This window comes from Medicago sativa, chromosome 7 (genome assembly GCF_051527215.1).
Source record: "Medicago sativa cultivar Bolivia chromosome 7, Bolivia_mono, whole genome shotgun sequence".
Lineage (NCBI taxonomy): Eukaryota > Viridiplantae > Streptophyta > Magnoliopsida > Fabales > Fabaceae > Medicago > Medicago sativa.
Window position 1 is genome coordinate 85648355 of NC_140755.1, and position 62085 is coordinate 85710439.

General features: G+C 31.7%; 5 protein-coding genes across 10 annotated transcripts; 2 read left to right on the forward strand and 3 right to left on the reverse strand.

Annotated features, from left to right (window-relative positions):
- The first annotated feature begins 5383 nt into the window (after nt 1-5383).
- On the forward strand, nt 5384-8259 carry LOC146909588 (putative auxin efflux carrier component 1b). The gene is made up of 6 exons (XM_085724666.1): nt 5384-6599; nt 6911-7187; nt 7266-7351; nt 7453-7610; nt 7706-7782; nt 7902-8259. Exons 1-6 carry the CDS (start codon nt 5489-5491, stop codon nt 7966-7968), a joined length of 1776 nt encoding a protein of 591 aa, XP_085580792.1. The 5' UTR covers nt 5384-5488; the 3' UTR covers nt 7969-8259.
- A 17544-nt stretch (nt 8260-25803) lies between these two features.
- Nucleotides 25804-28005, forward strand: LOC146909589 (basic helix-loop-helix (bHLH) DNA-binding superfamily protein). The gene is made up of 2 exons (XM_085724667.1): nt 25804-26348; nt 27341-28005. The coding sequence occupies exons 1-2, from the start codon at nt 26028-26030 to the stop codon at nt 27773-27775; spliced, it is 756 nt and encodes a 251-aa protein (XP_085580793.1). The 5' UTR covers nt 25804-26027; the 3' UTR covers nt 27776-28005.
- Nucleotides 28006-40585: 12580 nt separating this feature from the next.
- On the reverse strand, nt 40586-45089 carry GTF2H2 (general transcription factor II H2). The gene is made up of 6 exons (XM_085724668.1): nt 44922-45089; nt 44737-44843; nt 43465-43796; nt 42622-43083; nt 42142-42517; nt 40586-41182 (listed from the first exon to the last, which is right to left on the reverse strand). Exons 3-6 carry the CDS (start codon nt 43747-43749, stop codon nt 41025-41027), a joined length of 1281 nt encoding a protein of 426 aa, XP_085580794.1. The 5' UTR covers nt 43750-43796; nt 44737-44843; nt 44922-45089; the 3' UTR covers nt 40586-41024.
- A 1100-nt stretch (nt 45090-46189) lies between these two features.
- Nucleotides 46190-53381, reverse strand: ARV2 (Arv1-like protein). Of its 4 annotated transcripts, XM_085724670.1 has the most exons (12): nt 53237-53381; nt 52955-53060; nt 52113-52229; nt 50539-50726; nt 50407-50454; nt 50160-50318; nt 48742-48787; nt 48543-48625; nt 48353-48447; nt 47569-47635; nt 47327-47402; nt 46190-46679 (listed from the first exon to the last, which is right to left on the reverse strand). In XM_085724670.1, the coding sequence occupies exons 4-12, from the start codon at nt 50623-50625 to the stop codon at nt 46507-46509; spliced, it is 834 nt and encodes a 277-aa protein (XP_085580796.1). In that variant the 5' UTR covers nt 50626-50726; nt 52113-52229; nt 52955-53060; nt 53237-53381; the 3' UTR covers nt 46190-46506. The 4 variants fall into 4 exon arrangements, with proteins under 4 accessions (XP_085580796.1, XP_085580795.1, XP_085580797.1 ...); XM_085724669.1 differs by lacking the exon at nt 52113-52229; XM_085724672.1 differs by lacking the exon at nt 52113-52229 and having other exon boundaries at nt 46547-46711.
- Nucleotides 53382-54627: 1246 nt separating this feature from the next.
- On the reverse strand, nt 54628-57774 carry LOC146909592 (uncharacterized). 3 transcript variants are annotated; one of them, XM_085726998.1, is made up of 6 exons: nt 57291-57766; nt 57138-57182; nt 56360-56791; nt 55610-55711; nt 54969-55347; nt 54628-54853 (listed from the first exon to the last, which is right to left on the reverse strand). In XM_085726998.1, exons 3-6 carry the CDS (start codon nt 56408-56410, stop codon nt 54834-54836), a joined length of 552 nt encoding a protein of 183 aa, XP_085583124.1. In that variant the 5' UTR covers nt 56411-56791; nt 57138-57182; nt 57291-57766; the 3' UTR covers nt 54628-54833. The 3 variants fall into 3 exon arrangements, 1 of the variants encoding a protein (XP_085583124.1); XR_015019299.1 differs by lacking the exon at nt 56360-56791 and having other exon boundaries at nt 57291-57774; XR_015019300.1 differs by lacking the exons at nt 55610-55711; nt 56360-56791 and having other exon boundaries at nt 57291-57764.
- Between the last annotated feature and the right edge of the window lie 4311 nt (nt 57775-62085).

The window sequence follows — 62085 nt, forward strand, 5'->3', positions numbered from 1 at the left end:
CCACTGGGTCACCGGTCGAACCGCATGAAAGAATCGGATTAAATCGAGTTGATCTCGATTGTGTCACTCTGCCTTTATAATGGAAATCTCATATTACATTGTATGATTTTGCTCTCAAAAAAATTATTACACTTATAAAAAGTCAAAAAATTAATATAATTTCACAAGTTCATTTTTTAAATTTAATCCATTGACTATGATACAATCACCAATCAAATACAAAAATTAATTTTAAACACGATACCGATTTTCATAAAAAGAAATTATGCTATTTTTATTCTTAACAACAATATTTACAAGCAAGTGTATTTTTTTGTGTTAAAAATATTTGTATATAATTTTGCAATATATTATTAAACTAAAATTATGAAAAAGATAATTAAAACATTAAATTATGTTTTTTTTAATGTTTAAAAAAAATTGTGGATTACCGTGACCTTTTGTAATTGAATTTAATATAATAAAGAAGAAGTAAACTAGTTCAACAACCGAGAGCATGGTGCGTTGGTGGAGCATTCTACATTTCAAGGTGCCGTTGCCGGTTCGATTCCCACCGAGGCAAAATTGAAATTTTTTTAAAATATAACGGGCGCTTGTTTCTTGAAAAAGTTTCTTGAAAAAAATAAGGTCCAAAGTGTCGACTCGGCGAGGTTTGAAGAGTCCTCCGAGTCACCGGTTTATTCCGGTTCCGGCCGAGTTGCACCGATTCATAGCGAGTCAATAACATAGCCGATCCAATAGATGAACCGAATCGGCTTACCCACCGGTTCACGGTCGAACCGGTTCGACCGGCCGGTCCAATCCGAGTCTGAAAACTATGCATTCCATTTCACTAACCTTACTCACTTTTTTTCTTTTTGGGTACAACCTTACTCACCTTTTTATCTAGTGTTTGCTGAATCACTGTTACCATTACCAACATCTTCTACTCGTGCCACATATGTTTATAGGGATTGGCATTATTTCATTTGTGGAAAAATTTGAGAGGTATATGAATAATATCATTATTAAAACTTATTAATTTTAATGGTGACACACATCATTCACATAAACGTCTCAAACTGTTTTACAATTGAGAGGTCAAGTTATCTATTTACCAATGTTGCTCTTGGTTTCAACTAAAGCATTCTTTTAATGATTAATATAATGTCCTAATGTCATTTTGTTATAACTTATAACACACTTTCTAAATAATCACAATAAAAAATTATTTTTCTTTCATCATCCATTTCTTATATTCTCCCCTTGAATAAACTGGGTCCAAATGTTTGTAATTTGCGCAAAAAGGGTTTATTCTCATTCCCCAGGGAAGCATTTCATTTTGTTTGTTTACTCCCGACAGAAAAATGAATTCAGGAAAGGAAAAAGCACTGAACAAATTTTCCTTTTTGAGTTGAGTTTCCCTTTTTCATTCATATCCTACCTGTTTCAATTTGCATTTCATGTGCAACAAACAAGACAGCATATAAAACTGCAAAAAGGTATTAAAGAGAATCTTTTCAACTTTTTCACCTTCTTTATCTTCCTCCTTTCCCTCTCATCAATTCTCTCTCCCACGCAGCATCAAAAACAAATACTCCCTCCGTCCCAATTTAATTGACCTACTTTGGTTTTTCGCACGATTAAGAAAAATGTATAAATAAAGGAAAAAGTGGAATATATTGTATTGGGAATAATAAAAGTAGTATTATTTAGTGTTATATTGTATTGGGAATGATGAAAGTTGTATTGAAAATTGAAATGAGTCGATTATTTTGGGACACTTTTTTTTAGAAAATGGGTCGGTTATTCGGGACGGATGGAGTACGTATTACAAATTCAAAACCAATCACAAAAGAGAATAGAAAGTTTGAGGAAGAAAACATGTTCTTTCTGTCCCAGTATCGGTTCCTAAACCATGTTTCTTTTTTGCTAAATAGTTCCTAAACCTTTTTGTAAACAAAGCCCTAACACCCCTCATATTTCAAATATAAAAACATTTTTCTAAAAAGCTTTTTAAGCATAGTTTATAAACACAAATTTAGTGTTCTCTCATCTTGTCAGCATCTAGATGATTTGGCCACGTAAGAAAACATATATAGTCAATACGAGCAAACACAAACAAATATTATTATTTTTTGTAGATGAATGAGATTTTTATTTTTTTTAAAAGATTGTAGATGAATGAGATTAAAGACCATGGATATTGTATTATTCTGGATAATCGATCCTATATGAAAAAATTAGCCTCGTCATTAGAATTAAGGATTTTGGTTTAAACCTCACTAAGTTGTGATTTGGGTAGTAATGGCTTACAATTGCATGGGCTTTTTACAACAACAAAAAAAAAAAAGGTTAGATTTTGGTTTGTAGTTTTTCTATCGACATTTTAAAAAAATTATTAGAAAAAAATGAAATATATTAATCAACAAAGATCCACGGTAGCACAAGTTGGTTTAGGAGCTCAACAAATATTGCAAGGGGTACAATTAGCAAACAAGGAGCCAAAACCATCATTAGCTTAAAAGAAAAGAATTAGTTAGGAAGCATGGTAAAACACTTGGTGAGATTGGCCACCAATGATGAAAATCAAATGTTAAGTTGCTATTACTTGCTCGTAACCATATGAATGAAGCAAATTTCACGCGATAAACCGTATGTTGTAATGTTCTTCATAAAACTCAATCACCGAAGTCAACCGTTAAATAAGTAAAATGTTGAAAATGATCCAAAATCGATAACTTGTTTGCCGCTTGCCATATGTGAAGATGCATCCAAATGTTACCATAGAAAGCACACCCCACAAACATATGATTTGCACTTTTAGACTGACCAAAATCACAGACACATTGATTTGATATTTGTGGAATGATTCCACGATGTATCAAAATAAGCAATTCCAATCAACCTAATCACAAACATATTTCTCATAACCGCAACCAAGCACTTCCAATCAATCTAATCATATGTTTTTTCAAAACTAACTTTAAACAATAACAACTCATTTTTTACTTTATGCTTGTCATCAATTGCTTCATTTGCGGTACATAATACCATCCAAAATTTGCAGATCTTTAACAAAAGCGGATTGAGACTATGAGATAACGGAGCTAATAACACCTTATTCATACACTCTATCAAAAAAATTGGACGAAAATAGGACATATTTTGAGGACTCGTAGCCTCTTGGATTAAAACAATGCTCACCAATTTACCATTTATATTAAACTCATTAACAAACTGCAAGAAATAATTTTTTACAATCCGTTAAAAATTCTTTATGAATCTAAAATTAACATGATTTGGTGGTGCAAAACTTTTAAAGCTATCGACTACTGAATTATAATTAAAAACCATAAAAAATAATCCAAAACACTCTTAATTTAAACTTTTGGGATAAATATAAATTAATTGAATCATATTTTAAAATACTAACATTAAAATGATTAAATAAGTTGAAATTTCTACATACTTTAAGCCTTTGAATTAAGAATTTGCTTATATTCGAAACCGAAAATGTGTTTAGTTTGCGAGGCTGACCAATGTTTAATCCCCGTAAAACATATTCTTAGAGAGAGGAGTAGAGCTTTAAGTAACAACCCATGCACTTAAGTAAAGATTAATCTCATAAACTGTTCAAATGACGGAGTTTATGTTAATGCTATGTAAAAGTGGGGAAATACTTTGGTGTCATTAATGGCACCATACCATTAGATACGGGCCACACATTGCCAAAGTGTGTGTGTGGGTGCCATTAATGGTCGGGATTTAATGGCACGGTGCCATTAATGGCACCCAAGTGCCGCGCGTAAAAGTGTCAAAAAATCTAATTATAGTGTTTTCCTAAAAAAAAACCAAAAAGAATGTATGTAAAAGTTCATAACTTATTTTTTTGTCAAAAAGTTTATAACTTTATTCTATGTTGTTGTAAATGGACCCTATGTTACTAAGTTTTCATATGTTTTAAAAATTAAATAAAAAGGAATTGTACTATCAATATGACATTGCGAGAGTTGACAATATAACTATTCTCTAAAAAAATCAGTTGTGGAATTAGACTTTTAGTGGGTTTAATAGACATAAACCATGAAAATATTTTGAAGCATATGGTGAGATCAAATATCCTAATTATGGTGAAGAATTTTAAAAAACATAAATAAAAGAGAGTGGTATTTATTTAAGGAAAATGCTAACAAGTGCCGTAAGGGCATTGTTTAAGCATCTAAAAATAGCAACTTTTGCATTGGAAATTGTACGGTTATGACTTTAACATGTGTTTGACTTGTATTTTCAAGACATAATTTCTTTTTATGGGTTCCTTAAACAATGCCCTTATGACACTTGTTAGCAAGACCCTTTGTTTAACTAAATAGTCCATTCTATATTTTATTCCACCATATATACCATGCATTCATAGATTATGTCTATTGCTTTGGTTGTTTTGAATATAATTGATTCGAGAGAATTGATTCGAGAGAATTGATTTATGTTTGGATACAATTATGTAGAATTGATTAAACAAAATGATTTATGTTTGGATGCAATTATGTAGAATTGCTTTTGAATGTATAATTACTAAAATAGACATAGCTAAAGGAGAATTGATAAAGAATGAGAATTGATAAAGGGCAATAAAGTAAAATAACATGTTGTAATAATAAAATATACAAATCTATACACGTTGTTCAAGCTGAATTGATTAGAAAAGCTAGAAAAATTTAGGATTTGTAGCTTCATGGAGAATTGCTTTTGGAGGATAAAAGCAATTGAAAATTTGAACCAAACACGTTGTTTTTGGCTAGAATTGCTTTTGTTGTAGAGAATTGATTTTGGGCTAGAATTGCTTATGAAGCCAAACCAAATGTTTTTATATAGACACCTAAAAGAAAAGATGCTGTAAATTAAATTTTTCTCAATAAAGAAATAGAAAGCATGAAAAAAGAAGAGGTTCTTTCAGTCTTTTGCAACAACAGAAAAGACTTATAAAAAGTCCTCACCTTTTTACCATATCCCTGTCTTCTTCCATCAAAATCCCACAAAACCAAAACCCTTTCACCTCCTAATGCCTCTTCTCTTCAACTCATACTCCCTCCGTCTTTTTTTATAAGCAAAAAACACTAATTCACACTTATTAAGAAAACCAATACTTAGTGATTTGAGGTATAATTTTTTGTGTTCTCCTTGGAATAAGTTTCATGGAAAGATGTAAAAATAATTCTCATTGGTTAAAAATTATGGAGAAAATAAAAAGAGAAACAAATTGAATGCAACATGCATTTAATTTTATATTGGAAAAGATGATTTGTTTGAAAAAACACAATAATAACATAAAAGTTGGTGTTTTTTGCTTATATTTTGATACAAAGAAAATGAGATTTTTTTGCTTATATTTTAGGACGGAGGGAGTAGAAAGTTTCTTCCTTTCTCTTTTTCCCTCACTTCCTAAACACACCCCCTTAACCTTCAACACACCCCCATAACTCAAAACTTCAAGAAAAAACCAAACAAAATGATAAGTGCTTTAGACTTATACCATGTCCTCACTGCAGTAGTACCACTCTATGTAGCAATGATCCTTGCCTATGGTTCAGTAAAATGGTGGAAAATCTTCACACCAGATCAATGTTCAGGCATAAACCGTTTTGTAGCACTTTTTGCAGTTCCACTACTCTCATTCCATTTCATCTCAACCAACAATCCTTACACCATGAACTACAGGTTCATAGCAGCTGATTCACTGCAAAAAACAATCATCCTAACACTCCTTTTCATTTGGTCAAGAACAAGCTCAAGAGGGTCATTAGAATGGTCTATAACACTGTTTTCACTTTCAACACTTCCTAACACACTTGTTATGGGCATTCCTTTGTTAAAAGGAATGTATGGTGATGATTCTGGTACCCTTATGGTTCAAATAGTTGTTCTTCAATGTATCATTTGGTATACATTGATGTTGTTTTTGTTTGAATATAGGGGTGCTAGGATTCTTATTGGTGAACAGTTTCCTGATACTGCTGGTTCTATTATATCATTCAAAGTTGATTCTGATGTTCTTTCTTTGGATGGTAAAGAGCCACTTCAAACTGAAGCTGAAGTTGGTGAAGATGGAAAACTTCATGTCAAAGTTAGAAAATCAACTAGTTCAAGGAGTGAGATTTTTTCTAGAAGGTCTCATGGTGTTAACTCTGGTGTTTCTTTGACACCAAGACCTTCTAATTTGACTAATGCTGAGATTTATTCTCTTCAATCTTCTAGAAACCCTACACCAAGAGGGTCTAGTTTTAATCATACTGATTTTTATTCTATGGTGAATAATGGAAGAAATGTTAGTCCTAGACAATCTAACTTTGGAAGTTTGGGTTTTGACGAGGAAAGTGGTGTTGGTAAAGTTAATGGAAATGGTGGAAATGGCTACCCTGCTCCTCATAGTGCAGGGATTTTTTCACCTGTGGCTAATAAGAAAAAGGGCCATGGTGGTGGTGCTGGTGATGGTGGAAAAGACCTTCATATGTTTGTTTGGAGTTCAAGTGCTTCACCTGTTTCTGAAGGTGGAATCCATGTCTTTAGAGGTGGTGGTGATTATGGAAATGATCAACTTAATGGAGTAGCTCACCAAAAAGGTTTTGTTTTTTGACTCTTTGATTTGCCCCTTTTGACTTTTGGTTAATGTTTTTGGATTTTTTTGGTTTGGTAGTTGTTTGTTTTTGACATGTTTTTCTTAGTTGTTATTGTTCCTAATGAGTTATTTTTTGTCTCTACTATTAGTACTTGGTAGTTGAATTAGCATGGCTTAAGTGGGGTTTATTTATTTTTTGTTTGTATCCATCCATTAGTAGTATTTGGTTGTTTCTGCATTCAATAATGTGTCATTTTACTCATGTTTTTTAATTGGATGTATAATATTTTTTCCTTTTTTTGTTGGTTTGTTTAGAATATGAAGAATTTGGTCATGATGAGTTTAGCTTTGGAAATAGAACTGTTGCTAATGGTGTGGACAAAGAAGGACCAGTGCTATCCAAGCTTGGTTCAAGCTCAACTACTGAGCTTCATCCTAAAGCTGGATCTCAAGGTGAAGCTAAGCCAACAAACATGCCACCTGCTAGTGTTATGACAAGACTCATTTTGATTATGGTGTGGAGAAAATTGATTAGGAATCCTAATACTTATTCCAGCCTTATTGGTCTCACTTGGTCTCTGGTCTCATTCAGGTATGCAACATTCACTTTTTACAATTTTTTTTGCTTCAATAGTTTTGCAAGATGTTAATCTTTCATATTGTTTTGCAGGTGGAATGTTGTTATGCCTGCTATTGTTGCCAAGTCTATAGCAATTCTATCTGATGCTGGCCTTGGAATGGCTATGTTTAGCCTTGGTATATTTTATTTATATTTAATTTAACCATAAGCTTATTGATTTTGATGTTTCCTATGGTTATGTTTATAACATTGTTATTGTTTTGTTGTGTGTTTGTAGGGTTGTTCATGGCATTGCAGCCAAGGATTATTGCTTGTGGAAACACCGTTGCTTCTTTCGCGATGGCGGTTCGCTTCCTTACCGGCCCTGCTGTCATGGCTTTTTCTTCATTTGTTGTAGGACTCAGGGGAGTTCTGTTGCACATTGCCATTGTACAGGTTATAACCAATAAACAAAACCAGAAGTTTACTATTTTTTTCATGTATTTTATCCATTGATTTATTGAATGTATGTGTGTTTTGTGTATTTCTAGGCTGCTCTTCCCCAAGGAATAGTCCCTTTTGTGTTTGCCAAGGAATACAATGTTCATCCTGACATTCTTAGCACTGGGTTTGAATTCTTATTCCTCTATTGATTACTACTTTAAAAACACACTAGCACCTAGCACCTAGATTCATTAATGTTAAAAAAGGTTTTGTTTTTATGTGATTTATTCTATTTTATTGCAGGGTTATATTTGGGATGCTAATTGCTCTTCCTATCACATTAGTTTATTACATTTTGTTGGGACTTTGAAGCAAATATTTGAAGACTTGAAAGAAAGAATGAAGACTAATTTCAGTGGATTAGGCTCTTACATATATATAACTACTCCATTTAGTGTTTTTTTGGGCTATTATCTAACAATGTAGAAATTTGGGATTTGGGAAGACATGTAATTTTAGGGCAATAGCTAGTTAGGTACTAGAAGGAGAAAAAAAAAGAAGTTGGTAATGTTTTTTTAAGCCTTTTTTTACTGTGAACTCCACTTTTGCATATTTTGCTTGGATTATTAATGAAAAAAGAGGAAAGTGAAGGTTGTTTGTAGTTGTCGATACTTTTTCTATTTTGTTTTAAATTTTCTAGGCCAAAAGGAGCACAAAGCTGATTATGAATCTCAAATTTTAGCTCAATGAAAGTAAGAAAGTGGGGAAACCAAACAGGAACTTTTGTTGGATTGTCCCCTTTGATGTTTTTTCTTTTTACATTACAGAACATTACTAGCTATGGTAGAGGCCACGAGCTGTCCTCCACATAGTTTATTTTGTCTTGTTTTAAGCTTTATACACACATCACCACATGTTAGGAAAATACTAGTATTTTTTAGCATAGTAACATGGGTTAAATATGTTTTTGGTCCCTATAAATATGTCAACTTTTCGTTTTAATCCCTCTAAAATTTTCCTTCAACTTTTAGTCCCTATAAAATTTTCAATCACTACTTTTGGTCCCTATTTTTAATTTAATTTTTGTATTTTTTAATAAAATTGTGCAGAAATGTGTAAAATATTCTTAAAAAAATTCCTAAAAAAAAATTAGAATTTTTTAACAAAACACAAATTAAATATGAATTTTTAACCGTAAAAAATATAAAAATTCATATTAAATTCATGTTTTCTTAAAAAATTCTAAATTTTTTTGGGAGTGATTCTTATAATATTTTGAATTTTTCTGAAAAATTTTATTAAAAAATATGAATTCTACATATAAGTTTACTTTAAAAGAGGGACCAAAAATGAAGATTGAAAATTTTATAGGGACTAAAAGTTGAAGGAAAATTTTAGAGGGACTAAAACGAAAAGTTAACATATTTATAGGGACCAAAAACATATTTAACCCTAGTAACATTCTTAATTTAAATGCCTTTGTTGGTATTTCATATCCATCTGGAAACTTATGATATTTTAAACTTTTATTTTGATGTTTTGTTTTATCAAATTCTAATGAATGTATTTTGAGAATTATGCAAATAATTAGTGGAAAATACTCGTAGATTTTGAGTAAAAAAACACTTGTATTAAGCAATGATTTTTTTAATATTTAGGGTTAAATATGTTTTTGGTCCCTATAAATATACCAACTTTTCGTTTTAGTCTCTCTAAAATTTTCCTTCAACTTTTAGTCTCTATAAAGTTTTCAATCACTATTTTTGGTCCCTATTTTTAAATGAAATTGTGCATAAATGTGTAGAATATCGTAAAAAAAATTCCCAAAAAAAATTAGAATTTTTTAACAAAATATAAATTTTTAATTGTAAAAAATATAAAAATTCATGTTTTGATAAAAAATTCTAATTTTTTTTTGGAGAAATTCTTATAATATTATGAAATTTTCTGCCAAATTTTATTCAAAAATATGAATTCTACATATGAGTTTACTTTAAAAGAGGGACCAAAAATGAAAATGAAATTTTTTTTTTAGAGACTGAAAGTTGAAGAAATTTTTTAGAGGGACTAAAACGAAAAGTTGACATATTTATAGGGACCAAAAACATATTTAATCCTTATATTTATTACTTGCTCTATCTCACTGCTATTTCATGTTAGCTTCATATTTATTTATTTTTTTTATAAAAGATTATTATCTCACACTTTGTCATGTTGTATTGTAAATAAATGAGAAATCGGATAACCAGTTTATAATTTTTTTATTTATATAAATATATAGTACCACAATGAATTTTATAGTATTGAATGTAGTATTGATTTAGGAATATGATTAGAAATTTATTATCATTCATCGAAAAATCTTTAGGAAGCTTAATACACACGGCATCTGTCAACAAAACCTTCAAAATAAAAATCGGAGAAAATTTTCAAAATAAAAATCGGAGAAAATTTGAAAATCTTAAGCATGTCTCCAAACTCAAGTTGTATTTGGCGAATTATAACTTAAAAATCATGATTGGATCTAATACAACACCATAAAACCGACTTGTAAGATGATTGCTCCACTTATAAATACATTGTTAGACCATCTTCTATTCGATGTGACTCTTTAACATGTTGCTTATGTGCATCCTTTGAATATGGTAGTAGGACATCTTTGAGCAAGTTAATTGCAAGGGAAGAATCGCAAAGACTTGAACATGTCTAAATCCTCTACTCCAGTCTCCAAGTAATTTTCAAACTATGAAAAATACCCCAAAGCTTAGTTTAAAGCAACGTGCAAGGACAGATGTTAGATGCAAAAGTACAAATAAATTTACCAGCATCACCACGAAGAATTGCATCACAAGACGCTAATCACATCTTCTTGTTACAGTATTACGGTAAAAAAAAAGTGTCAACAACTACAAAAACCTGAATATTTTGCTTGGATTAATGAAAAAAGGGAATATTTGTTTATGCTTACCAAATACTATATACTATTAGTCTGTAATTTTGTTGGACACTCTCGAATAATGGATATATTTCAAAATGATTTCTAAACTATATTACATTGTCAAATTGTTTTATATTTTGTTATCACTTGCTATCAATTAAGTCATTATATTTTAACTTAGTACTAATTGATTCACATATTAAATTATTTAATATCAATTTAGTTTTTATTATACCATCACAGATTATTACGATCCGTCAAATTTCACATAATCAAATGAAGTATTATGTGTTATGGCATGTCTTCATATCACGATAAGCAGGACAAAATCATGGTATGTTTTCATAATTTTGACATATTCACTGCGATATGAAATATAAACATAAATTTGATAATAGTAGAAAGCATTTTAGAAAGGTATCGATGAATTTAGTTGTTTATTCAATTTTTTTCTTTACAAACATTTATTTATTGCATTGTTGGGAATTGAAGCTATAGCACAGAGCTAATGTAATGGGTATGGTAGGTTTTACTATAGTGTTGGTGGTGGCAGCAACTACTACAGTAGTACTACGTAGCCGCTCTTTGGTTTAATAGAATGGAAGATTTGGTTTAGTAGAGCACAATCACATGCTACATCTTTTGTTTGTGTCTTCATTGGTTGGAAATAGGTGCTGTGCTGTGCTCAGTTATGTTGAACCATTTCATACTGTGCTATAGGATTGGCTTCATAGGGTGAGGTCTAGAAGCAACACTTATTGCTTACGGTCTCAATAAATTCTGAAATTTGGGCTGTGTTTGCCTTTTTGGACACATGCTTTCAAATTATTTGACATTTGTCTAATCATAACCTGTCTAATGTTTGTATTGTTAATTGTTCTGTGCTCTGTGGGTGATTATTATTTCTTGTACTAGTATGTCACTATTATTGAATTATCATAACTACTGCTATGTACATCCTCCGATCAATAATATAAGCAAAAATCTATATTTTAAATTCATTTATTTAATGATGTATGTGGTCTATAATAAAGACCATGTGCATCATTAAATGAATGAATTTAAAATGTAGATTTTTGCTTATATTAGTGACCGAAAGGTGTATATCGATGCATTTTCAATAATAAAACAATTAAAACAAGAATCATTTATAAAAAAAATTAAATAAGAAAAATATAAACAAGAAACTCTAATAATTTTAAATAGTAAAAAAATTATAAAACTTTATGTATTCAATCAATTGAAAATTGAAATATTTGACTTATTTAATAAATAATTTCTTAAACATAAATCTTTAAAAATATTCTTAGACACTAGTTAGCATGATCATTAAAATTAAATATTAGCAACATCCTACCATAAACCGTTCAACTATGGTATTAAGAGCATCCACATTGGTGAGGTCTTCACCATTTAAGACCTAGTACCTAATAGGTACCCCCAATGTGGAAATATTTTTTTAGGGTCTTCTAGGATCCAGGGTCTCACTTAAGACCTCAATGCTTAAATGGACCCCACATTACTTTTTCTTAAAATAATCATTGTCATTGTACTAATGTCATTGTACTATATTGGTGGGACCGATATAGACATTTTGCTAGAGGATCTCTATTGGAGTGGTTGAGTATCTATTAGGTACTATTATTAAAAAATTATAAAAAAATGATGTTTTCATGTGGGACCCATTTAAAACCTCAATATTGAGGGTCTCCATTATGGATGCTCTAAAATCACTGACATCAGAACCATGTATACTATAACCATTCTTACAGCAACGAGAGAATGATAATATGACCACTTAACCATCTTAATATGACCACTCTATTTTTTCAAACTGGGTTATTTCAAAATAAAAATAAAAAAATATAACATTAACAACACCCAACTCATTTCAAAAGAGAAATGACATTTGTATAATTATTTTAAATTTTTAATATAATTTTTAAACAACTTTTTATCTCATACTTACATTGTATTCTTATTCTCTCTTCACTTTTTTCTCTATTGTTTTGGCAAATAAGAAGAGTGAAAAACAATGTTGTCTAAAAAATTGTCATAAGATACTTATACAAATTGCTCCGTCAAAGACACTTTTACACCCCCAATTTACTTTTAACATATAGTACTATAGTAGTTTTTAGCTACCGTGCCTCAATCCGTTCTTGTGTAACACACATGTCACTGTAGCCACACTTTAATGATGCTGCATCATTTTACTCATTTTAAAAGACCGCATTTTCTGGTTAAAGCAAAGCTGAATTCATCCATGAAACAACAAGTGAGAAGCAGCAATATTCTATTGTATAATTCCACTTCAAAACCGCAAATTTAGTCAATGATAGCTGAAAGTGATCATATTTTTTAGAAGAGGAGCTGAAAGTGATTAACTAAAAAGTGCTTTTTATTTGGGTATGACACCAATCTTAATCAAAGCCACTAGTATATATTGTCTGTCGTGCTGCTACATATTATAATTTTTATTTGGGTCTTGTTAACTTGTGCCCTAAGGGCACAAGATAAGAAACTAAATAAAGAAATTTAACCTTGAAAATTGTGCATTCACAACCTTAAAAGCTTAAAAATTTATCTTTTCAATACAATATTTATTGTTTAATTCTATTTTAAGATCCTTATTTTATGCCCTAAAAGCACAAGTTAACATTTCCCTTTTTATTTTGACAAGGACATAGTAGTATAAATTTAAATTAAAAGGACCTTTTAACGGGAAATACTTCCATGACATAGTTTTGGTGCCATTGGAGAAATCCTAGCCATTGATGTGTGTGGATGTGTGTGTGATGTGTGTGTGTGTGGTGGAGATGCAAGCTATGGCACCAATGGCACCAAAGCTATGGCACCAAAGTGCTACTCCCTTTTAACATTTTTAGCCTTCTTCTCTTTTGATTAGCTCAAGTGAGAAAAGCTGAATAAACTATCATAGGTTTGTGAAAATAATGATGAAACCAGTTTCATTTCCCACATATTTTAGCTATATATGATGTGCATCACATGCTTGTGCAATGTTTGAATTCGGGGTGAGATATTTAGAACCGAGTCACACGATTTGGTTAAAGTTATATTTGGAAGTTTTAATAAATTACGGTATTATTGTGATTTTGTCAATCTAATTTTTCATCTAAACACATACTAAATTTTTATTGTCAATCTAATTTTTCATCTAAATACATACTAAATTTTTATTCAGGTTTTGATGATCTCTACAACTTGTTCTTAGGTGAGTTTTAGAGAATTGGTTAAGACCTCAAAATCTGAATAAAAATTTAGTTGATGGTTTGTGTAAAGGACAGACTCTAATTCTGTTGGAAGTCCTCTTGATAATGGTGGTCAAGCGGTGTGTTTTGTTGACGGGTGTTTGTGCCAACGAAAGTGAAGTATATGTGGATGAAAAAACCTCCACTTGAGGGGAAGTACATCCAAATGAATAAATGAATTCACACTTTGAAGAGAAGATTATTGTATGTCACGTGTGAGTTAAAAGTTTCATATTTGATGAAAAATTAATGTTAATTGTTAAACTATACATGATAATATAAAGTTTTAGATTAAAATATCTTATTTATATGTTTGTTTTTATCCTAATGTGATGATCTTTGACGCTTCCCTCATGATCGAACATCACATACTTCAAAATAGGAAAAAGTGTAAGTTGTGGAATCTATTCTAAATCTATATTAATTAATACTACTTTTTTTTTTGAAACAATATTAATTAATAGAACCTAATTAATACTACTTGTGAACGAAGAGTAAAGAACTTGTATCTTTGTTCTCAAATCATTATAGATGCTGTTATGTATGACTGGTTTTGGCCTTTTTCAGTTCAAATTCATGTTTTGCCTATGTATGAATTTAATAAAAAAAAATTAATATGTTGAGTGATAGGTGGATTTGATGGATTGACATGTTGGATGAAGCATAAACCCAATTGGTCTAGTCATTAGAAAATAATATGCAGAGCTGTAAAGTCAAAGGGAAATTAATAGTATATGTGAAGACGGACTCCACTTTGGTGCCATTAATGGCACCATACCATTGCATCTCCACCACACACACATCACACACACATCCCCACACACATCAACGGCCAGGATTGGTTCTATGGCACCAATGACACCATTGTTATGGCACTGAAGTATTTTCCTGTGAAGACCATTGAAGAGAAAACTAAGGCTTTGTTTGGGAGTTTGGAGGGGAAGGGGAGGGGAGGGCTTTGGGGGTTGGAAATATATAGAAAAATGAACAAAAAATTCACATTTTTTGAAAGAACAGTTTTATAGAGAATGATAAACTAATACTTATGATTAATATACTTTTAATTTTAAGAATATTATAACAACATAGATTGAATTTGAAAAATTCATATAAACCCTCCATAACCCCCCAAAACCCTCCCTCAGTGCAATTTTTGAGTTCTCCCAAATGAGGGAGATTTTTTATTATGAGTAAAAAATTAACCTCCAAAGCCCTCTCCTCCCAATGTCTTCTATTTCTTCCACTTGCTCCTTCCTTTTTTTCAAAACCCCCCCTCTCCTCCCCTTCAAACTCCCAAACAAAGCCTAAGAGTAATAAAAAAAATGGTGTTAATTAATGTAAAGATATTGTAGAGTACATACATAGCAGTGGAAAGTAGATGCATGTTTCATCTTTAAAAACGAAAGTAAACGATAATGAGAAAAACACTAGTGCTAATAATGTTGCCACTTACATATGTAAATAATTGGTTTAGAGCTTAAGTGGGTTAGATCACTGTTCGAGACTATATCTTAGTAGTTCATAAAATTGACATAAGATAGATGGATTGTGATTTATGAATAATAGTAGTAAAGTGCATTGATCATTGGCCAAACACAGACTGATTTTAGGTTCTTGTACATTCAAGAGCCCCTTTAATTTCTGTTGTACAATTGATACAGCTAGAATACAAATTAGAAACTGCATCGAATTATTTCTCAGCACCATGGAGAAAAAAAGAGTGAGAAAACACACATCCTTATGGGGTTTTGTTACACAAACGTACCTAAATTAATTTAAATTAATTGATATCCTAGATCCCCATTTTGTGATCAAATATCAATTTATTTTTGTGTTCGAACTGAATTACGATCTCTAAAGTAAAGGTTTCTTATGGATAAAAAAATATATAGTTTGAAGAGGTAATCTTACTTAAAATGGTCAACCAAGATTATAAACAAGATTCATTATGGACAAAATCTGTGGACAAATATTGGTGTGAATAATTTACACCAATATCATCTAAAAAAATCACTTTATCACGATTTTATGCAATGTTTAAAAAATTGATACGATTCACCTAATATAAAAATATTGTGGTACTCATGTAATATTTGATAAATGTTTCTTAATTTTTTTCTTACTTTTCAAAATTTTAAGTTTAACAATAAATAATGACAAATTTATATATTTTATAAAATATTTTCACAAAAATTAGGTTTATTTAATCTAATATCCCCACTCGTTATTAAATTAAAAATCTTAAGTAAATACAATCAAAATCATTAAAACTACGTTTTCGTTAAAAAAACCGGCTTTTAGCAGATAAACCGTTAGAAATAGACTCTTAAAAAATTATACCGTGTTATTTTGACACAAAAGTTTGACATCAAATTTGAACAAGTTAAGTAGTTAACAATGTTTAACATCATTATCTACTGTTTTCAAGTGTTTGAATACACATTATATTTATCAACCATATTTGTATTCAAATATACATTGAAAAATGTGGTTAACGAGTTCAAAATAAGTTGCGATACACTCAGGGGCGGATCTAGACTTTAGGCACATGTGGAGCTAAAATTTTAAAGAAACAATAATGCAAACTATATTAAAAATAAGTAATAATGTTGTTTGATACAATACATTACAATGAAAATCGTCTTATATCCATTTGGTGAAAATAAGCTAAAATGACGTCGTCTTCTATCCATTTGTTGAAAATGAACTAAAATGACATCATTGCTAATTGTTAAAAGAACATCTCTTTCTATATATAAGTTACAAGATGATTATTTAGCCACTGATCACCCATTTTGTTACATAGGTTACTCTTCACAACTTTCATATATGAAAAAACACGTTCAACACTTGCAGTTGCGACCGGCAAGAGCAAAGCCAACTTCAAAAGTTTATAAACCATAGCAAATATGTTGTACTTATTTGTTTCCACAAGTTTTGCACAAATATCTGAAAGCCCTTTCAACTTAGCAAATTTTTGGTCAGATCGAACATCTGTAACATAATTCTTAAGTTGAGTGCGTAATGCCACTTTCGACACATCTATAAAATCATTTGGATAAAACTCAGTCATTCTCAATAACTTGTTCACATCAAAAGCTGCAAATGACTTTGCGAAACTCAAGCATGAAACACCGTAAAAGTTCAGTATTCTGCTGCTGCGTTTTATCTATTATATAAAAAAAAAAAAAGAGGAAAAAGCATGTGGAGCTATAGCTCCACATTGCCCCAACATGGATCCGCCCCTAGTTACACTGTTATATTCACTAATATACTCTAAAAAATATGCATGTTGTATCTAACTTTGTTGTCAAATTTAATGTCAACTTTTTGTATTAAAACTGAGCTCATCGATGTTTGTCAAGAAGTATCCTCTCAAATAAAATAAAATAAAAGTTTGTTAAGATTTTCCTTAGAGGGGTGCTATGAGGAACTTTTTTTCTAACACTTATTCTTTTGTTGGATGAAATATATCTGGGTATCAAATATTAAAAAAAGATCCCATGCAAAGTGGTGAGACTCACATAAATTTCATCCAATAGAAAAATACATTTCATCCAATAGAAAAATACGTGTTAAAAGAGTACTACAAAAATTGTGTTTGTAACATTTTTTTAGTTCAGTCAACGAATTAGGAATGCAATTGAAAGCCCACTTGTGAGTATGTATATGATGTACATAAGTAGTATGCATTTTGCTTTTAATGCATCCTGCATGCAATTAAAAAATATTCAGTCCTAAAATTATTAAAAATATATTATTTTTGAGCTGCTTTGTTTTCTCCTAAATAAAGCATTACATGTATTTTGGCCTCTCCCTCAAAAAAAAAAAAAGTATTTTGGCCTCAAAGTGTGTCAGCAATGCTATATCTCTAGAAAAATAACATCAAGAATTCTTCAAGAATAAAGAGTAGTCAATCACAATGCACTATTTGCCACAATTCAAGGAGGTGTGGTTGAAAAATAGGAAGTGAACAAATAAATCATCCAATTAAAATTTGCTAACTGTGTCTTGAAAAATTCTTGAAGCTATTTTTCTTGAGAAGTAGCATTTTCCATCTATTATTTTTGCTTTTTCTAAAGTTACGTTCACAATAAATCCGGGCAAGTATTTGGAGTATTTGGGCTATAAGTTGCACCGTGATAGGGTTATGAATAATTTTAGTGAGGTTATTGATAGGGTTCAATCCAAGCTTTCTTCTTGGAAAAGTTAGCTCTTGAATAAGCCTGAGTGTAACGTCCGTTTTGATTATTTAATTATTTTAATGAGTTTTAGAATATATTTATATGATTAGTGTGATTTATAAGATTTATGTGATTTATATGATTTTAGAGAAATTCATGAGACGTTGTGACTTATTTTATTGTTTAATAAAATAAGATTCGAAAATAAAATAAATATTAAGTTGTGGGGTTATTTTGTGTAGAAATATATTTGTTATTTGATGTAGAGATATATTTGTTATTTTGTGTAGAAATATATATGTTATTTGGTGTAGAAATATATTTGTTATTTTGTGTAGAAATATATATGTTATTTAGTGTAGAAATATATTTGTTATTTTGTGTGGAAATATATATGTTATCTGGTGTAGAAATATATTTGTTATTCAGTGAAGAGGTATATTTGTTATTTGGTGTTAAAATATTATATACATATATATTTTGATGAAATATGCTATTATGTGTTATTTGGTGTATTAATATTATTAAGTGGGAGAGATATATATTTAATTTAAAAATAAATAAGATTATGAGGAAAAGAGTAATTTTGAGGTGTAAGAGAAATTAGATGAGGGGTTATAAATAAGAGAAGTTATGTTTAGAAAGACATAGAACGTACGATCAGTTTTTGGAGAAAACAAGGTTCAGAGAGAAGAGACGAGAAGAAAAGAGAAGACAAAGAGAAGAGAGAAGATGTTGCATCAATAATTCTAAGGTAAGGGTGAGACTAGCATTCAATCTTATTATGTGTATGATTCTAACGATTAGATTTAACGAGTTGTAGGAAGAGTTTTTGAGAGATCGAAAATTAGGGTTTAAGTGAAGAATTGAGAATTAATGGTTGTTGTTGTTTGATTTTGATGATTAGAGAAATTAGGTTTCACTCAAAATTGATGAAATATAATGTTGTTGTTGATGAATTCATGGCTGCTTGTTGCTGTTATTGTTATGATATGTTTTTGTTAATGATTGATGCAATGGGTAATCATAATCATAGAACTTGAAGTGAATTTATGTTGTTCTTGAAGGTTTTCATGAAAAATGGGTCAAATGGTGATTTTTGTTGAAAAGGTGTTTTAGTTCAAGTTTTATTTGGATTTGGGTGTCTTTTCATGTTTAGAAACGTTTAAACAAACTTTGGAACCAAATTTGGGCTTAGGGGATTCAAAATTGGGATTTTGGGATGAAAAATGGAGTTTTCCCGAGAGCTATCTCTGACAGCATTCTCTATTTCATGTTTTTGCATCTTTTTCACACATTTCAGTTTTGAATTGGCTTTAGGTGTAAACATAAAAGTTGTAGGTATGGATGTTAGCTTTCTAATGTCGTTGGTTTGACTTTAAAATGATTTATAGAACTTGAGTTGTGGTCAAATTACTGCACGTAGATCACAGTGAATTTTTATGGACTTTTAGCACAACTTTTTCGAATTTAAAATGAAAACTGGTATTGATCGGTAGAGAATTGGTCTTAGGCATAAACATGAAAGTTTTAGATAATTTTGTTAGCTTTCCAGTGGCTTTGGTTTGACGTGAATATGATTTTTAGTTTTTGAGTTATGATGAAAATACTCCAAGGAGGTCTTACCAAAATTGTACGGTGACAGTATTCTCTGTTTCATGTTTTTGTGTTTTGTTCATATGTTTCTGTTTTGAATTTATCTTTGTTGTAAACATGAAAGTTGTTGATAATTGTGATATCTTTCCAGTAGCCTTGGTTTGACATGAAAATATGTTGTGCATGATTATTTATGTTCTTACAAAGATGCATGATGAATTGTTGATACTTGAATAGGATGATATATGATGAATTAATTGTGTGTTGTCATGTTGCTGTTAATATTATCAATGTGATATTGTTATATGAGTATTAATGTGAATTATATATGATGTTTTAAGATGCTAAGATGTTAAGATGTTAAGACGTTAAGATGATATGAAGTTGTTAAGTCGTCGAGTCGTTATGAAGTCGTCAAGTTGTTAAGATGTCATAGATGTTCATGAAGTTTCTAAGACGTAAGATGTTGAGTCCATGCATACTCATTTATAGATGAGGGCTCTTGCCCTAGAGCTTTTGCTCAACCCACGACGATGAGGGCTTATGCCCTAGGAGCTTTTGCATAACCCACGACGATGAGGGCATATGCCCTAGGAGCTTTTGCTCAACCCACGAGGATGAGGGCTTATGCCCTAGGAGCTTTTGCTCAACCCACGACGATGAGGGCTTATGCCCTAGAATGATACCACATGCATTTGTATTTCATGATGATTCGAGATGGTTTAAGACGTTAAGAGTTGCATAGTCGAGTTTAGATGCATTGTCGAGTCAAGATGTTAAGTTGTGATGTTTTAACGAAGTGACTATAGATGAATGATTAGGAAGATGTTTATGATGAATGATTATGGAGTTGTTTATGATGAATGGTTATGAAGTTGTTTACGATGATTGATTATGAAGTGGTTTATGATGATGATGTTGTGTTGATGCTATATGATTTATGATATGATGCTATATGATTTATGATATGTTGTCTATGTCTATTAGATGATGATATGTGACGATGTTATGATTATTAATTGATGATATGTGACGATGTTATGTTTATTATTTGATGATATGTGATGATTGTTTGCGATTAATATTTGATGATATGTGATGATGCTTTTACGAATATATTTATGATGATATATGATGACGTTTATGTTTGTACTTATGATGCTATAAGATGATGTCTTATGATTATATTTATGAAGATATATGATGATGTTTATGATTGTATTTTTGATGATATATGATGAAGTTTATGACTAATGTAGGAAGATTAATGATGCTAGTTAATGAAGTTTAAGATGTTAGATATAATTGTTGAATTATATGCCTAATATTATTGTTTTTTGAAATCTCACCCCTTCTGCTTGAAAATGTTGCTCTTCATATGGGTAACTTGCAGGTAACCAATATTAGTTGCGGTCGTGAGTGGACTCCTCACAAGTGTGTGTGTCTTAGGTGCTCTGATACGTAACGAGATGGGATTATGTTATTGCTTTCTGTTCCTTACGTATTATTTAAGAAGTTTTCATGAATTATTATCAAACTAAGTTGCTTTGAGATTTTATGTTGAGGCCCTTGTGCCAAAGATTATTTTAGAAGTTGAATAATTTCCGCTGCGAAGTTTTAGATATTACATTGTTGGATTTTGAAGAATAAATTATTATTTATTCCATTTAAGAAGTGTAGCATTCCGTTTAAGTTGTTAAACTCTGATTTTTATTAAAAAAAATTTATGTTGGGAAAACGGGGTGTTACACTGAGCGTATGATTTAGGTTAATGCTATCATCAACTATCTTCCTTCATATGGTATGTAGATGCAGTGGTACCGTCGACCTAATTGTGATTACATCGATAGACTTTTTGGACGGTTTAGTTGGAAATGTCAAATGATTGAGGGTTATATTTAGTTGGGTGGGACAAAATTACGCGACAAAATAAGGAAGGTAGATTGAGTGTGCTTGTGCTAGACATCAAAACGTCGCTCTTCTTGAAAAGATAATTTGAGATTTCTTGGATTCAATAAGCAAATTATGGGTATCTATGTTCCTTGTTTATATATTAAGAACGAAGATGATTTTCATCCTATATACTCTAAAGGTTCTTCGACTTGGAACTATGTGATGCGCACCATATATGTTCTTAAGGATGGGTTCAAGTTTAAGATTAACAATGGTGAGACTAGTCTTTGGAACAATTATTGGTTGGAGAAGGATTATTGTATAATCATATTCTTTATGTTCACTACCATGATCTACATTGGCGCATTAAAACGTTGTTGATGCATGAAAATGATTGGAATTTGGCTTGTCTTTATGCTCTATTGTATTTTTGCACCAAGAAGAAAAAATGGTTAAAACTAATGCTGGTAGATGACATGTGAGATGTGTGGCTCTGAGAGAGTGTGAAAGGTGATGCTTACTCAAGTCCTTCACCATGGTTTGCAATTGTGTTGCTCGATTGGTTTTCGACAAGTTATTTGTTATTCAGATTTCCTTTATGTGATTCAGTTGACTCAAAATCCCCTTAATGTGTTTCATAGATTTAGTAATTGATTAGCTTGATTAAAAAGCTTCTGAGCCAATCGAAGTCATTGTCTCCTGGTCTAGGTTCTCTAAATGTGGATGGTAACATACTTGCAAATTTAGGATTAACGAGCCTCAACGGTCTTATTCGAGACCACGAAGGTTCTTTTATGTGTGGTTCCTATGCTAATATTGATCATTCTTGTATCATATATGTTGAGACTTTTGCCTCTTACCATGGTTTGCAATTGTGTTGGTTGACTGGTTTTCATCGAGTTATTTGTTATTCGGATCTCCTTAATGTGATTCATAAAGTTGCGAACTTGATTAAGAATCTCTTGAGTCAATATTGAATCGTTGATTTGTGTTATACCCTTCGAAAAGGAGACTTCACATCTAATTGTTTAGTTAAGTTGGGAGTTAAAAGTCCGTGGAGATTAATGATTTTAGACAGAGCTCCTCTTAATTTATCTTTCATAATGCTTGCTGATGTGCTAGGCGTCTCTTTTGTCAAATATTATCCTACTTTATTTTTTCTTTTAATTTGTAAACAAACACAAAAACACAACTTTTTTTTTTTACGGGAAATTGTTATATTTGTTCCTTGTTCTCTAACCAACCAAAAATGATAAATACTCGAATTTGTTAAATTTCAACAGAAGTTTGAATCATAACCAATGTGATTTAATGGAATATATCAATCCCTTAAATGAATATCGATTATCTGAAAAATTAAACTCCGTAACTATACACAATGATACTGTACTTTATCTAATCTAATACATGTACTCCCTCCGTCCCATAATATACGCAAAAAAAACTCATTTTCTTTATCCCAAAATATAAGCAAAAAAAAACAAACTTTTATCTTATTTAATCTTGTTTTTTTTTTAAAATCTATTTTTCAAGAAAAACTTTTGTTTATTCTCATAAAATTAAATGCAAATTACATTCAATTTTCTCTCTTTCATTTTTTCCATAACCAATAGTCAATGAAAATTATTTTTACATCTTTCTATAAAACTTTTTCCAAAGAAAACATAAAAAACTATACTCCAAATTCTTATGTTTTAGTTTTCTTAATAAGTGTGATTTTTTTTTTTTTGCTTATAATTTGGGACGGAGGGAGTAAGAACTCTAGCTTAATATCCTCTAAAAAAAACATTAGCTTATTATATTTTCCATCAATCGTGCACCTTATTAAATTTTCTTCCTAAACATGCCATAATACTTTAGGTGTTGTGAGATAAATAAAAAAATATTTATTTATTTATAAGAAAACAAAGTTAATGAAGGGATGGAAGGGTTTTTCTTTATAAGAGAAAACGCGCTCACGATAAGCATACAGCAAAAAATAACGAAAAATAGCAAAAAAAAAAAGCAATAAATGGAGATGCGGGGTATCGATCCCCGTACCTCTCGCATGCTAAGCGAGCGCTCTACCAGAGTACAGGTTTTTGTTCATCAAAAAGTGAAGATTGTTTTAAAATGATTTGGTGAAAATGTACTTAATTATAATATCAGTCATTGATATTCTCTTTACTGACTATCACTTTAGAGTAGCATCCTACATATATATGTAAGAATGAAAAAGAGCAGATTGGATAAAAATAGTATGCTTCCTTCATCTGTCACTTATTCAATACGTCCCATGTTTGCCTTATAACTGCATAGATATCCTTTTAAGCAGATATTCTCACAAGCTTTATGATTGCTAAGGTACAAGATGTACCACTCACTGAAACAACACATTAAAGATGGAATAAAACTCAATCAAAAAAAGGTAGCACAATATATTAATATAATAAGTTTTGGGGAAAAAAATAGTTTCACGTACAAATCCATTTAATTCAAAAAGACTGATAATATAATATAATGTTCAATTAGATATGTTTAAATTGCATTGCTAAAAAAAAGTTTAAATTGCACGTTCTAGTAGTGGACATTGGTATTATATGCACTCCCTCCACCCTATTAGTAAGGAGGTATAATTATTTTTATTTTTATTTTGACTCACAAAATAGCCAGTATAATTGTTTTGCTTTTGAGATCTCAATTTGATTTTCTCCGATATCAATTTTAGGTTAGTTTGCCTTTTTAAAAAGAGAAAATATGCAAACCCAAACCATAAGGGATTTTATTTGAGCATGCATTTTGCAAGTTAAGTATTTTTTTGGGTGAGGTTGCTATTCTTTTTTTAAAGTTTCAGGTTCCTTGCTTGGTTTGAATTATTGATTGGCAATAAATTTATGCACATCCTTGAGTTGGAATGATTCGTCACGTTGTAATAGTCTAATCCATTTTACTAGATATCCAATCGGGTTGACGAGGTTACTATTTTTTAGTACATAATACATATAATTAACTTTTATCTATATTTCTTCTTTAAAAAGAAAAAGTTTTATCTATATATCATTTTCTATTTGGTGTTTCTTAGCGACTAAACATCAATGAAAATTTTCGCCAATTTGAAAGACTACACATAAATAAAAATATCTATGGAGACATTGTCTACCAATGGTTGTGAATAAAGTAAAGGTACGTGACTTTCTCTATACGTATGTCTCATTCTCATGGATATCATTGATCTCTCTTTTGTTTTCTACTTTCTCTCTCTATGAAGGTTAAAGTCACAAAAGACATGAGCTTTCAAAAGTTAGAAAATTCAAAACTAATTTTTTTCGCAGGAACTAAACTTATTATATAATTATTTTACAACGACTAAAGATATACTCCTTTAAACTCATTTTTGTCACATATGATGAGCATTGAGCAGTGGGGTTCATGACACGTGTAAACCAAAAAATTAGGAAACTAGAGGCAGAATGATCATATTAACACAACAAACGACAAATTTTATCCACAGTCAACATCCATAATATGTATTTCTATTATGAAAGATTTCCATAGACATATGTTATGATTAGTTTTGTCCAAAAAAAAAATGTTATTATTAGTTATGCATAGCTTTTGTTGGAGATGGTTAGAATTATGTTTCATAATTTTGCTCTCATTTTCTCTTTATTAAAATTTTCTTTTTTTGAACTTTTTCAAGTAAATTTTTTAACGAGATTGTTATGAGATGTCAATATAGTTAAAATGTCACGGATATCACATGATAACTTCACACTTATATATTATATATATATATATATATATATATATATATATATATATATATATATGTATGTATATGTATTTATGTGTGTGTACACACATAGATATATTTCAAAAACAACAAATTACTATAATATTTTCAAAGATATAAAATTTGTTTGGCGTTGCATGAGATGATTAAGGAGAGATCGAGGGTGCAATCTCCATTATCAGTCTAATATTGACAATTATTAATAAATAATCCACTTAGTTTTTCTATATCTCTCAAATGTAATCTCTAAACTATACAAATATATAATAAATAATTTGAAAATACTCTTAAAATTATTTAAAATGCAAAAATCAAATATGTATTTAAAAATTCATAAAAAAATGTAGTCTTTATAATCTTAATCTCAAAGATTAAACTGACGAGTTTAATTATATTTAAATTGTTTAGTGGCTCAATTGAAGAGAGGATCATAGAAAAAATTAGTAAATAAACTATAATATATATACAAGAAAAGAAAAACAAATAAAGAAATGGGCACCGAAAGGGATATGTTATGCTTGGGTTTGAAACTTGAAAAATTCCACAAGGGCCAAGGCATGCACAGTGGAATCCTTTAGGGTCAGTCAAAAAGTGCAATCATAAGCATCACTTCTTTCTTCACGTTCACCACCACAAAAACTCTACCACTCACTCCCTTTCCTTCCCCTTATTACTACTACTCCACCATAACCTACACTAGCTTTCTATTCTATACTATACTTATAGCTACCTACACCCCCCCCCCCCCCCCCTTTCTTCCTTATCTCTTTCACAATGCTTCAGCAACAGATTCAGAATAATATTGGGATGGAAAACAACTCTGAACTCTTTCAATTCCTCGTTGCTAACAACCCTTCATTCTTTGAATACTCAACACCTAGTAGCACTATGATGCAACAAAGTTTCTGCAGTTCTTCCGATAACAACAATAACTATTACCACCCCTTTGAAGTTTCTGAAATTACTGATACACCCTCTCAGCAAGATAGAGCTCTAGCTGCTTTGAAGAATCACAAGGAAGCTGAGAAGAGAAGAAGGGAAAGAATTAACTCTCACCTTGACCATCTTCGTACCCTTCTCCCTTGCAACTCCAAGGTTATTATTTTCATCATTCTTAATTATTTGTCTTGGACAAATTATCTTAAAGCATATTTCTTTTTCTTTAGATTTTCTTTTTTGTTCTTTTGTTCTCAAAGGTTAACTACTTTTTGACCAGCAAAGATAATTGTGTGTGTTTTAGTTGACTAAATAATTATGATTTACTTCATTCCATCCAAAAAAAGAGTGAAAACATGTAGTACTTTTCTACCAGAATGAGTGAAAATATGCCTTTCTCACTTTAGTAATTAAGTTGCCATGGAACATGTAGTACTTTACAATAGTAGAATGAGTGAAAATGAAAAAGAAAATAGTAAATAAAAATTAAAGAAACTCTAGATCCTTAATTATTTTTTGGAACATCAACAAAATTGAAAGAAATATTAACTGATGTATTTATAAAAAAAATCTTATGAGTTTAGCACAAGTGGTCGGTGCGTAATGTGTGTCTGAAGTGGTGTATATCCGGATGTTTTGAGTTCGATACTTACCTACAAAAAATATGTAATCCAATGAACTTAATCACTCATCAAAATCCTTAAATAGTAAAAAAATAAAACCAAAATTATTTGCAAATTAAGCTAGGGAAGTCACTTAGGTTTTAGGAGACTACTTTCTTCACTCAAACATCACTTTTGCATAAAAAATAACCATCAAGTTTTATACATGACTATACATATTTTCTAGATAATTTGAGTTGTTAAGATGAGATTCATGACGAGTCTCTCAGAATTACATTCACCACCACGATTTTGCAAAAGCTACGACACCTCAATTTTACAAAACCTACAAGGAGCCTCTTCTAAATCACAATGGTTTACTTTGAACTCACCACATATGCAAACATGTACTAGAATGATGAAGAAAGCAAAGCCTAGGTTTTGAGACAAAAATGATGAAGAAAGCAAAACCTAGGTTTTGTGACAAGATTGATTCTACACGTTAATAGTTAATTCTTTATTTTAATATTTGCGTTTGATTGATTTCAGACAGACAAGGCTTCACTTCTAGCAAAAGTAGTAGAACGTGTGAAAGAATTAAAGCAACAAACATCTCAAATCACACAACTCGAAACTGTTCCATCCGAAACCGACGAAATAACAGTCATATCTGCCGGCAATGACATCTCCGACGAAGGCAGACTCATATTCAAAGCTTCATTATGCTGCGAAGATCGCTCCGACCTAATTCCCGACCTAATCGAAATCCTCAAGTCTCTTCACCTAAAAACTCTCAGAGCTGAAATGGCCACACTTGGTGGAAGAACACGTAACGTTCTTGTTGTTGCTGCTGAGAAAGAACATAATAGCATTGAATCTATTCATTTTCTTCAGAATTCACTCAGGTCTTTGTTGGATAGGTCTAGTGGTTGTAACGATAGGTCGAAAAGGCGTCGAGGGTTGGATAGAAGAATGATGCCTTAACTTATCTTAACCCAATGCAGATTGATTTGCAGTGTGATGATGACCACGTTTTCATTCCCTATACATTAGTACTAGTAGTTTGATTCTGTGTTCAGTTATTTTGTAATAGGATTTGTTTGCTTTTGTTGGTTTTTCGTTTATAGAGCCTTGGAAGTAACAAGGTTATCAATGTCATGTGATTTTCAAATATGACTCTTACATGAATACGTAAATTGTCTATTTTGTATTAAGACTAACGTAAGCAAGTGAGTTCAAATGATTAATTACGATTAATCGTGCACAATTAATTAGCAACAAATTTTCACAATATATCATATTGCAATTGCAATGAGTGATTTAAAACATTGACGACTAGTTAATCAAGTGGTTCAATTTAATGGTTAATGAGTTTCACTTAAAGCTGAATTGTATGAAGAACTCTAAGGACGAATCTCAACTAAGACAATAATTAATCCGTCATTGTTAAAATATGAGTTGAACTCGGTATATTACTAGATCACACTTTAATTAGGTTGAGGAGACTTTTTTTTATTAACACTAAAATAATTTTTTTAATTTGCATTTCATGAAATATTTAAATTATTATTTTAGTAATAAACTTTAATTTTTGGGTGTTTGTGTTTAGGCACTGTATTCATGAAAGAATATTTATTCGTGTAAGAATTATTCTTGGTAACTACTAGTATAGGTGAGTATTATCAAGAGTAGCTATATATATAGCTAGGGTTTATGTGAAGTTTAGGATATTTATTTTATAGTATTTATTCTTCTTAGTCTTGCATTGCAAAAAACAATAGGTTAATTAATGAAGAGATTAGAGATTAAGAATGTGTGTACTTGTAGTTTAATTAAATAATAACGTGGTGTGCAAGTTGTGACACTTATGATAGCAAAGGAAAGGAGACTGTGTTTTCTGTAAAAGCAATGCTTCTGTGAGTTTCCAAGCTACAAAAAATGGCATATTCGTTTTCTCTTTCAAATCATAGCCTGATGCATTTTAGTACTTTGATAATTCTTTTTACTGATTTTACACTGATTCTAAAGAAATAATTTGGGAGAGAAAATGATGGAAGAGTTGTTGGGAAGTGGAATATGGGGTTGGATTCTAGCTCAGCTCAGGTTTGATGCTGAGAGAATTTAGTTACAGTTTTGCTGCTTTTGCTTCTGTGTTTTGGTTTTGACAGTGAAATGACAAAAGGGTTGCGAAATTGGAAGTGAAAGAATGTGTTTGTAAAATCACAAGAAAGGAAAAAGGTGTAATGACCAGTGTGGGAAAGAGAGCACATCATAAGAATCTGAATGTTAAAGAGGTATATCTCTCTGCATAAGTTTTAAAGCCTTTTAAGTCTGAATCCACAATTTCGATCCCTCATGAATTATATATGCAGATGACAAGAAAACAACAAACTTGTGTAAGGAATAAGCTTTGCCCATTGTTCCACATGTCAGCATAAGAGATATATAGGAATTTGAATTGGAGACTCAAAATTAAATATTGCAATTCTACCCGTAAAAGTCGGATACTCCAAAATTAAGACGTATCCATTATCCCTTGGATACACCTCTAAGAACTATTGGAATTAATATTAAAATTTAAAAATATTTTATTGCATACTCATAGAATAGTTCATGGATACATATGTATCCTAGAAAATATGAAGCTAAAAGAATACGAGACAAAGTTGTGATAATTTAATCAAGATAAATCAAACTTAAAATGTAAGTTGTGATAATTTTACGTGCATATACATTTCATTTTAAGAAATTTGTTAACGTATATTAACTATGTCGTATTCTCAATTTCAACAAAATTTCGTATATGTGCATCTGTATCATACCACATATGCACGTGTACTATGTATTCGGTCAAAAGATGAATCTCACAGTTTTTAATATTTGTAATAAATTTCCTTCAAAAAAAAAATTGTAATAAATTATTATATATGTTTCTCTATTTTATTTTTTTGTAGATAGACGATTTAAAAACTCACACACATAAGTGAATGAGTCGTGGTTTGAATCCTCATCACGATACCTAGCAATTTTAACATCTTTATCAATGGAGATAGGATTTGTGGATTGTTCCGTTACTTTTTATTACTATAAAATTCATTTATTTTAATAAAGGAAAAGCTGATATGTATCTTCCGGAAGACCCCATTGAGGCCTTAGACAAAGATTTTCTCCCTATATAGAAGAAGGAGAAAGTCCCCTCGAGTTATTGTTCAGGTATATGTATAAATTTCTAATATATCTTTGTTTTGAACAAGAATTTATGATATATGTTATGTTGATTGTTTTCACAAGCCTTGTTGATTAATTTTCGTTTAATAGCCTTATTTAAAAGCGTTACCATATGAGTAACTACTTGTTGATTAGTTTCTTCAAAAAAAATAAAATAAATTAAAGATTACTATTTAATGATTTGTCTTTGTATCATTCCTTCTTTATTGAACTCCTGAATTATCAAGTCAAAGGATCGGGTTCAATAAGGGCAAGGTAATTTTTTTTACTCCTCGTTTGATTGAAGAATGATAGAAATTTGATTTGATTCTCATTTTTTGTGTCGATGAGGTCCTCTATGCAAGAGAAAAAATTCCCATGAGGCGGGAAACAAGAGCAATGCGAGGGAGCATTTTGGGTGGTGTCGATAGGCAGTAGTGGAGTACTCCTATACAATTTCCTGTTGACACCACTATTTTATTTAATCATTATGTGTGGAATGAACTTAAGTACTACACGAAGAGAAATATAATATTTGAACGATTATTTTGTGATAATTTTTGTGACAACTTTCTTTCTTATGTTCACATTGTGCTATAAAAAAAATGTTCACATTGTGCTATTACTTTCTTTTTTATTGTTTTAGTTTTTGTGTCAATACCTACATTTTTTTTGTATATTTTGATTGTTTCACAAGTTGTCTAAAAAATTCATTGTTCAGATAACATTCTTCCTACACGAAACATGTGTAATGAACTTTCTTTATTTCATTAGAGATTTTTATACATTTATACACAAAAAGTCAAAATCTATAGTAATAAAAATGCATATTTCTTTTTAAAAAATACATTGGATCTTTAATCATGAAACATAAACTTAAAGCAGTCAAAATCTATAGTAATAAAAATGCATATTTCTTTTTAAAAAATACATTGGATCTTTAATCATGAAACATAAACTTAAAGCATATCGTTGGTTGAGCCCTTGTATATAATACCACATCAATTATAATAAGAAAATATCTTTAGTGATTTGAAGTTTTATTGAGCACGAATACTTTAACGATGTATTTAATTCAAAATAATCCATCTAATTATTTTTAGTGATTATGCAATAAGAATCCAAAAGGTCCTAAAATATACCTCACGTATAGGGGTGTGAAAATAGTCTTTGTCGAGTTAGACTTTGCAAGATTTAAGTCTGGTATAATAGAAATGGTTAAATATGTTTTTGATCCCTATAAATATGTCAACTTTTCATTTTAGTCCCTCTAAAATTTTCCTTCAACTTTTAGTCCCTATAAAATTTTCAATCGTCATTGGTCCCTCTTTTAAAGTAAACTCATATGTAGAATTCATATTATTTAATAAAATTTTCCAGAAAAATTCAAAATATTATAAGAATCACTCCAAAAAAAATTCAGAATTTTTTAACAAAACATGAATTTAATATGAATTTTTATATTTTTACGGTTAAAAATTCATATTTAATTTGTGTTTTGTTAAAAAATTCTAATTTTTTTAGGAATTTTTTTTAGAATATTTTACACATTTCTGCATAATTTCATTAAAAAATACAAAAATTAAATTAAAAATAGGGACCAAAAGTAGTGATTGAAAATTTTATAGGGACTAAAAGTCGAAGGAAAATTTTAAATGGACTAAAACGAAAAGTTGACATATTTATAGGGACTAAAAACATACTTAACCCTAATAGAAATATTCAATTCCCGGACCTAACCTATAGCCTGTCATAGGTTTATTTTTAAACCAGACTTTTTGACAGGTTGAAATGACATGTTAGCATATTTTTTTTGGTGTAGATATATAAGATAAGATATCATCTATGTGCTATTGTAAAAATTAATCCCTCGAAATTTGTGAGACCCAACTAAATGACAAAATCTCTCTAAAAATTTTAATACAACTGCATGCCTAAGCTCGAACTCATATCCAGAGTGTCAAAAAAATCTGATTACGTAATGTAAGCTAGGCCGTAGGCCTTTATTGTTTGATCCGACCTATTCCCACTCCTACTCAACTACTTCTATTTTTTTCTATTTATTTAAAATACACTTAAAATATAAATTCTTTTATTTTATAGTTTATAAAAAAAAATAACCTTTACATTTATTAAAATTAAGTCTTTATACAAACGTACACAAAAAAAAAAAGTTTTTAGACAAACACGTGAAGATATTGCAACAAATTGTGTTTTGTAGATTTTTAGTAAGAAAATAAATTTTTGAATAATGGGAATTATTTTCATCGATGATCGTCTTATAATTGTCTTCTATAAGATTTAAATTTTATCTCCAAAGATTATAAAGTCAATTTTTTACCACTAGATTGACTCTAGTGGACATTATGTTTGGTGGATTTGAAAATGTACCGTCTATCCTTTAAGAAGTTGACGCTCTTTTACTTGTAGAGTTTCTTTTTGGTTTTCATATTGTATCCATTTTTACATGGCAATTTTCGACTTTGGTTCGTCATAACTTAAAGCTAACTAATGCATAATTTATTTTCCACGAGTAAATAAATTTATTATTGTGAACAAATCTAATACATGTCATCCTCAAAATTTTAAAGATTTGAAATATATACATAAGAGCATTTGGATTAAATGATAATTGATCTCTTCTAACTTAACAAGAAATCGTAAATTCGAATCTCACCTTAAACATGCAGCGATGTTAAATCTTCTAAAAGAGAACTTTGTCATCCATTGTTACCAGACTCGAGACATTAGTCTCTACAGTTACATGCAGATGATATTCGTGTATCTCTTTTTAGCATAACACATTTTCTATAATTCACATATTGTACCAATTATTATTAGGGTTTCACTTTTTTTTTACAAATGGAGAGAATATACATTTATGTTACCTGCAAGATGAAGCAACTAACTATGATTAGGGAGGGAATCAACCAAGAGAAAGCTGACCAACTTTAATGGAAATCTATTCTCACAGTTTTTTGGCTCAAAAAATTAATTCATGTGAACTAAACACAAAAGTTTCTTGTCAAAGTTATACAAATAAAATTACATTTGAACTGAACACAAAGATTTCTTTTCAAATATACACAAATTTTAGTTCAACAAAGCAAAAGGAAAACAGACAAAAAAAGGCTGCATTTTCTCTTATACTGTATCATATAAAGAATGAAGACTTTAATTAGTTAGAAACTTTGCAGCGGTCTCCTAAATGAATATAAAACATTACAGTTAGGAAATGAATCAAAAAAAGCAACCACTAAAGACAAAATTGGGTAATTAAATTGACTAGTTGTCACACACACAGACATAAATGGTTGCTCCATTGTCAACCAATATACATATACTGCATGTGTTTTATGTTTAAGAAAAATCTGTCACTCTTTATTGAGTATATACTTATGTGCAATCATATTTTTCTTGGTCTCATATTTGAATTAAATTGTATTTTTAATTCTCTATTACTTATTAGTATGTGACCTAGCTACATTCAATTAATAGTACAGAACCAGCACTAAGTTTATATTGCTATCATGGTAGTACCTAAGGCGTGCATAAAGGAGGCTGACAAAAGGCAAACCCTAGTAATGAGGATAGGAACACAGCAAAATCATGGAAAGGAAGATTATGGAGCAACATATATTCATGACTCAAAAGAGTGTATAAGAGAATATGATGAAGTAATGAATCTAATCAAACATAGGATCCATTTGAATTCACCCATTGAGATTTTATTTGGGATTATTTATCAACATGCATTTGTATGTATTTACTATACTATTTAGGAATCAAGAATTAGTTTATGATGAGAACTTTTTTAGGCAAAAAAAATATTAATCAAAAACTGTGATACCTTCTAAATATTTACAACTTATAACAATTTAATCATATTTTCTCTTCAATTATAAAAATAACTTATCCATACATATTTTCCTTCAAAGAAAACTTATACATACACCATCCGGTCACTATTATAAGCAAAATTTTACATTTTAGATTCATTCAATTAATGATGTATATAGTCTTTATTATAGATCATATGCATCATTTAATGAATGAATCTAAAATATAAACTTTTGCTTATAATAGTGACCAGAGAGTGTACATATTTATTGATGAGTACTGGTACTTGTTTAAACAATTTACTCAAGCACATCCGTTATTTAAGTTATGTATACGTGTGGGGTACATTAAAAATTGAGTTTACTTTGTCATAATGGTTTAAAGTTTAAGCGAAGTGTTGCCAAAAAAAAGAGTACAGACAAAATGACTTGTGCGTGGGGTGATTTGTCGGAGACGTGCTTAATTTAGGACACACTTTATCGATTATCCCTGCCCCTTCATCCCTTTTTGTCTCCATTTTCATTCTTGGCGTGCCCTAGTCTTGTTCCTCAACAACCACAAAATGTACATGTACCTACTTTTGTATGTATACAGTATACTCCTCCACGAGTATTTAGAAGCAGAATTTGACTTGATTATGCATGTATTTGATCACATATTACTTGTTTGTGATATCTATACAATGTCGAAATTGTTAAATTGTTAAATTAAAATATTTTTCGTGGTTATCCATATGCAAACTCGGAAACTTCCTCTTATATGTGTGAATTTTGAGGCGGTGAAGTCTTTGTCACTCCGTCTATATAAAAAACAAAATTGCCTTTCATTGCACTTATTTGAAAAAGATGAAGGTTTAAGGACTTTATATTGATTTGTTAATTGGAAACACAAATTAAATTAGAGGATGGACAATATTTAAACGGTTAAGTTTTGTTTATACTTCATTTTTAAGATATGTGAGCTGAATTTATATTTTATTTCGGAAAGCTCATTTATTTGCAAATTGTTTTATAATTTCAAGGATTGAACGTAATTTTTTGTTATATACACACACACACACACATAGTAGTTCTGCCTATATGCAATCATTCCTTTCACTAATATATTCTAATTATTCCATCCTTACGTTGAATATGCAAACATAAGTAGCCAACCAAGCTAAATTAACATTTGAAGTCTTTGTACCTTTCCTTGATTAAAATAATATCTATAAAATATATTGGTTTTATTTAGGTTGATTTGTATCCTTAAGAAAAACTATGCTATTAAATTGACTATCTAGGCCGGGCTTCATTTAGTCTAAGACTAGGGTTTTGTTTGCGAGTTTGGAGAGGAGGGGAAGGGAAGACTTTGAGGGGTGGAAAATATGAGGGAAAATAGAGAAATCTTTCAAAAAATTTAAAAGAGTAGTTTTTTAGAGAATGATAAATTAATGCATATGATTACTATATTTTTAATTTTAAAAATAATATAACAAGATAGATTAAATTTGAAGAATTCATATAAACCCTCCAAAACCCTCTTCCAATACAATTTTATTAGTTTTACCAAATTATGAGCGTTTTAGTATTATGAAAAAATGTTAACCCCCAAAGCTCTCCCCTCCCATTTTTCTCTATTTCTTCCACTTGCTCATTCCATTTTTCCCAAGCTTTCCCCTCCATTCCCCTCCAAACTCGCAAACAAAGCCTAAGGAAATAAGGAAGTTAAAGTAGGTTTTGAATTATAATAATTTTCTGATTAGGGTAATATATTAGGGTAAAATTACTCTCGTCGTCCCCTAACTTAATTTCAAATAACAATTTCGTCCATTATTTTTTTTCACGTCATTTCCGTCTTTTGATCAATTTTCATATGGATTTTCACGACTCAAATATATGGTTTTATTTCAATAATGTTCAAATTTATGGTTCTTCACTCATATTTTCATATGAATTTTAGATTTTATGCTCGAAAATTGATATGCAAACGGATCGAAAGGACAAAAATGACATGAAAAAAAGATAAATGACGAAATTGTTATCTGAAGTTAAGTGAAGGAATTATATGTGTAATTTTGCCTTTTTTAAAAGAGAAATGCTAACAAGTGCCTTGAACTTGTTAAGAAGTCTAAAGAAGAAACTTTGTCTTGATGAATTCAACACATTGAAACTTTAAAAAGTAACTTTTTTCACATAGAACCTATCAATTATGGTTTCTTTTAATTTGGACCAGCTAGAGTTTGGGTCCAACTTGGACCAGTTGAATACAGACCATAGATGTAGTAAAATTTTAAACGGACGTTTGGGATTGAAATTTTGGAACCTGCTGTATAAGTTGGGGGATTCCAAGGCTTATGTAAGCCTAATTGCATTGGATTATCTTTGTCTGTTTGTGAAACAACTTATACGGAATACTTTCAGATTATTGTAGGATTTCTCTGTATACTCATTCTTAATCAAAGACAACAAGATCGAACTTTCAACCTCTCACCCTTTCATCTTCACAAACTCTATAATTTTTATTTTTTAATTGACTTGGTGCTACTTGGACACAATGAAGACCACAAATAATTGATTTCTATGTAATTGACCCAACAATTTGCCAAACTATTTAAACTGAAAACATCAACAATTAATTTCAATCATAGGGATTAAAGATAAGGATATTCAATTGAGTTTTGTTGTACTACTTATGGTATCTTGAAATCAAAAACGATTGTTTCTTTGTTACTAATCTTTATTTTATATATGGGTTTCAACAACAAGAAAATAGACCCTTTTAAGAAGATGAAACCAGGTGGTCGGAAAAAGGAGAGCAAACGGTGGTAAACCAATTAACAGGTTTTGTAGAGGAGAAAGAGAGGATAATCATGGTGATAATGACACGGCCATATGAGATGGAAAATGCGGTGGTGGATGCCGTCAATGAACCGGAGATGGTGGTGGTTTGATGGGAAAGAGGAAGAAGAGAAAAAAGAAGAGGAAGAAAGAGGAGCGCGTGTCTGTATGTTCTATGTGCAGGAGAGAAAGAGAAGTATAGGTTTAGCTACCAATCGGAAAAAAGAAGGGTTTAGATTTGGGAAAAGGGGTCCTACCGTGTATTTTTATAATAGGGTGTATGGCATGGGGTAACCTGAACACAACCTGCAATATTAGGTCATTTAACTGGTCTAAGTTGGACCAAAACATACACTGGTCCAACTAAAGGGACCCATCAATTATTTCTATGTTTAAATCATTAACTAGGCCCTAAGGGCACTTGTTAGCAAGACCATTTTTTAAATATATATATCATCAAGATTCTAATTTTTCCCAAGAAATTGGAAAAAATGCTATGTTGAATTATGTTGCAACATTTTCATTATTAAGTTCATTATCATAAATGTCACCTAAATTATGTTGCATGAAAAAATGTCTTAATGATTAAGTTACTAGGTTAAGAGCATGGCTACAACCCGATCCAGTGAATACTAAACGAATCTCCTGCAAATTATTGCTGGTAGTAGCAGGTATCCAACACACATCTTACGCGTATTTGGTGCTCTTATCAACTGAACTACTAATTCTTATACTCTCGGGTTCCAAACAGGCAAAAAGATTGATCTAGGCATTGTTTGGATAAACAAATTAATTTACAGCTTATAACATAAACACTTATCAGGGCAAACATTTATGTATAAGCTATTTCTATAACTAATGATAAAATAAAATTATTTTCATATAAGCTATCTTGGAGAGCTTATGAAAATAAGTAGAAAACAACTTATGAACGTGTAAGTTGTGTTCATAAGTTCTCTTGACCAGTCTCACAAGTGTTTACATAAGTAGATAAGCTCGAATAAGTCAAACATAATTTCTTGTTGAACATATACATAATACATGGACAAATTTTTCATTTTTTCCAAATTAACTTTTATTAACTGATGCCCAAAAACAACCAGAGAAACAGGAAACAAAGTTGCACGTCAGTCACTCATAATCAACTTAGAAGATAAACATTATGCAACTTCTCCTTCGAAAATTCTTAAATGGTTAATATAGTACTCCCTCCGTCTCTAAATAATAGTTGTTTAAGGTTTATGCACGGTTATTAAGAAAATGATTAGTTGTGTTGATTTTGATGGTAAAATTAGTATCATTTACTAAAACACCCTTATTAATTGTAGTTAGTTGAGTCGTTAAGTTGGATGAGATTCAATAAATAAGGGTATAATAATGGAAAAAAATAATAAATGATGCATTGGTATTCTAAAGTGACAATTATTTTAAGAAAAAGAAAAAAAATGATAAAGAGACAATTATTGTGAGAAGGAGGGAGTAATTGAATGACTCAGGTCTATGCGCCCGTATTTTCACAATCATATAGGGATGGTCAGAAAGTTATCAAATAACAACGTATAACTTTCTTTGTATATCAAACATTCCACCACAAGGAGGGTGGCGGCATTTAGGGTGGATAGGGGAAAGAGTTTCCTATCATAGGAAAGTTGATTTTGACCATTAGATCAAATCAAATATACACTCTTATCATACTCTCTCAACACTGTATTTTTTTATACAATCTTCCTCCAGCTAGGTCCCTTCCCTCTCTCAGTTACAATCGTCTCCCTTGTGCTTTCTCTCCATGGTTTTCGATCTCTCCCTTTGGCACCAACATCACCCATTGCTTCATCGTCCATCCTCCAACGGTTGTTTTTCAACCTTCAAGTTCTTCGGCGCCAGTACCGGTTCCGGCAGTGGTGACGGTGTTGGATTGAAACAATTAAAAAACCACCACATTCAACATTTTTTTTATATCTAAAAAAACCCAACAAATTTCAGATCTGAGTTTTATAAACCAGCAATTATTCTGGAAAAATTGTTTTAAAGTTATTGAGTTGAAATGGGTGAAGTTACAAGCATAAGAAATTTTTGATACCCATATGAATGGAACCTCATAAGATTCAGGACCCATTGCAATTTGTAGTTGTCTCTGAAAATTGTCATGGTACCAAAACAAACGTAAACAGTGGAGTTGGGTTCCTTTGATTGAAGCTATGAAGATTGTTTTTTTAATTTTTTTAAATTGCAACTCATCAAATTGTTTTTAAATAATTGGTTCCATAGAAAGCGTGTTTGTTAATTGTAACACGTGAATAATTTGTTTAAATCTTTAATTATAATTTTCTGGGCATTTTTTTTTTTTAAAACATGGTGAAGAAGAAAATGGGTTGTAGTTTCATGGTGGGTGAGACACTAGTGTTGATGGTTCATGGAGTGTGGGTAAGGAGGAGAGATAATGATGGTGAGGTGAGTGAGTGAGGTTGGAGACAGATTGAGGAAAAATATAGTGTGTGTAAACCATAATAAGTTTAGGGTGGCATTTAGGGTCCGTTTGATGGTCAGAATAGGAAAGCGGCAGGATATGATATAAAGCTGGATAGAGATAGAATATGATAAGGACATGATAAACATTAATCCTATCATGTGTTTGATGTGCACATGATAACAAACAAGATATCATTGTAATTAAATGAAAAAATTGCTCTCATAATTAATTAAATATTGTAAAAATGGCATGTTATTAATTATAATAGAAAATACATGTTATCATTTATTTTAAAAATGACAATATTTTAAAAATGGAAGAATATCAAGATCCTGTATCATATCCTGTCTCCCTATCCTGATCATCAAACGCACCCTTAGGGTGGGTAGGGGAAAGATTCTCCCACCATGGGAAAGTTGTATTTAACCATTAGATTTAATCAAGAACACAAATTTACTATGGTCAGTCAGTATCAAATCTCTCTCAGTTTCTCTCTTTATCTCCTCTCTCTCCTACCTCAAGAACAAAACCACCACCATGTTTAATTTCAATCTTCAACCTTTACCATTAAACAATCTTCATTGTATTTTAATTTCACTTGTCATTAAAAGAAAAAGAATCAAACATTTTCATTGAAATATTGGATCCATTACCCTTTTGAAAAGAAAATAAAACGATAGATAAAATTCAGCAAAAAGAAAATAATAGAAACCACACCCTTACGGTAGTACATCCATAACAACAACATCTCCAAAACTAAAACCCATAAAATCATAACAGCTCATCTTCAAAAGCAAAGTTAATTGTATAAAAAATGTTGTTCTACAATTCCTCTCATTACCTCTATCCCAATCTTCTTCAAGTCCAGTAAGAGAAATATATATTTCTTTCCATAGTAAGAGAAAAGTGTTTTGTTGATCAGATCTGTAGTTTTTGTCTCAAATCTGAAATTGAAGAAAAATGGGTGGGAGAGAAGGTTTTTGAATCTAAAATTGGTTGATGTATGATGAAACTAATCAATTGTTTTATTTATTTTTTGTTTTAGCATAGGCCTTTGGGAAGATAAACAATGAAAGTATGAAACTGTGTAAAATTCCAGATATAGATGATGAAGAAATGTGAGAGTAAAAAATATAAAGTGTAGATAGACCATCATAAGATTAGTACACCTCTTTAATCTAATGGTAAAAATACAACTTTCCCATGGTGGGAGAATCTTTCCCCTACCCACCCTAAATGCCACCTAAGTTTAGTATTCATATTTAATCTAATGGTCAAAATCAACTTTCCTATGATAGGAAACTCTTTCACCTACCCACCCTAAATGCCACCATAAGGGTATGTATGATATGAAACATGTCACCTGACGTTGGAAATCTATAGCATTGATTCACCTGACGTTGGAAATCTATAGCATTGATTGTAAAAGCAGAACGCGGGAAAATATTGCACACAAAATTAGCAATGAAAAGTTTTGATTATAAAAATACTTTGCTGGCAACAACGGTTAGTGTCAGCCCATTGATTAAAAAAATTGCAAGGGAGACATGCTGGACTGTAACGTCGAGTGAAACATAACATATTCTTACATGTGTTTTAATTTCCAGGAAAGAACAAAAGAAGGAAAAAGAAAATAATTTGTTATGGTATAAAATGATAAAAGAAAAGAATCTCACCCTCATATAAATAATATCACTAATGTTTTCCAGCCCGCAAAGCATTTACTGCTTAAGGGCTTGCATTTTGATCAGGTGATCAGATGGTGTTGGTCAGTCCCGTTTCATGGACCGGAACTTGTTCATGAGTCCGGTAGATGGATGCAACATCACAATAACAGGGAGGCAGTGAAGAACACCACTTAGATAGCAATTTAATGTCGAGAGCATAGGGCTGAAAATCATTGGGCAGTAGTAACTGACTTAGAATGCCTGAAGCTCTCACAGCCTGGGCAATTATGTAAGCTCTCATGAATGTACATGTCACAATCAAGGCAGAATTGTTGTTTGCATTTTGGGCAAGAGACGGAAAGTTCAGCCTTGTTTCCTGCTCCAAAACCTGTAAAAGCAGTGTTTGGGAAAATTAGCAAGAACATGTTCAAATATTCTATATGCAATAGTGCAATACTATTCTTAATACAACGAAAAAAAATACAAATTATATATCATCGGTACTACTGTATATTCTCAGCAGCGGGATAGAGTAGCAAAATACTAATTACATAAAGCATATACTATATAGTATAGTTGGGAATATAATCACATAAAAGTTGTCGACAAAATTTGACAGACACTCACAGACACAGTACTCAATTATTTGGCAATTGTGATTAACATGATTAATGCATACACATTGTAATTAGAAACCACTGTCATCCACCTGTTACTTTAACAAACCATGACTTTTTTCTCATCCATATTTGGGGTACAACTGTGTAACTTTACCATCAAACATAGCTTTCATACTAAGATGCATCAACATGATGACATAAAACCTAAGACTTTTATGCCTCGCAAAAATTATTGACTATTACAGGCTCACGGTATCATAGCTGTTCAACTTTGATGTCCTTGTAAGATACTAGCATTGAGACACTTTAGCATGGGCACATTGCAGGCCAAGCAGTTGGATTGTGGATTGCAATTCAAAAAAACTAGAGCTACAACTCACAAGGTGGTTAACAGGGAATAAGGAGTGTTGCTAATCCCTTTTACAATGGTTAGGTCATGATAGCATAAAATCTAATGAATAAAAAAATCTGGAAGCACAAAAAGACACATGAAACTACTTCCACAATTTATGTATTTCAATAAAATCTTCAAGAATAAATCCCTGGGAAGAATTTATGAAATTATAGACCTATTTGTTATTTTTATATTACTCACCCTTTAAGCAGTATCATGAGTCTACATTTGACATAGCATATTAGGCAACACAATAAAATTTAATATTGCAAAAATTGTAAATACATGAGTTTATGAAGATGCTCAATGAAAAACTGTTCAGCAGATGCTTACCCTGACTAAGGAGACTTTGTTGACAACCAAAACAAGTATTGGGAAAACTATGGCTTGGATCATTTTGAGATGATGGAGAGATCTCAGCAAATGGCACTATAGGGAAGAGATGATGATATGACCTTGCCAAATGGGGCGAAGAAATAAGGGTCAATCCACAGACGCGGCATTCAGTAGGAAGCTCACAGACACGAACTTTGCATCTTGGACAAGTGTATCCCCCTCCAGTTTTGGCCTCTTCATGACATGTACAAATTGCAACGGAACCCTCAGCTGCTCTCTGCGGGAAACCCATCTTAATCAAATTAGCCGTAGCATACTCTGCTATTGCTGGAGGTGGTGGAGAATGCTCAAGAATTAACTCTTTAAAGTGGGACTGCACGAGATGTATACATGGATAAGAATACACTAACATTTGAAAAATGCTGACACATTCTAAGGCGATCAGAAATATTCTTAGTGATTAATCAACAAACTAACCTCATCTAGTGCAACTGAATACGTTCCTCCAGTTTCTTGGCAAAGATGCTTGCATATAAACATTTCAGCAGCAAGACCAATGACCGAGCATCTTATTTTACTCTTTTTGCATTTTTGGATAGTTTCCATGAGATCACCAGGATCACATGTACTGAGGGCCGAATATAAAATCAGAACTTCTCGATGACCATATGATGGGATTTGATTTAGATTGCTATGAACAAGTTCTAGTGCATTTTGTAGGGAGGCATCACCTGAGCATTCTAGTTTACCCATCAAAGCTTTGATATGTGATTCAGGACTGCCACCAAGATCTGTCAAGCAATTAGCTACCCCATCTTTGGTAGTCACCAAACCAACATGACTAAGTGGATTCTGATCAAAGAACTCCCTGATAAATAACTCAACCTGCTTTGCAATAACAGCCATTCTACTTGGTCGAAAGTCCCTCTCTGAAGCTGCCTTCACATGATGTTAGAAACTAGTTATGTTACAAGGCAAGAAATTCGAAAGACATATATGTTATTAAGTGATAATACTAATATTGAATAAGATACTTGTAATTGTAGGATCATAAGAACTGCTCCACATGAAAATTAGTGCGACTATGATTAGCTGTTAAGTGCTAACTTATTGAACAAGTATAGATGTACTTCTAAAGGAAAACGATAAAATTCAAAAAGCATTTGTAAAAGGAAATATAGATAAGACATTGGTAATTTGTGAAGTGTTCCAACATACCCAACCTCTAATTGAACCCCAATTTTCAAGTAATCAATACAATGGTCTATCACAAATGACTTAGAAACAAACACAGAAACTATAAATTAATAAAACCAATACCTTGGACAGGTCCACAACAATGTATAAGTATCGTATCAAACCCTTTTGAATTCGCGCAGTAGCTGCATTGGAAGCAAGGGCGCGGAGGCGTCTACGATACTGGGCATGATGAATGGCTGTCGTATCTATGGGACGAAGAAGTCCAGATTCATCTTCCTGCAAAGACTCCCATGATCTATCTTCTGTATAAGCTCTCTCCCATGCTTCAAGGCCGTCATCATTAGCTTCATCTTCATCATCATCTTCTAAATCTCCATTAAGTGGTCTCCCAGCAATGTTATTCATGATTTCTTGCCCAAAAGATGCAGCAGTTAATTAACCAAGCGAAGAAGCTGCAACAGTAAATGAATTATTTTATCATATATAATTCAACAGTAAATGAAATATACAGAAACATCAGCACTTAAAAAGGGACCATAGTGTTGGCATTCAGTAATGAATAATTCACACACATAAAGGGTTAGAAAAGAAACAACACAACTCAATCATAGAACGGCGCGCGATAAATACTGAATTTTTAGTGTCCGTGAAATAATAAGATCATGAAAAGAAAAATTGTAATGATTTAAACACAATGTGAAATTAAAAAGAAAACGAGGTTCAAAGTGAGGTTATTATTTATGCATAGGAAATTACGGGAAAGTAACTAAATTCAACAACATATTATTGTAGAAGCACTAAAATCAATTATGATGATTTGCAGAGTGAAAAATAAAGGAACAATATCAATGAGCATGCATCATATTCCACTACTAGCATAACCCTGGCGGTGTCTTTGCCTCATAAAACCACCTGCCCTGCCCCCAACCGGTGTTCCCTCAGACATTGCAATGCAACTGATTACACAAACAAGATTCACCACAAACAACCCAGTATGTTCCAACAAACAACTAGTAACAACATAAAAAAAATCACCGAAACCTATGAATATATATCCTCACCCTTAAATTCTTCTGAACCTAACTAACCAAAGAAAACACTTTTGATCTAAAATGAATTATGAAGATTTGCAGAGTGAAAAACAAAGAAGGAACAATAATGAATGACTCTCACATTAAGGCATTTAATCAAACATGTTTAGTGTACAAAGCGAAATAGGGAAATATTGAGTTCAAAAGTAGAAGAAATCCAATCCAAAACGAAAAGGGTTACCTAGATTATGCATATTAGAATATTGATAAACCCTTTTTCGCTATTTACATGGTGTCGCAAATGAACATAATACAATCAGTTTAGGGGATTGGATTTGGAAAAAATTGTTGACAGCCATACCTCAACGGTGATCGGAGAAGCTTAGTGGCGGCAAGGGCGACGGGGCTCAGCGTTGGAAACACTATCACACAGTTCACAGCAGTGCATGGACAATCTCGGATTCGCGCCTATGTACAACGTTGGATTAATCCAACGATGGAAAGAACAAATTTAAAATAATTAAAAATGAGAGGTAGCAGACAAACCCAGCACCAACTTTCAATCCCAAATTTCTCAACTATCAGCCATCAACGGTGATGAATGTTGAGGCGGTGGTTGAAGGAGGAGATCGTTGTTTTGTCAAGTTTTGATGGATGTGGTTGTGCTGCTCTTCATCTTCGTCGGAGTGAGTTTCGATGGATGTGTTTATCGTTACCGAGTGAGTGACTCATTATGTACTTAACAATTAGGCTAGGCAAAAATGCACACGCTAAATTTAGACACACATACACAATTGAGAAAAGGTAGAAAAGAAAATAATTAAATAATATTTATTTTTTAAATAATGAAATAAAATATATTTTTATGTGTGTGCCTAAGTGGTGTGCCCAAAAACTTGTGACCATGCAAGACTTTCTCTTAGGCTAAGAGCTTGTTAATATCTTTTCTTATCGAACAAGTATTATGATATAGACTAATTATAAGACTTTTTGAGAAATTTTTTTGTCCCTTTTTATAAGACTTGTTTACTGTTTTCAACTACATTAATTATTTCTTTACATACATGCTCCATATTGATTACAAACAACTTTAATACAAATATTCACTTTCTTAATTCTCGTAATTTTAGCAAAAGGGACTTATTTATATATAGTGACGAAGGTTACTAAGTAGTTCTTGTTTCAAGTTCCAAGAAGGTTGTAGTTGAAGTAATGGATTTGCAATGTTTTGACGTTGCCTAGGTTTTTTATTTCCTCAATTAAACTGATTTTTTTCTTTGATGTGTAAAAATCGTGGTAATCCATATAACAGATTGCGTATTCTTAGAGTGTGTTTTGGATACACTCTTGTAAATGTGCTCAAATGAAGTAATAAAAAAAGCCTATTATATATGTACTCACTTTCAATATATAAGCTCTTATTATGGTGTAAGTGCGTACTGAAGCTCTTTCCACAAACACACTTTTAGTCTCTTGTCATTTGACTCACTTTCGCCGTGGAGATACTTCTTAGATATTTGCTCATGGTTCCTATAAAGAAATCGTGTTTGTCTCTGTAACATTTGATTTTAGACAGTAAAATACTGCTCAACCTTTAAGTTTTCAATTAAAATCTTTATGTTGCTAACATTGAGCATTTGTTATACTTGTGTCCTTCATATATGGTAATAACAAACCTTTTAATTTGGGATTTTGTCTTGAAGTTGTTAACAGTTATTTCTTTATCAAGACTGTATGAAAGTTCTCTGGAAGTGGTGGTGGTTCATATTTTTCTCTTTACCATGTTCATTTTAGTTGGTCGAATAATAACACTATTTACTCAACTCTTGTCATATGATTGACTCTTCAGTCTACATATGAATTCATATAAGCTCAAGGGGTAAAAATAACAAATTCTCAGTGTTACCACATATGTACAATTCCACTAATATTTGTGTAGGTAGCATTGCTCTGGCTAAGTTATAAATCCATGATGGTTCCCTGTAAACCATCCTCATGCAAGCATCCGCATCATAAACAAGGAACAAACTAATAAAATTCATCGTTCAAATCAAATTTAAGGAAAAAGAAAGTGAAGGATTTAGACATACAGTTCACAAACACAATAGCCATTGGCCGTACAATATTGTTACTAAAAGAAACAAATAAAAACTGACTTTAAAGACAGTGAGAAGGGCATTTGACTCCAGCCTTGCATTAGTTTCCCCAACAATATGAGCTCAGGTGCCTGAATGAAAAACAACTTGATAGCATATGCACTGAAGCAGGTCCATACACATCGACTCATACTTGACTCCGTCATCACTAGTTGATATGAAATGTTAATCAGTATTCAACTGTAAGCATGGTTATAAGAACTAAATCACCACAATCCATCTGAGAGAAAAATTTCCGCCAGAATGTCAAAATGCACAAGCAAATGCAAACACTTCTTTGAAAGATCCAAGAAAAAAAGTAAATATGGTTTTGGTTATGGAAACATACATTCGGATGGGAAGGAAATCAATTTGTTTGCATAATAAAACTGTATCTATACTCCTAAAGGCAATCTATCAAATGGAATAATAGTTGGATTGTCAATGTAAAAAGTGTACTCATTCCAAGTCTGATGAAACACACAAATAATACTTTCATTTCAGTTTTATTCCCTTCAACAAATCATTTCTCATATGGGACAAGCACTGAAGCACATATCACCGTTTATGTTAATTTAATTACTATTATAGCTATTCAAACTAACACAAAAATAACAAAATACCATATATATGAAAGAAACTCATTAGAAAAATGACTTGTACGAAAGTTGGGGGTGGAACAGAGAAAAATTTAAGGGCAACATACAGGAATCACGATACTATAAATATAAATAATAAATAGTATCTATAAATAAAAAAAACTGCTAATGCCAACTTATCGTGAAGTATCGACTAGGGTCAGTAACAATTACTAACCTTTTAATGCTACTGCATTAGATGATAAGCAAAATAATTCAATAATGAAGATCACAGAAGATGGAAATTCCCAGACCTACAGGAAATATACTTGAACGTTAGAGAGATATTGTCCGTTTAACAACACATCATAGACAGGCACATGAAGTAGTAAACAATAAAACTGACGGAACCAACTTTTTAAAGCTAAGAATAAATGTAAGTGTATGAACCAACTCAGAGTTCTGCATTACAGACATTACCGTCATGGCAATAAGAAAAATCTTGGAGTAACATGAAATCAAGAGACCAAGCAAAATGTCATTGCACCTGCACACATGAATAATATATTTAGGCATAAAGATTAAACGAACCTAATAGAAATGAGAAAAACAGAGAATTGTAAACTCAATCCTGTTACATCGATTGAATGAAGAAACTGAACTGAAAAGTTCAGATTACAATGATTTATATGAAACTTATTCTTCACTCACATTAGAGTTAACCTACAATCACAGAAACTAACTCTACGACAATTTGTAACTGTCAGCGCCAGGAGGCACAGTACAGGCTGGCAGAAGCCTAACCTACCCTGGAGTATATTTTTGTTTTTCATTGTTTTATTTTATGCTCTATTATATGGAACCTGATATGAATTTTTTATTTTTATCGAATACGTGTAACTTCATGTCTAAGGATGGGACAAATCTTTTTTTTTTTTTGAAGGAAAGGATGGGACAAATCTTATTTGTTGAACCTTCTGCTCTTATTATTCGATTTAGTTCTTGGTAACACAAGGATGAGCAAAACATTGTATCATGTTTTGTACATAAATAAAATTAAAACAAAATATAAAGCTCTTCATCAACAATTTTAATATATTAATGAGTTTCCTAATGGACAATTTTGTTACTCAATCTTTTTCAAAATGCTAAAATAACCAACACTTTGTTCGTTTTTTCTGGAGAATTAAATGGGAAGTATGCTAACCAATTATTCCTTTCTTTATTACAAGTATGGTATGACATATACATCAGAAGTATATACCTGGAGACACTGATTGATATATGAAGAAACGTCTTGACCATAAAGAAGAAGGTTAAAAGAAACATAAAGTTCCCAAAGCAGACATCGATCAGCATCTGCCAATGAAAACCATAAAACATTGATCAAGTTACCAAAAATTCTGAACTGAGTAATTTGAGGAAAAGGTTATTTAGTATTCAGTTATCTGAACCTTGCAGCACATCGACACTAGTGATGAGTAGCTCATTGATGAACCCAGTTTACCCTTGCTGCTTTCCAAGATCAAATACCTGTCTTCACCAAACTGTAAGGCCCGCATATATGCTTTTGAAAAACAAAAACTAAAATTTATGCTCTGAATCCTAAGGCATTAAAATAATAAAATCCTATAAGATGATGAGAATGGATACATGCATCAAAAAGAAGAAAAATGACAGCCAATTTCCAGAGTAGTCCCTGCAAAATTTTCAAAATGTACGAGTCACTTGTTAGTATTGGAAAAGGTGCATGACGAGACCACTATAAAATGCTCAGTAGATAAATTGAATCTCGTAATTCTTAACACTATTTATACCATCCATAATGTTAAAATAAATATTTAGCAAGTAATGTGCTACTCAGATAATTTTCTCTGAATACTTGTTTAGAAAATGGACTCTCACAAAAAGACGTGCATATTATTCATGAAAGTTCTACTTGACTATAAGGCAGAACAAGTGCCTTGTGCACATGGATAAGGCTAAAGTGAAAGGACCTACTGCAACATATCTGTTTGTTTTATATATTGAAAAACTATTGATTAGATTTATATTGGGTCAAACTCAACCTTACAAAATCAGCTTGTAAGATGATGGCTGCACTAGCTTTGTAAACACTACACATGCCAAATGCCTCAATTAGGCGGCTAGGGGTGGACTGCAATGAAAGCAGAATTCCCAACACTATTTAACTTATTGGATAATCTAATTATCCAACTATGGACTGCCTTCGTTGCAGTCTCCAGCACCTTCAATGTGCAGGGTGTGAGAAGGTGCATTTAGTACCATATTGCATACAAATATGACCTAAGTATTGCCTCTTAAACTATATAAAATCAAGAGGAAGATTGACACTTCCAAGGCAGTAAAAACAATTTTCGCATTCACTAAATATACATGAAAACAATTTTCGCATGCACGGCTACTCATGAAGAAACTCGTATACCTGAAACTTCATCACTCTGAAGCATGGGTACTCCAATTTGCAAAACGTACCCGTACCGGGTACTCCGCGGGTACTGGTACTCGTATGGTACTCGTACTGTATGCACCCATGATGTACCAATTTTTGTTTTTAAACCTTGGTACGGTTACGGTGCGGCGGTGGTACTCTCAGGGTACGCATAACGGTTTTTTTCTTGAGAAAATGAGGCTTTTCACAAAGTACTAATACTAGGGGAGTAGGATGTAGCACACACAATAGTGCTACACCTTTAACAGATAAATATACAAGTGGAACTGGCAGTACATACAATGGTTTTCCTCTCAAGGCTTATGTGACAATTGTGCAAGAAAGGCATGAAGGAAAAGGAAATAGTGCAACCTGGAACTGCAACTATTGCAATATATCATACAAGGGTTCTTAATTTAGAATAAGATGTCATTTGCTTGGAGAAAAGAAAAAGGGGTAGCTATTTGTCCAAAAGTGACAAATGAATATCTTGCTGAGATGAAAGAACTCAACAGAATTGCTAATGAAAAAGCAATATAATTTCCGCCGGTTGAGAGATATAATTTCCTCATGCTATGTTATTTTAAATTAAAAAAAATTTATCCTAACGTACCCGTACCTTTGTTTTTTGAGAAATGCCGTATCCCGTACCCGCACCCATACCGGGTACCGTACCCGCACCCGTGCAACACAGCTTCATGGCTTCTTGATTGATTACATTGTAAAGAAGATGTCTATAGGCCTTCGGTTTGTGAAGTATTATATCTATTACAATAATCTGCAAAAGGGAATAGGAAAATCAGAATTTCAAAACAAAAAAAAATCAACTTTTAATTAAAGCAGTGAGATGAAGAACAGCTAAGCACCATGATTTCACATTCTATGTATTCATCTGCCACAGCCTTGCAATTCTCCTACCATTACAAAAGGGTCTGAAAATCAATTCACTATGTAGAGGGAGAGATTCAAGACAAAATGAAAAGAAGGACAAGACTTACACATTTCATCAAGCGAATGTTACCCAGAGAATACTGAAAATAAAGTGTATTGATGGGAAAACCACATTGAATACATCTATACCCCATTGGTGATGATAAAATTACAAATCCAGAAACCCAGCTTCAATCAAAATTCCAGTTTCATAATTGTCAGCATTTCATGAATCTGAAGCAATGTTTGTTAGCAACTACAAACAAAGAAAGATGCACGTCAATTGTTGATTCTGAATAAGAAATCCCAACACGGAAATTGATACGCAAAGCAAGTTACGGTATTAGATTAAACATTTATAAACACAGCTATCAAATCATATAGGAATTAAATAAAAATATTCTCAACACATCAACACCTCAATATGTAACTGAAAATATTTGCCACAGTATGTATCTTCTACACAGGTAGAGCTGTCAATTTATGCAAGCCCACAAAACTTGACCCTAACCCATATTTTAGGAGACCGAAAAACCCCAAGGCTAAGGAGTCCGCAATCATATAAGCACCAAAGTCCAAAATGCCCTGCGAGCAAATGCTGACCCACAGGTCCCAACATTTTCATTTTTTTTTTTTTTTGAAAAAAAAAAAGTTAATGTTTTTATTTTTGAAAAATGAAATTTTATACATGTTTTTACCTGTGGTTCAAGATTCTATCAGTTCTGGAATGATATCCCATAAATTCACAAAACCAGGCCCTAGTCTCTAGATCTCAAACCATCATTAAAGAATAATATAAGTACCAATACTTTCAGTTACATTATATATATATATATATATATATACACACGCGCGCGCGCGCGAAGTGGTTTGATGAAAGCCTTAAAATATTCGAAAGAGAAACCAGTGTTGAGTCGAGCTTGAAAATCCAATGTTGCAGCAAAGACTTAAATTGAACCCAAAAGGGGTATGATAGAAGAATTGCATTCAGCTCAAATTCAAATTTCATATTACTCTCATTGAAAGAACCAAATCCCCCACACATTGACTCTCTTTGAAAAACAGGATGTGTAAAAAATTTAAGTTGGGCAATTTGTCAAACATGGAACAGAACAACTAGACATAGTACTATGTGCCTTAAATTAGGGTTTGGTTTGGGAAGTGCTAACTGTAATCTAAACATGCATTAAGTTGTTAGGTAAAGCACATGTTTAGTTTTCATATCTCCAATATGCACCTTCATGTAAGATCCGTATGTGCTCGACGTCAAAAAAATAAAATAAAAATATCATTTTGTGCTCAAAGTTTGGACAAATAGGCCCACTTACCTTATGTTAATAACTGGTCATTGAGACGGTTGATGTGTTGCCAAGAACCAATTCTTAAACTACATGAAGGCACAAAATTGGTTTTTTGTATCTCTAATACTTGTCCTAAAGAATATGACAAGAAAGATTCTCACACCGCTATTTCTTGCATTATGCTTATAACCAAATGCACCCAAAAACTCAAAATAGATCACAACTAAACAACTCCTTACACACGTTGCTACCCCTAAAACACTTAAGTCAATTATTAAAATGGGGGAGTCAAATAACATGAGTTCCATCATTATGGAAAACACAAATGTGCACAGCCTTACCCCATGATCATAGACCTCATTTCTATTATTTGAATTCAGGAACACCATTTCATAAACCAACAACTTTGCCATTGCAATAAGGCTTGTCCTTAGAACTTCTAAAGCAATTATTTATTCCTAAAACAACCAAGAATAAAAAAGTTTATTGTATGATTGATCCTAACTGAGATTAGATTTTTCTGTAATATTGGTTAAAAATGTACGTTGCTATCCATTCTTGACTTTCATTATTTTGTTGTTAATAGGGATGTCTGTGGCAAGGCCTGCCTAGTGAATACCCAAATTTGATTAAGCTAGTAATTTTTCTACCAGAAGCAGCAGATTGCAGAAGCTGGTTGACTGAGCAAGTGAAAAATTTAACTCTTTAGCAGTAAAGAAGCATCCTTGTTTTTGTATCCCCTTTTTTTTGTATCCTTGTAATTTGTCTGATTGACCGAAAACAATCTGTTACTAGACTTAAATTAATCTTAAAACTATGTCTGCAGAAAGATTGAGACTCCAAAAGTTTAATTGTGAAAACTTTGATTGAGGTTAAAGAATGACCTTATTTTAACGTATCCTTACTTTTCTGACCCTCAAAATAAAATCTCCCTTTTTATGCACTATACAGGCTGAGAATGTTCATCATGGAATATTTTCATTTTGCAGAGATAAAGTAATAAACAAAATATGTTAAAGATTTTAATTCAATGCAGTGCTAGTTATTTTTTTGTCAATTCAAAGGCTGGTGCCTGAATCACTGGTCTCTGTGCTCATGTTTGATAAGTTGAAAATATTTACGATTTCAATAAAAATATTTCCTCAATCTAAATACACCACATTTTTCTTGTAATAACACATACCTTTGCGATTAACACGACGTGCTTGCAAGTATTGGCATAAGATTTGAATCCAGATACAAGTAAGTAGTCGAGTATGAAAATTGTAGAAGAATGAAGAGAAATTAACCTAAAATATTAATAGTCCAATTAGCCAAATAATTTAGAAAACAATAGAAATCAGAAAGCAAGCAAAATCTGCATGATCATAATACAATTTGTCAAACACTTGGAATGCAACAACTAAACATGATTCAATATGAGTTGTTAATTGCATAGAGAAAACAAGAAAAGTATAGAACTCACTAAAGAAGATGGTGGATGGCCGGAACGTGACGACGGAGCTGATCTACGACTTCGTGGCGGTGCAAATTTTCCGGCGAAGAAGAGAAGAAAGATGATGCATGTGCGAAATGCAAATGCGTCGCAGATAGAGAACGATGTCATGAATGATTGGGCCTTTGATTAATTGGCTCTCAATTATTGAAAGTAGGTTACTTTTTACACCCTATATATTTTCTTATACGTCCCCTCTTCCAAAATCTTTAATTTTAAACTCACTTTTTTTAATAAAACTTAGATAAATTTGATTTTAAATTTAAATACTTTTAGATAACAAAATTTTGTAGTTTTATCTTTATTTATTTATTTATTTTTCCTCCTAGAATTTAATTTCAAAAACACATCGCATGTGATCAATAAATTTGATTTCGACTATTTGAAAATTAGTCTCAAGAAAAGCATACATGTAATTTATTTTTAGTTGTTTTTTTTTTTCCTTTTTGAAGTCTAACGATGGCAATTGGACTTAGGCTCGATAGGTATCCCGTTTAGGTTCGGGTAATTATCCGTAAATTTAAATGGTATGGGCACAAGTAAGGTCACTATCTTGCCCGGCTCTGCAACCTGCATATACATATTTATAAAATATGATAAACAATTTATTTATTTTTGGTGTACAATTAGTTAATTTATTTAGTTATTTAAGTCTAAACCTACACTTAAAAATTGCTTAATTCAATAACCACTCTCTCCTGCTCGTGTACATTTTTTAAGAGATGTGTTTTGTTTGGCTAAATGCTACAATATATACTATTTTATGAGTTTTGTTTGAAAATATTTGAATCATATTTTTATTTTAATTGTGATATTTTTTATTGTTTTTTCATAGTTAAAATGCAGGTAATTGGTGCAGGTATGGACACTTATGTGCCCATAAGGTATGGGGAATAGCTCCAAAGTTGTTGTCCACGAGGTTACAGGCTCGGGTACGAATATGTTTTACAAACGCGGGTATGGGAAGGAGATAGTAACCTGCCCATTGGGTACCCATTGACATCTTGGACACTGCAATAAATTTTTGCATCATAGTTTTATTTCGATTGTGATATTTTTTTTATTGTCTTTTCATATTTAAAATGTGGATAATGGGTATAGATATGAACACTTGGGTGCCAATAGAGTATGGAGGTAGGGTATTAAAGTTGTTGCTCACGAGGATTTGAGTCCGGATAAAAGAAATGGAGAAGGTCTGTTTTACATACAGTTTACCACAGGCCTAACCGTGGCTAAGTAGTGTTTTTTTTTTTAAAAAAAAAAATAATTGCTATTTTTTCAGCTTCAGCATACTAACCAAAATGCAGTACAGTATATAAAGACAATAGTAACAATACTACTGCTTGGGATATAAGTAGACATTAAACTAACAAGGTCAAGATCCAATTTCTTAAAGCAATATGTAGGGATCAAAATACAAGTTACAGTCATATAAAATGTAGTGGAATCAAAATTACATTTTTAACATATTATAGCAAGACTAATATACTAACACTTTCACTACTGAAGCTAAAAATACAAACAGGGTTCTTCATTTAGCAGTCCAAAAAACATGTTCCTTATTGGTTTAATTACTAGAACTGGTACCTGTCAAGTAAAGGAAAAATGAAAGAAAGCATTGGTTAATTAAAGATCAACAATTGTATTATGCTAATTACAATGTAAACCAGAAACACAGAATATGATTATTATGAAGAAATACCTTGGTTGAAACTTGGTAATTCATCGCCAAATTTTTCTTGCAAAAAGTTGGTGAGAAATGCCAAGTGACTTTGAGCTTGTGTAAGCTGCTCCTTAGTCTCTTCATATCCAGTTAACTTTTCCCCTAAAGTGTGTACTTGCTTCTTCAAATCCTCAATATTTTGGCTAGAGCTACCAACATTAACAAATTCAGAGAAATGCTTGCGTGTTCCAAAAACCTTAGAGGGGCAAACACCAACACCTAATCCACGCACTCGACCTGAATGCTCAGCTCCAAACACTTTTCCGACAACATCATCTGGATAAGCATTAATCTTTGAGGGAACACCTAAAGTAGCAACACGCTCTTGATCTTTGAGCAAATTCTCTGATATCTTATCCTATTAAAAACAGGTAATTAACAACCATGAAATATCCAAACAGCAGGCTATATACATTAAGAGTGATGTTATATCTCGCGACCCAACTAGATGCAATTTCATAAGCACTGATAATTAAATAATGCAATTTCAGTATTACTCTTAAATTAAATATTGTGTCACATTGAAAAGAAAACAATGACTCATTCAAATTCAACTATAGCTGAAACTGAAGCCCTCACACACAAGATAAATGAAAGAGAAATGCAATCAATTTACTTACAACAATAACTTTTCCTTCGTCACTCACAAATTTTCCGTGCTTATTTATTAATGTTGACAAAATAACCTCACTGCGACATACCGGTCGTTTTAATCGTAGCTCCTAATAAAATCAATACAAAAAAGTTAACTATTAATTATCATATATAATATAACATACTTAAACTTTACTATGATAACATAATAAGATAACTAAGAAGAGTTCCCAATAGGTTGATTGTACATCAAACAAAGGAAGAACTGAAATAAAAACAGGGCCTGCTTAAACCAAAGTATTTATCCAACATTATGAGTGCATATGGCAGCTTCTACACAAATGAGGCACACTTGGCATACTGATAATTGCCTAAATATAAAGTAATCCATAAAACATTACATTGGCATGCACCAATTACACCTTAGACTGTCTACCGTCCTAGAACTATCAGTAAGGCAAATCCATATAAGGCATAAATAACCATAATACCAATAATACAAAATAGACATGTTAATTGATTTGAAGAAGATCTTATGATAACGTATAGGCCATTAGACGGTATCAAAATAGTCATGACTTAATTTACTATATTTTTTTTATAACCAAAAATATTATCACATTGAGAAGGATGGGTTCCTTGCACATGGGGTTTATTTTAAAAGATTTACGTTACCACAACAAATTCAGATTAAATTTCTCATTGGTTGTGAACATTTTGCAAAATCATCTCTTTAACTATGGCAGCAAATAGCCATCCTTGATGCGAAATTATACCATGCCAATAGCAGCAGAAGAATTCAGATATGTGATGAGCACCAATCTCATTGATAACCTCAAATTAGTGCATTGATAACAGCAGAAGAATTCAGATATGTGATGAGCACCAATCTCATTAAGAATTCAGATACGTGAAAACAATCCATCTGTCATAATGAGCAGGTTTACTTGAGGGGCAACCTTACAAACACACCCAGGTTTGAATGTTATTACCGAGTACATTAAGGGTGTGATTTTACCCGGCAGACCAATATGCATCAACAACACTCTAAATGAATAAACACTTGCACCTATCACTCTCAAAAACAGAACAGACTGCAGCGGAAGTGCCCTTAACTACAAACCAAAACACGAAAATGTTCCCTCTATATATATCTTATACCTTTCCCTAATCATTCACAACCAACAGTGGGTGAAATATGTTCTCTCCTATATAAAAAAACAACAACAACAATCAGGTATAGAGAACAAAAATCTAAAAGACATCGCAATTCGAGTGCAAGCAATAGCTGATTCTTTATTTCACAAATAACGTCAACATGTACAAAATCATCAATTTGAGGGTTTCAAATCTAATTTCAAAATATCACCAAAGATCAGACCTAAGTTCAAATCATAATTTCTCACTGAAGAATAATAATAAGTTTAAATCTAAGTTCAAATCACCAACAAATCCATACGTTAGTATTCAGTATCAATCAAATTTTTTTATAAATAAATAATAAATTAAAGTAAAAAGGGTTCAAATCAACAAAAAAAAACCAGATCTACAAACCTTTACGAATGAGTAACTAAGAAAACAAGCTTAATCTTCAAAAACCTGAAACATAGAAATCCTTAAGTCAAAAACAATTTCAGAATTCACAAAACCTTAAACATAGAAATCCCTAAATATGTGAGGAAAAAAACCTAAATCAACAGAACTCACCGGTAAGAACAAGAACAGGGGTCATGGTGATTCAACAACAGAGATTTGATGGATTTGGGGAAAGAAGATAACGGCCAGAGAGAGAGAGAGAGAGAGAGATCGGCTATTTCATGGTGTGTGAGAGATGGTTGTGAATCGTTGGTGTGTGTGAGAGAGAGAGAGAGAGAGAGAGAGAGAGATGGCAACTTCAACTTTGTTTAGGGTTTCATTTGGGGGAAGTGAAATATTTTGTTTTAGTTTCATGTTTTTGGGGGAAAGAAATGAATAAATTAATAAATTAGAACTAAAAAAATTAATGAAGGAGGGAGAGTGAAAATATGGGCGCGGAACGAGTTTTCATTGAGGGGGAAAATCAGAATTAGGAATGTTCACTTAGCCACGGTAACACCAGTGGCAAATGGAAATTTTAACTGTGGCAAAATGAAAGGTTAGCCATGCCCACTGTGCCGTGGCTAAATAACCGTGGCTAATCACCGGTTTTCTGGTAGTGGAAAGAGCATTATAGTACCCTGCTCATTGGTTGCCCTTTGTCATACCTCCGATTCTCACCTTATTTTAAGTCTCATTTTATTTTAACATTCCATAAATTTAATGCTTGTTTGATAACATGTATATTTGTCAAATTACGGTTGATCAGTGATTTTGATGATCTAATTGTGATATCAAACAAGCAACTTTTCCAACCTTCCTTGCAATTTTTTATGCCAATTGGTTTTCACACATTAGTAATCAATTTTGGACATACCATCGTTTTCTTTTTTTTAAGGAGTCTTACTATCAATTTTCTTGATTTTATTTTTCACACAAAAGTATGCACTGTGGTGATTTTCTTAGTCAGCAACAGCTAAGTTTTAACCATTACTTTGTCTGATCTGTTTTGTTTTTTCAATAGTTGAACCACTCTTTTTGTATAGAAACAAAAGTATAACGTAAATTTAAGCAATGAAGCAAAGCTAAAAATCGTATATGGGTCTAATTGTTAGTTTTAGGTTGGGTCATCCTATTCAGTTCCCGGGTCCATTTTTTAACTCAATTGGTCCACATTATTAATATTAAATAGTCCTAGCAATTTATGTAGAACAAGACAAGTAAAGAAAACCGAATAAACATAAAATAAAATAAAATAAACAAAAAAGAACATCAAAGTTACACTTTGGGAAGGGAATAATTTCACAGATTCTCTAATCCCTAACAAAGTTCTGCAAACTGCAAAGCATGATCTTTTGCACAAGAAATTGTCAGAGATTCCATCCATTGATTTTTTTACGTGTATTTTCTGATGATTACGATGTAACACTATATGTGTTTACAAATCCCAACTTGACTGATAAAAATGTCAAAATTGTTAGATCGAATGTCGTAATCAGGGTTCAAACTTTGTCTCATCCACTTATGTGTGCGAGTTTCCAATAATTATTGTTATTTCGCCTATCCACAAGAAGAATAAAATAATGGACGTCACTTTCTTCTCTTTTCCTCTATTTTTTCAACGTGACTCTCTTGTAGTCCGAGAATCCGCGTTCATATAGTCGAATATTAGTGACAGTTTGATCAAGAGATTCAAGACTAGACAATTCATGTTCAATGGTGATATTTTGATTGATAACATGAAAATAAAAATTTGCACTTTTATGGACTATCACAAACCAAGATTGATGACCACCGATGTTATGAATGTGTTAAGATATGCGATCTACCCCAGAATTCACTTTCCTGTCTTATTGGTACACAACATGAGTACCTATTCTTCAAAAAAAAAAAAAAAACACGAGTACCTATTTTTTTTAATTAAAAAAAGTTTATATGAGTTAAGTCTTAGAGAATCATAAAATCGCGGACTTCAAAACTCTTAGATTGATGACAATGATACTTACACTTTTATCCACAGAAATTTTTTACATCGACGATGAGAATTGAAATCACACATGTTTTAACGAAGAACAGTCATATGGTGGGCTAACCATATCATGATGAAGATAAAGTGGGCCAAACCTACCAAAATCATTTGTCATTGAAAAACTCTTGATGGTATTTGAGTACCAAAAGCTAATAATCAAAGTAAGTTTGAAGCTTCGAGTTTCAACATCGAAATCAATATACTATGTACAATGATGCTACAACACTCCGTAAAGTAAGTTGCCCAATTACCATTATAATATACTCCACTTAAGTAACACTCCAACTCTTCAAGGCATTCCATACCCACGGCCATAAGATAACAACCAAAAAAAAATTGTCTTGAAAATGAATGGTATGAAAGTATACAACTTTTCACAGCCCAAATTTAAAAGCTTGCTAGCCAGCTAGCTTAGATTTTGGAATAGGACAAAGTTTATGTTAATTAATTAATTTACTACTAGTTTATTAGTTAATAATTAAACATGATATGCACCCTAATTAATAACATCCCCCGAGGCATTCTCAGCACCCACCACCAACAACTTCAAATTGAAAAGTTTGACATACTCCTACTGTGCACCTTTTTGCTTGCCAACTTAGATAGATAGTGACCATCATATCACAAGTAAGTAGCTAGACATATGTCGTGATTAGCGTCAAATGCCATTGGATTCTTAATTTTGTTTTGTTTTGTAATGATCTAATTCATTAACATTATCTTCATCCTGATTTTCATTCTCAAACAAGTAGTAGGTATGTCATGTTTTTTCATGTCACCATGTCAATTGTTTCACCATTTAGAACATCTTCAATTGAAAGTCCTTAATGTTATAAAATGAGCAATCGATGAAGTGGTTTATTAATCAATGGTTGATTACTTTTTTTTTACTTAATTGCTCGACTATAAGAAAATAAGAGCATATACCCTAAGAAACTCTTTAGATGTACGATTTTATTTTAGTGAGATATCATGTATACACCTCGTTTAAAGTTGATGGACAAAAAACTCGTAAAAGTAATTTAACCTAACACGGCTTGTCAAAAGTAAGTTAATGAATGTCTCTAATTGGTTCGTGATTAGAGATGCTCCCGTGGTAATTCTTTTTCCTTTTTGACAAAAGGAGAAGAAAAACAATGAAGTTTTTTTTTTTTTTACCAAAACAAAGTTAACAATTATCATTAATCAACTAATGTTCAATACAAGAAGGATAAGAATAAAAAATACGGTAACTAGTCCAAAAACATGTCGCCTTAGCTAAAGTATGAGCAACCATATTCACTTATCTCCTAACAAACTTCACCTCGAAGTTGGAATGTAAAGAAAAACAACGAAGTTAAGTAATTAAACAAGGGAATGAGATTTATCTAACAAATCATATGGTGATCATCACCAAACAACAAAAATACGGTAACTAGTCCAAGAACATGTACCCTAGCTAAAGTATGAGCAACCATATTCGCTTATCTCCTAACAAACTTCACTTCGAAGTTGGAATGTAAAGAAAAACAACGAAGTTAAGTAATTAAACAAGGGAATGAGATTTATCTAACAAATCATATGGTGATCATCACCAAACAACAAAAATAAAGAAGAAGATGATTAATCAAACACTATACTAAACTTTATTCTCGTGTTCGTCCAATTCTGCAAATCAGCTTTATTCTATTGCCATGAAGGGAAAGAAGGGGGGGAAAAATTAAAGAGGTGGATATAGAACAAAGTAGAAGGCATCAAAGAATACGAATTTCTTTTATTCATGCTTGATTAAAAATATTCCACTAACATAAAGGGTCTTAATTGGAGTATTTCACCTTTCCCTAATGTTTTGAGCATATATACCATCTTTATAATGGCCGGAAAAGTGTTTGCTAAAGGTAATATATATTCTCATACATGGTTCACAGAATATTTTGCTTTTAAATTCAGGTAAAGGCCTCAACACACAATAAAATTAATGAAGGCCACAATTTAATGTTTTGGATTAGGCTTGGTTTATGTATACTATATAATTGAACATGACGTGGTGATGTGTCTTTTACCACCTTCACTAGCATGTCCCCAAATTAAGAAAAGTAGTCAAACATTGATTAATTGAGAAATAATATAAAAAGAGAAACACAACAAAAAGCATTTCTTTTTTTTCTTTTTTTTCCATCGTCCTTTCCTTCCCAAAGAACCAAAGCACTATATTTGGTGGAGCAATCCACTCAAAAAATACAGCAATGATGACTCCCTCAATCGGTCAATTATGCAATATAAGATTGTGATTCAGACGAGAATGATTGTGAGATTAACTTCACATATTTCATAAATTCTGCCATTTCCATAAATTATATTTTTTTAACACCTGCATATTACATCCAAAATATGGTTAATAACTTATTATTAAACATTCCCTTTTATATTTTTAAAAAACATTTTAAATTTTATTTCAAAACCAACTTTGATACTAGTATATTACAAATGTGGGAAATACCCTTTATCATGTCAGTTTGAATTGTAGGTATATAAATTCTCTACTTAAGTGTTCAGCAGCTTATTAATATAAAACTTTTTATATATACTCCCTCCGGTCCTAAATATAAGCAAATTTGACTTTTTAGATTCATTCAATTAATGATGTATGTGGTCCATAATATGAACCACATACATCATTAATTGAATGAACTTAAAAAATTAAATTTGCTTATATTTAGAACCGGAGGGAGTAGTACTTAAAAATGTTAAACAAATTATAATATGAGTGTAATTGGAGTTGAAGAAATTTTTCTTTTTGAGAAAAGAACGTGGTCAAGCTGACTATATTGGAATTGGAGCAGCCTAAATTATTAAATTTTTGGGTTATACATTCTGTCGGGTTTTGAAGGTTTAGATATAATAGTAAAACACCTTGAT

Excerpts from the sequence above, each read along its gene's own strand:
- GTF2H2 (XM_085724668.1), bottom strand. The coding sequence starts at position 43,749 with ATGAATAACATTGCTGGGAGACCACTTAATGGAGATTTAGAAGATGAT. Across the intron at positions 42,518-42,621 it reads ATTCAGTTGCACTAGATGAG|TCCCACTTTAAAGAGTTAAT; the intron begins GTTAGTTTGTTG and ends CATCTCGTGCAG. Across the intron at positions 41,183-42,141 it reads ACAAAGTCTCCTTAGTCAGG|GTTTTGGAGCAGGAAACAAG; the intron begins GTAAGCATCTGC and ends CTGCTTTTACAG.
- LOC146909589 (XM_085724667.1), top strand. The coding sequence starts at position 26,028 with ATGCTTCAGCAACAGATTCAGAATAATATTGGGATGGAAAACAACTCT. Across the intron at positions 26,349-27,340 it reads TTCTCCCTTGCAACTCCAAG|ACAGACAAGGCTTCACTTCT; the intron begins GTTATTATTTTC and ends GATTGATTTCAG.
- ARV2 (XM_085724671.1), bottom strand. The coding sequence starts at position 50,625 with ATGGGGTATAGATGTATTCAATGTGGTTTTCCCATCAATACACTTTAT. Across the intron at positions 48,788-50,159 it reads GCATTTCTCAAAAAACAAAG|GGACTACTCTGGAAATTGGC; the intron begins GTACGGGTACGT and ends AAAATTTTGCAG. Across the intron at positions 48,448-48,542 it reads TAGTGTCGATGTGCTGCAAG|ATGCTGATCGATGTCTGCTT; the intron begins GTTCAGATAACT and ends TTTCATTGGCAG.
- LOC146909592 (XM_085726998.1), bottom strand. The coding sequence starts at position 56,410 with ATGAGATTGGTGCTCATCACATATCTGAATTCTTCTGCTGCTATTGGC. Across the intron at positions 55,712-56,359 it reads CTTCTGCTGCTATTGGCATG|GAGCTACGATTAAAACGACC; the intron begins GTATAATTTCGC and ends TGATTTTATTAG. Across the intron at positions 54,854-54,968 it reads ATTACCAAGTTTCAACCAAG|GTACCAGTTCTAGTAATTAA; the intron begins GTATTTCTTCAT and ends TTTACTTGACAG.
- LOC146909588 (XM_085724666.1), top strand. The coding sequence starts at position 5,489 with ATGATAAGTGCTTTAGACTTATACCATGTCCTCACTGCAGTAGTACCA. Across the intron at positions 7,352-7,452 it reads AATGGCTATGTTTAGCCTTG|GGTTGTTCATGGCATTGCAG; the intron begins GTATATTTTATT and ends GTGTGTTTGTAG. Across the intron at positions 7,611-7,705 it reads TGCACATTGCCATTGTACAG|GCTGCTCTTCCCCAAGGAAT; the intron begins GTTATAACCAAT and ends GTGTATTTCTAG.